The sequence below is a fragment of the Sitophilus oryzae genome, unplaced genomic scaffold, assembly GCF_002938485.1.
Source record: "Sitophilus oryzae breed Bouriz unplaced genomic scaffold, Soryzae_2.0 scaffold_1430_pilon_pilon, whole genome shotgun sequence".
In the NCBI taxonomy this organism is placed as follows: domain Eukaryota; kingdom Metazoa; phylum Arthropoda; class Insecta; order Coleoptera; family Curculionidae; genus Sitophilus; species Sitophilus oryzae.
In genome coordinates this window covers 695,340-766,747 of record NW_022146094.1, presented here as the reverse complement: position 1 = coordinate 766,747, position 71,408 = coordinate 695,340, and the positions used below count along the sequence as shown (strand labels likewise).

The 71,408-nt window shown below is 31.1% G+C and overlaps 5 protein-coding genes across 5 annotated transcripts in view; 3 read left to right on the top strand and 2 right to left on the bottom strand.

The window, feature by feature from the left end:
- LOC115876322 (cuticle protein 7-like) overlaps positions 1-5,010 on the top strand; it is a 24,764-nt gene extending 19,754 nt beyond the window's left edge. The window contains exons 2-4 of the mRNA XM_030892058.1: positions 1,299-1,389; positions 3,666-3,854; positions 4,605-5,010. Of these exons, the coding sequence (XP_030747918.1) occupies positions 1,299-1,389; positions 3,666-3,854; positions 4,605-4,760 (436 nt within the window). The 3' untranslated portion in view covers positions 4,761-5,010. The remainder of the gene's footprint in view (positions 1-1,298; positions 1,390-3,665; positions 3,855-4,604) is intronic.
- A 10,194-nt stretch (positions 5,011-15,204) lies between these two features.
- LOC115876321 (cuticle protein-like) lies at positions 15,205-38,982 on the top strand. The gene is made up of 5 exons (XM_030892057.1): positions 15,205-15,246; positions 18,053-18,169; positions 21,890-22,131; positions 34,579-34,618; positions 38,441-38,982. The coding sequence occupies exons 1-5, from the start codon at positions 15,235-15,237 to the stop codon at positions 38,915-38,917; spliced, it is 888 nt and encodes a 295-aa protein (XP_030747917.1). The 5' UTR covers positions 15,205-15,234; the 3' UTR covers positions 38,918-38,982.
- A 2,035-nt stretch (positions 38,983-41,017) lies between these two features.
- Positions 41,018-42,617, bottom strand: LOC115876320 (adult-specific cuticular protein ACP-20-like). The gene is made up of 2 exons (XM_030892055.1): positions 42,474-42,617; positions 41,018-41,365 (listed from the first exon to the last, which is right to left on the bottom strand). The coding sequence occupies exons 1-2, from the start codon at positions 42,498-42,500 to the stop codon at positions 41,018-41,020; spliced, it is 375 nt and encodes a 124-aa protein (XP_030747915.1). The 5' UTR covers positions 42,501-42,617.
- Positions 42,618-43,147: 530 nt separating this feature from the next.
- Positions 43,148-45,064, bottom strand: LOC115876319 (cuticle protein 7-like). The gene is made up of 2 exons (XM_030892054.1): positions 45,053-45,064; positions 43,148-43,644 (listed from the first exon to the last, which is right to left on the bottom strand). Exons 1-2 carry the CDS (start codon positions 45,062-45,064, stop codon positions 43,225-43,227), a joined length of 432 nt encoding a protein of 143 aa, XP_030747914.1. The 3' UTR covers positions 43,148-43,224.
- A 7,250-nt stretch (positions 45,065-52,314) lies between these two features.
- The window catches only part of LOC115876255 (5-hydroxytryptamine receptor 2C-like), a 103,843-nt gene continuing 84,749 nt past the window's right edge, over positions 52,315-71,408 (top strand). Inside the window, exon 1 of the mRNA XM_030891962.1 lies at positions 52,315-52,683. The gene's annotated coding sequence lies outside the window, so the exon portion shown is untranslated. The remainder of the gene's footprint in view (positions 52,684-71,408) is intronic.

Genomic DNA, 71,408 nt, shown 5'->3' with positions numbered 1-71,408 from the left:
TTGGTATTACTTCGTTCGGTTACGTATTGCTATGACTTTTTTTCGAAAATTTAGTCCAAACATAAAGAGAATATTTTGTTGATGTTTTGGCCATCAAAATCTTAAAATAAAGAAATTGCCTAAAATGTTCTAATATGGATATAATATAATCCTTTATCTTTAATTTCCTTCTTAATTTATTGTAAAATGCCTAGCCTGTTTTACATAAAACGTTAAATTCCGAACACTTATTTTGCTAATTTCTCAGACTAGTGAAATGAACTCTTAAAGAACAAGATATTTATTGCAAAAAGGCTATTTTTGTTTAAAAACAATAAAACCTTTAGCAACTATTCTTGTTCAGTTTCTAATTCTAAAAATATTTCTAGGCTTAATTTTAATCTTCTATTATCTATAAGAGATATTGAAAGTACTTAGATTTGTTATTATGCATTGATATCAATTAATTTCAATTTATAATTATACCTTAGGTGAGATATTTCAATTATTGTAATAGGATATATTATCTATATCTATGGCTCGGATTATTCGATTTCTATTTTCATTTTCATGATGTATTAATAATTTTGTGACATTGATTTCACGATTGTTTTATTCTGAAGATGAAAATGAGAGTTTTTTTTAAGAAGCTACACTTTCACCTTTTTAAATAGGCATATTCAATGCCTATTTTATAAACAATAACTAAAACATTTTTGCTCTATAAGTATTTTGCTCCTATGGGAGTTTTCTGAAGTTTAATTTAATTTATACAACTTAATATACAAGGTGTTCTTTAATGACAAGCTGATATTTCAAGGGGTGACTCTTGGAACTATTCTAAGAAAAAACTTCTTGTGAACTTTATGTTCTAAACAGTTTAACTTTTGAGATACAAAGATAATTTGATATATAAAAAATAATATTAACTTAATTAAAGCGTTTTTTGATGTATTTTTTTTATTTATTTCAACCAGTGGAATCTATAGAGGTTTTAAGAAGAGTTAAAAGGCTTAAAAATATTCTTGCGGTAGTTCAGAATTCTATTTCACATCTGTGTGTGTATACAATTTTTGCAAACATAAAAAGAATTTTTTTTTGAATAATTGTAATATAAATAATAAACTGTCCAGGTTGCACAATTATAATATCGTTTCTTCTTTTTCAGTCTCTTACAATACTAGCTCTGGTTGTCACAGTCAGAGCTGGGATTTTTCCAGAACCAGCTTTACCAGCCTACGGATACGCCCATGGTCCAGCTTTAGCTCCGGCGTTGCCTGCTCTACCAGCATTTCCTACTCCTACTTATATTAAACCAGCTTACGCACTCCAATCGCTCGCTTAGCTCCACTAGCTCATCCACCAGCTTACTTTAAAGCAGCTCCTGTAGCTCCATCTGTAGATTATGCGGTAATATTCTTATTTTAATACGGTTTTTTTATTATTAAAAAAACTTTACTGGTATACAGAATTTTTTTATCATGAACAAAAATGTCTGATAAACTTAAAATTTCAAAAGATAAAACTTAATTATTAAAGAAAGCAGACCATATTGTGTCTCGTTCTAAGAAATATTTGAATTTTGCCATCAGCTTTTTTTTATTTAATTGTAATTAATTCTCAATTCAGAATCTGTCTTTTATGTCCGATTTTATTTTCATCCTTTAATTCGGATTGCCAACAACAGTCTATAGTGAAATCGGCGACATATGTTATCTGTAATTTGGCTGGTACAATACAAAGAAAGTGAAATTGAAGATGTACTGATGGTAGATACATCCAATACATCCTCGACAATGAAAATTATCAAATTTAAATAGGTACATAAATGTTTAGAGAGTTCATAGTTAACAGACAATATGACACGACTAATTATTAAAGGCTCATTAGCATTTTAAAACTTATGACACTAAATTGTGAATGAAATTGAAAATATACTACCTATACTATACTACTAATAATATAACGAATAATAATCTACACGTAAAAAAGCAAAATAAAGTTTGGTTTTTATTTAAAAAAAATAGTCAAAATATTATCAAAAATTTTGATCTACATTATATGAAAATATTATCAATTTTTTCATGCAATGATTAGGATAATATTTGATTGTAGAAATGATCTGCGATAAAACTTAACATAAATAACATTGCAATGATACCGTATGACCGAAAAAAAATGGCGTCAAAGACGGCTGGGGAATGACATTCGATGATAATTTTGGTTATTTAGACGTTATTTCCTAAAAATTGATATAAAACTTGTAAAATTAGTAAAATATCACTGACAAATTATTGATCTCCGTTGAATAAACACAAAAAAATATTGTGTTAAAAATATCTATTTTATTTTGTAGATTTTCGTATAGTGGCAAAATATTCAGTTTTTTTTTCAAGAAATAGGATTATTATTAGAAAACGATAATATTTAATTTTTAACTACTTACACAAATTTTCATTTAATAAATAAAAAATATTACTTGAATATTATCCTTGTTTATAAAATTCATATACAAGGATCTTATTTTAGTAAATCTACTTATATCAACCTGTTTATTTTTATGATTTACCTTCGCCAGGCAGTCAAGAATCATCATTATTTTTAGCTTGGCCCATGGAAATGGTACAAATTTCCAATTATGGTGTAACTTTCCTCACACAATATATATTTTTTTTATGAAATATATTTGAATAATTATCTCAAAATTAGAAAAGGTAATCAATATAAATTAAACAACCGCTTTAAATGTAATAATTCTCTGTTGCCATTTTTAAAAAAAAATATGCGATTTAAAATAGTTCTAAAATATTACGTTCACCATAAAATCAAGAATAATAAATTGTGTGGTTTTTCTCAAAATAATTAGTCACTTTTTATAACAATAACAAAAATATAATAAGTACATATATAATTTGAACTCTGCATATATAACTATTTTTAATTAGTTTATTATTACCCTTTTATTACTTTTTTTCTAATTAATTTATTTTTATTTTTTTCTGTTTTTTGTTCTAATAATGTTATTCACCATAATGCCAAGAAAACATTATATTTAGAGGGGAGAATTTTTATGAATATTTTTTAGGTGTTTTAACGTTGTAGGGCAACAAAGTTCTTGCTAAATTATATATGTTTAAAAAATCTCTTACATTATTATTAATTATCATTTGTTAGATTTAAATTTAGACAAAAAAAAATGTTATTTAACACACACCAATATAATAAGTTAACAAGCCAATCGAAGATTTTATCAAACATTCAGGCGTATGCATGATTTTTGTTTATTACGAAATATTCAAATCCGTTGCTCGTGAAAATTAATTATGATCAACCAACTATCGACAAACTTACATAGACATGACACACCTTTTTTACTATTTCTTAATAATTTTATTCAATCTGCATACCATGACCGTAATTTGACAGTTTTTTTTAAATCTCTGACTTTTATCTAGATGAAAATATATATGGTGAAATTTATACCTTGTTAAATAAAGTTATATTTTTTATCAAAAAAAAATATTTGACGTATTATATGGTTCTTGGACCACACATGCTCTGTTATACCAGTTTTTCACATCTTTGCTTATGTTTTATATGCTAAGTCGTACATTTAGAAGACATTTTGTCTAATCTGTTTTACAATATCCTATAATATTTTTTATTCTTTTTTGTTTGATTTTCAGGCTTATCCAAAGTACGAATTCAAATATGGAGTGGCCGATGGACATACTGGTGACCAAAAAACCCAGAGTGAAGTCAGGGATGGCGATGTGGTTAAAGGACAGTACTCACTGGTGGAAGCCGATGGTACTGTTCGAACTGTGACGTATACAGCTGATGACCATACTGGATTCAACGCTGTGGTAACCAGAGTAAGTTTCTTTTTGACAGTTCTTGTTTATTTATACCTATTTCTATCGATTTTTTAATAGGTGACAAATATATTTTTTCTGCAAAATTAATAATTTTACTAGTATTTATTTGATTTTTTCAAGCACAAGTCTTTAAATTGATGTATTCGCGACTTCTTTGTGGTGGCTCAGTGATCAGTGATCCTAAAAAGTTTCATGACAGGTTTTCTTTTTGAGATTTTTACTCTTCTCCATCTGCACTTCTATAAACATATTTTGTAAAACATGCGGTAAGAAAGATAAGAATAAAAATGTCAAGACCTGATGACCTGAGAGTATTATTCAAAACTTGATCATCCTCTTACCAGCTATTAATTAAGTGCTATACCGGGTGAGTCTTAAATAAGTGCAAATATTTTTAGAGCTGGTAGATCTCGCTAAAAGAAACATCTCTTCTCTTTACCGTTTATGAAATAAGTCCAAAATAACCGAGTTAAGGAGTTTACTTCGAAAATTTGCAAAAAAATGATTTTTTGCTTAAATTTTGAGAACCACTGGATCTTCTTTCTTGTAAAATTAATCTACCTATGTTGCCAGATTATCGAGAAATTATGTTTTTTAACTAAAAACTAAAAAATTTTCATAATTTTTTTCAAAAACGGAAAAACATCATAATCATGTTTCTGGGGTCGAAATATACTACCCCTAAAATATTTGCACTTATTTAAGACTTACCCTCTATAGTTATTATTCTGATTTTCTTTCAACTAGAGTGGACATGCTGCCCATCCAAGTGCCCCAGTAGCTGTAGCTCCTAAAATCATTGCAGCCCCTAAAGTATATGCAGCTCCTGCTCCTTATACTCCATACGCCCCATATGTACCCCCATATGGCCATGGGCTGGACTTGGGATACTATAAAGGTTAAAATAACGACTGATTTTTCCTTTAGCTCGATTTGTATTACTTAGGACCTCAGCAAACATTTTTAAATATATAATTTATTTTAATTTTAACGTAGTGTAGAATGGTTTTAGATTTTTTATATTTGTTATTTGAATATATTACTAGCTTGTTCATCAAAAATATATAAAAAACATATTATAATGTAGTTATTTATTTTTTATATGTGTGTTAATAAAATAATTGTTAGAATAATCTATATAATGTTAAGTTTTGTTTAGAATACATTTTTGTGTATATAGAATAAATTATACGTTCATCACAATTTTATTTTTTCTCAGTTAAAAGTAGCATTTCATAACCTGGTATAGCCAGACATGTACAGCTGGTTCCAAAAAGATGAATACGACTCTTTATACATTTTTTTCGAACATTTGGGCAGTGTATATTTATGTGTCGAGTATTTTGACATGTTAAGGTTATTATGACATTGTATAAAACAACTTTGCTTTTGACAAAGTGGCAGATAAATTTTTCAGAACGTCAGCATGACATGAGTAGAGAAATGGAGGACTGGTATCATAGAATATACTGCCCGAAATAATAAAAATATGTTTTAAATCGTATTCAATTTTATTGGAACCAGCTGTACATATAAAAGATGTCAAACATTTATCATGTAACCTAACCATTACCCACTATTTTGTTACAAGCAGTTTTTATAAAATAAATATGTTTTTATTATTCTTATAGAGATACTAGCGTGTACCAGCGACTTCGTTCGCGTCGAATTAATCATTTGTCATGATGATGATAAAGCAAAGCAAGAATTTCCATTAACATACAACTGATAAAATTTTCTCACATTTATGTCAGCATGAGAGAAAACAATATGGCGATATTATTATATAACTTGGTAATATTTGAGGGGTAGTTTCATCTCGTTGGAATTTGACTTTCGAAAAATCCGTTTGCCAAAAATAAGCTTTTTACGTCAAGCAGTTTAGGCACAATCGTGGTTAAGAAATTACCCAACTTTGGAACACCCTGTATGATTTTTTAAAGCCATTCAAAATATGTAAAAAACAAATAAATTATGCTTGTCCAAGCGTTTTCCCGAAAATTAACCGTTTTTAAATAACAAATATTGTAATATTTGAGGGGCGTTTTCACCCTCTTGGAATTTGAGATTCTAGAAACCCCTCCTTATCGAACCTCTACACCCCACAGTCAATCCGTTTGTCAAAAATCAGCTTTAAACGTCGAATCGTGATTACTCAATGGTCATATTTTATGAAACACCCTGTATAAATTTATAAAAATCTTAAAATATGTAAAACAACAAAATAAAATATACGTGTTTAAGAGTTTTTCCGAAAAACTGACCGGTTTTAAAAAAAAAATATTTTAATATTTGAGGGATCGTTTCACCCCCTTAGAATTCGAGTTTCGAAAAATCCCTTTTTATCGAACCTCTACGCCCTAAAGTTAATCCGATTTCGAAAAATCAGCTTTTTACGTCAAGCGCTTTAAGCAGGATCGTGATTAATCAATGACCCGATTTTTCGGAACACCCTGTATACATTTTTAAAAAATCTTAAAATATGTAAAAAAACAAAATAAAATATACGTGTTTAAGCGTTTTTTCGGAAACTTGACCGTTTTTAAAAAAAAAAATATTGTAATATTTGAGGGGTGGTTTCACCCTCTTGGAACTGGAATTTCGAAAAATTCCTTCTTATCGAACCTCTACACCCTAGAATCAAGCTGTATGCCAAAATTGAGCTTCTTGCGTTGAGTGGTTTGAGCAGGATCGTGATTAATCAGTATGTCAGTCACTTAAGGATTTTATATATTAGTATAGATAACACCCTGTAGCTACAAAACAAAGCAAAATCGGAGCTATGTTGAGATGAAAAAATGTTTTTGAAACACCCTGTATAGAATATTTTCAAACTGCCAATTTACAAGTAATAATAAGAGTACATATGTAATTTTTTCAAAGTATCTTATCTTCGGGCAATCTTTATATTCTGCGCGATAAAAGAATTCGATATTGTAAAGATAACGAATAACATAATAATAATAATAATAATGCGGGCTGTGGACAAGTTGTATAACAAGGTGATAGCTATCGTTGTTCAAACAACGACAACGTAATAATTATTTAATAAACAACACGTACTCTCTACAAAAGAGAAATGCCATTGCAACTGAAGCACGCAAAAAACTTGAGCGTTATAAAGTTTATGGTCACTTTTCCTTTTGATGAATACATTTTTGAAGATTGTGTATATAATTTTTAATTAATTAAGTATTCTATTTAATTTATTGGTATGAAAAAGTGTATTAAACTTAAATGATATAGCGTCATACGAAAAAATGTCAAGAAATTAAAGAACTCGCATCATGGAAACATAATATGGATCTCGTTAGAATTTCTTATTTTTCTTGTGCATATAATTATATTTTTGAGCTTATAAGTAACGAAAAGCGCAAATAACAAAAAATTCAATTACTTTTTATGTCTAGTGTTTATTTTATAAATTTTTGAAGTATCGATGTTAATGGAACCGTTAAAATGACTTTTTAAACGTGTCATGACAGTAGCTTTATTCGAGTTTCCAAAAAGTACGGTTCTAGAACGGTTCAAAATACTGGCATAATATTGTTACGGATTCCGTGGGTCCACTATTTAAACTCACGATAAAATACTTAACGAATTTATTTGTTTCACTCTGTACACACAACTTATACTATTTACAACACAACTTATGCAACTACTATTACTCTAACGGTATTTCGCGGTATTATCAAACTTCAGACTATCTTCAGACTTTCTTCAGACTTGTCCAACTGTCAAAGCGCGGGCCTTATATACCCCCTGGCGATGGTTTCTGGAATTTTCTAAAGAATTCTATAATTTTCTTTTACTTTCTGGCGAATGCGCCAGGTTCCTCAATGCACGTTGCGATTATTTAGCAGTATGCAGTTATGCAACCAGTAATACACCTTGACAATATGATTTTTTGCAACTTTTGACATGAATGATTGTCGTAAATAGGCTGTGCGATTGTTTTAAACCGTTCTAGAACCGTACTTTTTGGAACTCGAATTAAGCTTCTATCTTTTTCTGACCCATTGCCTGGAAACTTATATGGTGAAATTTTGATAAAATAATTTAGTACACACTAAAAACACGGTATGTCGCTAGTGGTAGGAAAAATAATTTTTAGAGGTTACTAGTTTATTTGGTTGCCTGTGATATGCATATACAGGGTGTTTCCTAATTAATCTAAAAATATAAAATCGATAGAAAACGAATTAAGGCGGGCTCTTAATAAGTATATTTATTTTTTTCTCGACAACCGTTTGATGAACAAGAAAAACTCAAAAGATCAATTTTGTTAAAAAAGATGGCCAGTCAAGAAAAAATATATTTTCTTTAAAAAAGCATTGGTGTACCATTTAGGTTAAGCAAAAAATGGATTTTTTAATTTTTAACACCCTGTAGATCAGAAAGGAAGTACTTTAGATCTAATGGTTATATAAAAATTGTTTTAAGAACACATGAGGAATCACACCATAATTTTTTTAGACTAATTGAAAACACCCTGTATGACTGCTGATAAATCAAAAAATACCTTTTCAGAGAAAAAAGCCTGATTTTCGCGGAAAAAATTTTGATTTTTATTGAATTTGGGCCTGCGTTTGCAAATACTGGTTTGTTTTTTAATTTTCTATCTATCTAAATTTTAAATATCATAGTCAGAAATAGTTTTATTATTTATTAACTGTAAAATGGTGTTTTCTTGTTGTCTTGCATCTTGCAAAGAAACTAACAAAACTGCAAAAATGTACGTGTTTCCAAAAGACGATAAGGTATGTATCTTAGATAAAAGAAAAAATATATGGTGTGTATTCGTTGTTTGATTTTTTTTCGTTCGCTTTAAAATCTATAAATCTCGATTTTTATTGAATTTGGGCCTGCGTTTGCAAATACTGGTTTGTTTTTTAATTTTCTATCTATCTAAATTTTAAATATCATAGTCAGAAATAGTTTTATTATTTATTAACTGTAAAAATGGTGTTTTCTTGTTGTCTTGCATCTTGCAAAGAAACTAACAAAACTGCAAAAATGTACGTGTTTCCAAAAGACGATAAGGTATGTATCTTAGATAAAAGAAAAATATATGGGTTAAACGTAGTCTCTACTAAAAACACGGAGGGGCGCTTTGACCCAAAATTTTACTATTAAGTTTCATATCTATCTTAATAGTAGATTATTTTCTTTTATCTATGTTCTAACCTAATTATCGTAGTTTGACAGGAATAGGCCCTAAAGCTCAAAATATCTTAAATTCTTTAGATACTAAAAAGAATAATACTAATTTGATATTTTTGGTTCTAATTTGGTATTTTTTTGGAAATAATTTGGTATTTTTGGTACTTTTTTCCCAAAATTGGTATGTATTGTACACCATTTTTGGCAGCGGTTTGCCCCTCGAAATATATCAACATTCATTTAAAATATTACTTAAAAATGATGTAAATATTTTTTTTCGGGCAAATACTTCACACTCTTTGAGAAACTACAATCATAAACCTACTTATTTCGGCTACTGTCGCAACAAGAATTTATGCCCAGCAGCGAACACACTCATTACCGCTTAATTATACGAAATAATAATAGTTTTGTTTGTTAAATGAGACCTAATTATAAACAAAGAAATGGATAAAAATTATTATAATACAGCAGGCTATAAAGTCGAAGACTTGCGCAAGAAAATGTTACCGAAATTTCAGTCATTTCAAACTGTTGAGCTCTTGAAGTTTTGAAAGAAAATTCTTATTACTGCGGAAATTGTAATAGCCGTTCTGTTGTTAACAAAGAGAAAACTGTTTTATTTGTTTATATATGTTTTTTTCGTTGGGTATATGGAACATTGGAAGGTTACAGCCTTTAAAGTGTACAATCAGATCATTTGATAGTAATAATTTTTTTTTCTAATTTTCACATATTTCAAGTGACATTTTCCATAATCCTTTGACATTTTGAAAGATGTTTTATGTCGCAACTAGTTATAAATGAGCTTTAACATAATCAATGAATCATATTCTAGTAGTGTTTTTATGTTTCTTAGTCTGGTGTACCAGGGCTCTACTCAAAACTCTAATATATCGTTTTAATCATCTGCTGATGATACTGACATGATTTTTGATTGATTGAAGTGATTTTTAAAAGCACTGTTTATTAAAATGTTGTATCCTATGTTATAGGGTTTGTTTCTCTCTACAATTTCCTGTACCGTTTGTGTCCGGGGAGGGTTCATATGCATGCATTATGCAATACCATCCAACTGTCCATAGTGTTTACCATAAAGCAATTTCACCAAACAACCATCTGCAAAACCATCATCTCCGCATCTTGATTGCCAATGGAGTGTAATGTTATTGAAATATTATGCGTAACTACAATAAGAACTTATTAATATATTTATATCTACTGTTTATGAGCTTAGAATGCTTTAAGAATAGTGTCATCAAAAATACTTTCTCTGCATTTCCTTGTTATTGTTTAATGGTTTAAATTATAATATATTTGTTGTTTATTGTATCACTGAAAAAAAATTGGCTATAAAAGATATGTTTATTTATTATTTTTTGACTTTATTAACACTGAAACTTATGGTAATTGTGGTACCTACAATAAATATACACTGGGTAGGCAGAATCATTAGTACTAAGAGTATTTATTAGAAGCCATATATGTTTAAGGTTACAAATCTCATTGTGGCCCAATTAACAACAAGATTACAAGGAGTGTATTCTTGTAATGTCTCACGTTTTGATAGTTATTCTCGAATTTGCCCTTTTGTGTTTATAAAAAAATGTACATTAGTTGTAACTAATAGTCATGTTAGTGGAGTACCACATGGTACCACATGCAAACAGTTGCAGAAAAATAATTTACTCTTACAAAAAGTAAATTATTTTTTTTAAATCCTGTTTTTTTACCACTGGAAGAAAATCTATAAATTATATAATATATTCTTAATTCTTGACTTTGTGTGCTATACTAAACTGTTGCTATACTAAAAAATTATTTCCAATTCCTAGTATGAAAATTACCAGCATGCTTAAGGAAATACACACACCGGAAAAATCTAGGCATATCATTTTATTAAAGTTAAAAATAAATGTTTTGAATAAACAACCACATATTTTAGGCCGATTCTTTCTACTTCGATTGAAACGAAGTAGTCACACTAGTTATTTCTAAATTTGGGATATTTGCAGAAGTTGTTTGTTACAGTGGCTATGTTTTTATGATAACAGGCCAGAATTCATTCAAATAACTCTGTTTAGTATTAAACGACATTATGGCAGTGTAGACATCTTAGTAGAGACGAAATGCTAAGGGCCATGGGTATGCTCGAAGCTGGAATGCGCCAAATCGACGTAGCTAGAGCATTAAATACAAAGCAAAGTGTGAAAATTAAATACGATTAAGTGCACGCTACCGTGAAAGTGGTGATGTTGCTGAAAGGCACACAGGACGACATCGCATTACTACCCCTCAGCAAGATCAATTTTTACAATTAAATGCTCGACGCCGACCGACTCTTACAGCACCAGAGCTTAGTCTAATTCTCCAGGAAACACATAATGTAACCGTTAGTCGTGACACTGTTCGCAATAGATTGAGAGAGGGCAACTTAAGAAGCAGACGCCCCTTGAGAGCTCAACCCTTAACGAGAGGAAATCGAGAGGTACGATATTTGTGGGCTCAAGATCATGTTCAGTGGTCGAATGAACAATGGGCCAATGTTCTCTTCACGGATGAGTCACGTTCTGGAATTCATCCGGATTCGAGAAGGCTTAGGGTATGGAGAGAAGCGGGAAATCTTATTCGGTTGGATCATGTTCAGGAAGTGCACCCTTATCAAGGTGGAACAGTTATGGTCTGGGGAGGAGTCCAGTTAGGCCGAAAAACCGATCTCGTTTTTCTTGAAAGGTTTCTAACAGGAATCACATATCGTGATTTAATTCTTGAGCCTGTCGTGTTACCATATGCCATTGATTTTAGGAGAAACTTCATTCTCATGCATGACAATGCACGGCCTCATACAGCCAGAGTGGTAAGTGAGTTTATCAATGCTCATCAATTAAACATCTTACCCTGGCCGGCACAATCTCCTGACCTCAACCCCATCGAGCACGTATGGGACGCGGTTCAAAGAAGAATTTTGAGAATGGGTATGCCTCGTGAAACTCGTAGGGATCTGGTTCGGGCCGTGAATGCAGCGTGGCAGGCTGTACCTCAAGAAGAGATCGACAACCTGATCAGGAGCATGGAGAGACGATGTAGGGCTGTAATGAACAGTAGAGGAGGCCATACCCTTTATTTTGTAAAAATGGTTTTATCTTTTTTTCTTTTAATTCACAGTTTAGAATAAAAAAAATGTCTGTATTTTTTTGAGTTCAATAAAAATCAAGGTAAATTTGAAAAATTCGGTAAATTTCGCATTTTTATTTACAGTACGTCCTGTAAACTATTTGTTTATTTTAATTTTATTATATTAGAAATGCAAATAATAAAATTACTGACGATGGCTGGATAAAATTGTAATATTCCTAGACTTTTCCGGTGTGTGTATAGATACAAAACTATGTATATTTGTTAGTTTTAAAAATTCCATCATATAACCTTGCACAAAATGATCTATTTTATAATAATTAATTATCTTTTTACCTCGTATTCTACCACTTCTACAATATTCTACTTAAGTATCTAATTTATCTGTAACGCATTTTGTATTTTTAGCCTGATTTCCACATCGTACTTTCAGGAAATCGCTCAAGATCGTCTCGGTGGGTACTGTCGAGTGTTTACTAAGTAACGAGATGACAAATGAACCATAAAGTACCACCGTTGCGAAATGGAAAGCATTTCTTAGCTGTATTTCTATTCTTTAAGGTACATCGGATGAATACCCGATGTTGGATTAAGATATATTTTATAAAAATAGGTAAGAATGTTAAATGAAAGCTCTTTACTTTTTCATAAACATTTATTTATATTCAGTTCTTCTATTTTGATAAACTATAAACCTAGCATCTATCCCTAAAATAGAGTATCTATTTATCAGGGAATATCCTTCTATATCCTTAAATGACAAGGATATTACATTATCACCAGCTTCTCTGTATTATTCATCCCCTCAGAAGGGATATTACCATCAATTAGCCAGCATCAAACAATCCTATCGATTTTATAATTACCACTACTATAAAGTTTATCGGTATTTTAGCAGATTTTCTAACAAACCATTTTCTAGGTTTGGTATACAGAGTGTCCCAATATTCCGCGGACTTGAACTACTACATATTTTTGGTATTAAGAGAGCATCAAGTTTTAAAAAATAAATATTTTTAGGACACTGAATGAGATTTGAGGTTTTGCTAGGGGTTGCCTAATTTGTCACAAAAAATATCTTTAAATTTGACAAAAGTTTGACAAGTTTCAAAAATCTTAAGTGGAATTTATATGCATCTGTGTCCGTGCGTCGTTCATCGTTTAGTCACTCTAATCGTATTAAAATATGATCTATCATTTTAGAAACAAACCAATAAAACTGGTTAAATACATCAAAAGACGACGCTATGACGGATTTATATACAGGGCGAGTCTTAAATAAGTGCAAATATTTTCAGGGCTAGTAGATCTCGATGAAAGAATCACATTTTCTCTTTACCGTTTTTTAGTTATTCAAGTTTGAAATTTTTTTTCAAACGTCACAAAAGTATTAATTTTTGTGAAGCGATTGAAAATATAAAAAAGTCATTTTAACGCTTAAAGTATAGTCTGATGGTCCAACAATAATATCCTTTTGTAATTTTGCGAGAGTATTACTGAAACACCCTGTATACTTGTTAAAATTCGTTCTATTGCCAAAAGCTACTCGAATTTCTCTTCGAATCTATCTCTTTTCTCACCCATATCCTCTAATTACTTTAAATCACTTTAGGGTAGATTTTGGACGGAAATATGTGCGACAAGGAAATTAGAGATTAAATTTTAGATATTATCGGTTTTATATAAATTTAATATTTTATTATTACACCTTTAGAACAAAAGTATGATTACTATTATTTGAAAATGTCCAAAGGGAGTTTCTATATTTAGCTTAGTAAGGAAATATATACGAGGTATATTTTTTTATAACATAATTTTTTCTATGCTTGTCAGTCTTAGATAAATAATATAAATAGACATACCATATAGTATAGAACATGTTCAAGATACACAAACCAGATGCCAGATGGCCTTATGAAGGTTGTAATTTATTTTAATATTTAGTAAAAAGATTTTTAAAAGGTGTAGGTTAAAATTCGAAAAAAAAAATTTTTTAGGAAGAGATTTTTGTTTGGAAACGTTCTATCCTTTATAATCTTTCTACTTTTAACAAATTTTAAGTAAATCCCTAGTAGGATCTAGATAAAATTGTCATCGATTTTCAATCCTCAGCCGTCTTTGACGCTGTTTTTTTTCGATTATATGATTATAATGATTATAATATTTCATTAAATTATTAAAATCTTTTTTATCTATTGTTATACAGAGTGAATCTTAAATGAAAGAATCTTAAAAATTTAAAAAAATCATAACTCCAAAATTACAGTAGCGAGCGAAAAGCAGTTTTCAATTTAAGATTAGGAATAATATTTGCAACAAAATTTGTAATAACATCAAAATCAGTCAAAGTCGCAGTTTTTGAGATAAACAAAATTGGAAAAACTCCTTTACTTTGAAACTAAAAGAACTGCCTACCAACTTTTTATTAATAATTATTAATAAATTATTATTAATTGGGATCTTTTGGATTTTCTTCTATTTTCTTTCTTTTTTCTATTTTGTTTTTCTTTTTTAATTTTTTCTTTATTTGGATTTATAAATCAGGTCTCTTTAGGAATAAAGGACGCCTTTTTTAAATTTCATAAAAACAAGTGCAAAAAAGGAACATATTTTACTCTTTACCCATTTTTCAACTAAGTCATTTTAAAAATGATTTTTTACTTAAATTTTGATAACCATTAGATGTTTTCTGTGTTTTCTTTCTTGTAAATTTAATCTACTACGTATCTTGCCATATTATCAATTATTATTTGTTTAATTATAATTTTTAAAAAATCATTTTTTTTAAAAAAATACCAGATAAATTATTTATCATTTGTATATCATTATATCTTTGTCAAAAAAAGAGTTCTTGTTAAAACTACTGTCTCGAAGCGTACCATCTTAATACACAGGCACATACGTCGTACCCACTACCCGGATTGACGCTTTGTATACAAATGCGGTACTTATTACGATTTTTTCCGGTAACACCGCGGTACAGTTTGGATGGTTTTGGGTATAAAAACGTCAAATGGTGCCCCTTTCCGTTCAGTACCATTCAGTACGACTCAGTGGTCATCAGGGAAATTTTGCCGACATGTTTGCCCAGGTGTGTACAGTGTGTCTGTTTTTACTTTTATTACTAATTAAAATCAATCTTTTTATACAATCAGTAGGATTTTTGAAGTACTTTGGTTGATGTTAGTAAGATTATTATATATTTGAAATTAAAATACCGGGTGTTTCTCAAAAGAGGCCCTATAACTTTTTTAGGGATACTAGATACAAAAAAAAGTTATAGGGGTGAGCTAATTTTGAAAAACACTCGGTATAATGTTTAATAATAACGCTTGAACATTTCTTAAGCTAAATATGATATATCTTACAAATTTAACAGTGTGAACCTCGTTTATATAGCAGGTAAAAATAAGTAAAAAAGTTCGTATAAATATATGTCCAAAAACGCTTAGTTTCGGAGATACAGGGTGTAGAAAATTTTCCAAATCGAGATGCCTCAATATGTAGGTACCCTTAGCGATTTTTACCAAGAGATATTTTTTACGTAAAAAACGTTGTAAATGTATATTTTTTTACTCAATAGTTTTATTCAGGTACGGATGAAAAGTTATTATTCTGCAAACCAGCTAAAAAATATGTAGGTGTCGCCCTGTACTAGTAGGAGTCATATTGACATCTAAATCAAATTTCTCATGTCAAAAAACTCCCATACACAAATTTTCAACAAAATATTGACGTTACTGCAGAAATTATTTGGAAAAAATCGAAATAAAAATAAAATTTCTACACCCTGTATCTACGAAACTAAGCATTTTAGGACATACATTTATAAGAACTTTTTTACTTGTTTTTATTTTTCGGACCACCCTGTATATCTCAATAAAGCTTGTATTTTACCTCCTTATATACAAAACGTTATAAGACAGAGTTTACCAAAAATGCTTTTTATAACTACTAGTGGGTAAATGAATTTGTAGATATATTACGAATTTTTTTGGAACTTTAGTTTCGAAGATATAAATTTAATCGGACCTTTTTAAAAAAATTAATTTTATTTTTCAGAAACTATTTGAGACAGAGTTTACCAAAAATGCTTTTTATAACTACTAGTGGGTAAATGAATTTGTAGATATATTACGAATTTTTTTGGAACTTTAGTTTCGAAGATATAAATTTAATCGGACCTTTTTAAAAAAATTAATTTTATTTTTCAGAAACTATTAGAGACAGAGTTTATCAAAAATGCTTTTTATAACTACTAGTGGGTAAATGAATTTCTAGATATATTACGAATTTTCTTGGAACTTTAGTTTCGAAGATATAAATTTAATCGGACCTTTTTAAAAAAATTAATTTTATTTTTCAGAAACTATTAGAGACAGAGTTTACCAAAAATGCTTTTTATAACTACTAGTGGGTAAATGAATTTGTAGATATATTACGAATTTTCTTGGAACTTTAGTTTCGAAGATATAAATTTAATCGGACCTTTTAAAAAAAAATAATTTTATTTTTCAGAAACTATTAGAGACAGAGTTTACCAAAAATGCTTTTTATAACTACTAGTGGGTAAATGAATTTGTAGATATATTACGACATTTCTTGGAACTTTAGTTTCGGAGATATTAATTTAATCGGACCTTTTTAACAAAATTAATTTTATTTTTCAGAAACTATTATAGATAGAGTTTACCAAAAATGCTTTTTATAACCACTAGTGGGTAAATGAATTTGTAGATATATTACGAATTTTTTTGGAACTTTAGTTTCGAAGATATAAATTTAATCGGACCTTTTTAAAAAAATTAATTTTATTTTTCAGAAACTATTAGAGATAGAGTTTACCAAAAATGCTTTTTATAACCACTAGTGGGTAAATGAATTTCTAGATATATTACGAATTTTTTTGGAACTTTAGTTTCGGAGATATAAATTTAATCGGACCTTTTTAAAAAAATTAATTTTATTTTTCAGAAACTATTAGAGACAGAGTTTACCAAAAATGCTTTTTATAACTACTAGTGGGTAAATGCATTTGTAGATATATTACGAGTTTTTTTGGAACTTGTTTCAAGATATACATTTAATCGGAGACAGGAATTATACACCTCCTTCTATAACTCTCTTGGTAAACGCCTGTTATAATCTTATAATAACTGTATTGTTAGACACCTTAATGATGTACTACGATCAAGAATTTAGTAATTCAAAGTGTTGGACACAAGCTTAGAGCTTAAGATCCTTGTAAATGGAGATTTTCTCAATACAGGGACTCTGGCTTATCCTATTAAAATTAATTAATTACCGGGTGCGTCTCAAAAGTGGCTCATCCCTATAATTTATTATTTTTTTCTTATAAAAAAACGAGATTGGGTATGTCAGTATATAACATAAATTAGGATTGATGACGAATTGTTTTTGGTCACTTCCTGTTTCACCGGAAATGATTACAACTTTTGTTTTTTAAATGGTACCCTCGGACACTGTAAATAGAATAATATATCATATGTCAACTTTTAACATTTTTGATTAAAAAATCGTGTTTTAAATTTCAATCTAGAGTGCCATGGCTTTGTTAATGTTTGTTGGATCCTTGGAAAAATAGATTTGATCGTCAATGTTTTTCGTGTCTTGTCATTGCCGGTGAAAAGATGCCCAAATCATATTTTTAATCATATCTCAATTTTTTCAAATGGAACAAGGGTGGCTCATTAGCATATTTGGAAAAAGCATTTTTTACAAATAATTTGGTACTACACAGTGGGTATTTCGAGTCAAATTTTAGCTATAGACACAAATACTAGAATGAAATTTAAAATACCTAACTTCTTCCTAATTTTTTGTAATTTTGACTGTAATAATGTACGTTACAGCTGAATATTATTATTGTTTTACAGATTGTAGCTCTTACTATTCTATTTGCCTGCGTATCGGCAGGATATATAGGATATGGAGGACACGAGGAACAGTTGGTATATACAGCACCTGTCGTCAAGCCTGAAGTAGATTATTACGTAAGTTATTCTTCAGTCAAGAGCAAAAATTGTTAGTTTATTGCTAGCTTCATTAAATAACATAAACATAAACCTACAGACTTAAATACAGGACTGAGATTGATTTGTTTTGATCCAAAACACAGAAGCAAAATGTAAACAAACCCTCTGTTTATTTACAGTTTTATTAAACCACAGATCTAATATAACATTCTTCTGTTTTTACAAAAAGTAGTAAAAAATATTTTAATATACACGTGCATTGATGAAAACTAAAATAACTGATATTATCTCTTTTAAATTACTTAATATATCGTTTAAAATGTCTGGTTTACTACAGAATTACTCACATGTGAAAAGAAACTCACATTTAACGACCTTCAGGTAAATAGTTGGTTGATGTACTTTTTTATCCGGTCATGAAATATTATTACACATAATTTCAATAATTTCTTTTTCATATTATGTTTTTATTTCTTCGCTTTTCGAACTTTGATACCCTTGGAGAAATGAAGCCTTAAAATTTATACTGCAATTTTACAAAATTGAAAATATTTCAAAAACGGTAAGGTTTAAGTGTAATAAACCTTAACCAAATTTACCTTTATTTTAATCGTAGAAACTAAAAATGTAATAATATACAGGGTGTTCCATTTAAAAAAATACAACTTTGATATTTTTTATTTATTTGGGACACTCTGTATCTTGTAAAAATATTTTTAAATTGTAACTGTAATAGTCCTTCAGCGAACCCAAAACTTACAATTTATAAAAATCTAATCGTTTAGCTACAATATTCCGTGTCGTATGTGGTGAACAACCCTGTATATTTGGGACAACTAACACAGCTCGGGATCTCTACTACCAGAAATCAACAGAAGAATTAAGTTAGCATGCAGTACTTATGGAAGAAACTCAATCATCTTCAAATCTAGAATGCCACTCTAAAGAAGAAAACATTCGACGAAAGTGTACTACCAGTCATGACCTATGCATGCGAAACCTGGACACTGAAAACGGACATTATAAGGAAACTGCAAATCGCATAACGCTCAATGGAACGAAATATGCTGAGAAGAACCAAGAGAGAAAATAAAAGAATAGAGTGGATACGACAAAAGACCCAGATAATAGGTGTCATCCACAGAGTCAAATCTCTCAAATGGCAGTGGGCAGGACACCTTGCAAGAAGAACGGACAACAGATGGACCACAAAAATTACAGCATGGTATTCACGAGGGACTAAGAGACCTAGAAGAAGACCGAAATTAAAAAGAACTTTAGCAGGGATAACAATGGGCTCAACTAAAAAGAGAGTATCTAAAAATTTGAGGGAGGCTACACCATCTTTGGAAATGGTTGAATAAGCTGAAAATGATGATGATGATTAGTATAATATAACTCAATCTCAAAAGAGTAAATGTAACTAATCGTTTATTCAGTTTAGTTAACATATTCCTAATCGACTGTCAATTTGAAGTGTTTAATTTATTCAAATCTTCTTTGATCTATGCCACGTCCCGATACGCTTTTCAATTTCGATTCCACGTCTCCATTTTCAATTCCTCGTCGCTATTTCGTCGATTGCTTGGAGATTTATACACAATCGGACAGAGAATATAAACACTTATCTGATTCAGATCGTTCTATTTGTTTAGTTGAAATACCTACAGCAGAAACCATTCATTTATTCGACTTTACTGATTGAATTTGTTTCTCAAACTACATTAATATATTTTTTCCACAGAACTAGGTATATTGTGCTAGGTAAATTTGTGTATATTAAATGATACTTTAACATCGAGGATAGGTTAAAAACTTTATTTTTTCTCGCACGTTTTTTAATTGCTTCCATTTTTGAAAATTTTTGTATTCCTTTTCATAACTTATTCGGGAATTTAATGGAAGTAGTTTGGATATGGCGTTTGTCGCCTCAGCCTGAATATCTGTTAGTAATTTACTTATTTCGTTTTGAGCCATTTCTGGCTCCAATTCAATCAGCAATCGACACGAAAGAGAATTAAAAAATATTGACTCAAAACTGACAACTAAAGAGACAGCTTTATTTATTTGTCAAATTACATAGAAACCAACGCCAACCCAGCACAATATTTTTTCTACTCGTAATAAATTCCTTGAAATAATAATTTCTGAATATTTTTTAAAACGTAACTCGCTGTGGAAAAAAAATATTGTTATATACACGACGATTAAATTGCATTATCGTTTTGTATAAAAAATACCTATACTACTAAAAAAAAATCGAAAAAGTAGATAAACAACTTTTTTAACACTTTTTGGAGCAAATAGAATAAATTAATTACTGTAATCTGCTCTTAAACCGTTTTTTAATTTCGATTGCTTTCATTATCCTTGATTAATCCTTCCTGGTGTCTTTGTTCATCGAAAAATATCCCAAATTCGGCGATTCTGCCCCAATAAATATGCAAATCGACACTTTGATGGCGCTAGGCCTATATCATAATCGCCGACATTTTTCGATGGGGATTATATGGCATTCGAGCCGCGTAAAATGCTGTATAAACCAAGGGGATCGATGATGGAGATTATCGAGACAAGTTTTAAACGAATATATATTTATTTTCGTTTTCATTTTATTGGCAGTGGAATGAAAAAGAAACTCAAAAAATTTAGGATTTACGATCTTATTATCCGATAGTAAAGCAAAGGCTTATATAACATTACAATAAGGTTTACAAAAGAACTTATAAATTAAGAGAGGCACTTGAAGTGGCGGTACGAGAAAAGTTTAATTAAGTCGACCGGTCTTTCTGTGAGAATAGATAGTAGTTCAGTTTTAAAAAGATGCAACTCAAAACAATGGCGGATTTTTTGAACATTTTCTAAAATAACTTAAAGTATATGTAGTGATATTACTTTTTAAGTTTTAGTTTGTGTAATGTAAATTTTAAAAAACCGTTTAGTAATATATTCTGACTTATTATAAGTTAAAAAATAAATCATAACAGAATAAGAATACCATGCAATCTAAGTGAAATTAGTACTATAACTAAATTTAACTTTTCTAACATGTCTTGAAAACCGTTCTCTAAAAAACGTAACGTTCACCGGTCAACGTATTCTCGAAAATGTATGGTCAAGAAAAGTTGAACCAATAATCCTACACGCTTTTCTTCATTTGAAAAATTCATATTTACAATTTTTGTTTCAGCTTCACATTTATGAGAGAACAAAGTCGATTAAACTTTTTTCCATGGCTAACTAAGTGAAATTGTTTAAAAATGATAAGAATTGGCTATAACTCAGTAATTTTTCGAAGAAAACATATTACAGCTTATATCGCTGAAAAGCTTAAAAAATGGCGCTTTTTATGAGGTCATGGCCAACTATGGTTTCTATTTTAAAAAACGTATGTTTGTGTCATATGTCAAAAATGACAGGCTTTAGAAAAAAACGCAGGGCACAGTCTCATTAAGGATGTGATTATCTTAGGGACAATTTTTAAAATAGCCGAAATTTGTTTTTTTCGAAATATCTAGTAAGGCATGAACTTTTTCAAAAATCTGAAAGGTGCATATTTATGACCCTACAAAACTGCAATTCTTTCCTCATTTAACCGACTCTCTATCTCCAGTAGTTTCCGAGATACCCATAGAGAACGTCGTAGGAAACTCACCCTGTATAAATAATTGCAACTAAGAAAAAACTAAAATTTTTGAAACCACTTGACCCTAAATACGATTTTTTTTTATATTGCAGGCCCATCCAAAATACGAATTCAAATATGGCGTGGAAGATTTTCACACGGGCGACTACAAAACCCAGGAAGAATCAAGAGACGGTGACGTAGTAAAGGGTTCATACACCGTTGCCGAACCCGATGGTACATTGAGGACCGTCCATTACACTGCTGACCATCACAACGGGTTCAACGCGATAGTGACCAAGACAGGCAAAGCAGTACATCCTAGTCACTATAACACGTACGACGAGCATTATTAGTGAAATTAAATTTATTTAGATTTTTTGATATTGTGTATATAAATCAGTAGATTAGGTGTCCTGTTTTAGTTGTAAGTTAGGTTTTTTAATTGCGTTTACATTGCTTAAACGCGCCGTATTTATTATATCTTCTGTCATTTCAATAAAAGAATGTCTTCTAAAAACTTATGTTTTATTCTTAAAGTAGCAAATTTTTAAAACTTCATAGCTTTGAGTCAAATTCATTGATCTAAAACATAAATCTAAAAATAAAAAATAGTATATTGTGTTATTAGAAGTAAAAAATGACATACAGCCGAGGCACAAAAAGTAATTCTTACTCCGAATAGAACATGCTATTTTTTTTAAACGCCACAAATAAGTTTTAAACAATTTCAATCGTTCCAAACAATATAAAAATATTTAAAAGTCACGCTACAGAACTTACTACAAAACTGACAGCTGTCAAACTTCTTCTTCTTCTTTCTCAGCCTGGTTCCATCCAGTGTTGGATATAGGCCTCTTCTAGGTTTTTCCATGCTTCGCGATCTCTAGCCAATCTTACCCATTATTTTCCCGCCACTGCCCTGACGTCATCGATCCATCTCTTTTTTGGTCGGCCCACACTTCTTGTTGTTCTCCTAGGTCTCCATAGGATTACTTTTTGGGGCCATCGGTCTGGATCCTGTCTTGCCACATGTCCTATCCATTGCCATGTCCTATCCATTGCCAAACTAAGTAAGGGTTTAAGCAAGGCAACTAAGCTGTCAAACTAAGTAAGGCTTCCGTTGCAAAACCAGGCGAACCAGACCGGTAAACTACGGTAAAGAGGGGTTCGTGAAAAACATCGGTTTGATACGGAACGGTTTGGTAAAATACTGGAAACGTCAAATGTTGACGTTTTCTAAATTTCAATTACCTCTATTATAAAATTTATCTTTTATGCATTTTTAATATACCTATTCTCTGCTTTTACGTTTGCTTCTTCTTTTCAATGGAGTTTAATATTGAAATTTATTTTTAAACTTTATTAATACATGTTAAACTCGTTAGACAGCTCAAGTTAAGATTTGCCGGTCCAATATTAAAACAGATCAATAATAAATAAACAAATCTAATCAATATTTATATTTTTATAGCTTACAAAACATTCACGATTACTTGTTGTCTTGTTTTTCATGTTTTCTTTAAATGTTCCTGACTTTAAGAAACAATGGCTGCACGATAAATTTAAATGGTCCTAAAAAGTAATTCTATTTACTTAATGAAATTTATTTACCTTTACTGCCTACCTCCATTACTTTTGGATGTAAATACAAAATATTATAACAAATTTTAGAAATTAAATGAGAATTTCACTCGAACTTCCAATATTTGCTTGATTTCTGTCACATAAAAGACATTGATTGACAAACAAAACCAGAAAAACCAGTTTTGTCGCGCTGGTTAGTTTGGTGACAGTTATAACCGATTTTTTTAGGAACCGTGTTCTGTAATAAGAAAACTTTCAGGAAACCGATAGAAATGGAACATAAAACCATAACCAAGGTAAGCAACGAACGGAATACACCCTTACTTGTAACAAAATTTGCCTTACCACGAGAAATGCTTGACCATTCAGGGAGTTAAAAAATTATTTACTGGAATATTTACTAGATGTTTTACCAACATAAAATATCTCACATTGTCATTGGTATTTTTTATATCTATCACATTTTTTGCTCTCCTCTCCTTAGAGTTAACATAATTTAACAATTCTTTTTAGTTAACGTTAATCTACTTGATTGTAATTAAATGGTCGTATTATGCATTAGCAATTACTATTACTATTAGAAATTCAAAGTCTCAGTAATGCAGTTTATTTGAATTCTTGATTGAAATTTAGAAGTAAAATATTGAAATGGGGGATAGCCTCGAAAGAAGATTGATGAATGTTGTGCCTTTCATAAAGTTAATGCTTAATAAAATTATGCTTTAAATCTAACGAACTAACTTTAGATTAGGCCAATATTAAATTAACTTCAGGATGTATAATTCTCTCTTATAAAGTTTAAATTTGACTGATTTAAACGCCTAGATCATATAGCGGGACATAGGAAATCCCATGTAAATTTTAATGGGGTCAATTATTGGCTTCCCTAATTATTTTAGAAAATAATTCTATTTAGGGTTATTGAAGAGCACTAAAACCCACATTCAAAAGAATAACTTTAGATATTTTTGATTAGCTCGTTTATGAGTTATCGCCGATTTCTTTTTAAATATTTCTCCTTCCTGATGGGCCTGTATTTACTTATGAGCACCAGTCAAGGTAAAAGATAATTGTCAAATGAAGTTGTTATTTCAAAAATTTACCTATTTAGTGCTTTATTATTATTGAAAACTCATTCCGACATCGGAAATCTTAAAGATGTATTTATAAATACAAATTAATATGAATTAAAGTAAAATAAACGAATTCAAATATGGCGTTTCCTATGTCCCGCTAGCTTTCCTATGTCCCGCTCGACGATGCAACACCCGGTATGATCTAGGGATAATATTTATCGGAAAATGTGATACTATAATTTTAATTTTTATGAAAAAATTCAACCATATCTGGATTTTTGGAAAAGTATAAACGAAATTAATAATTTTAGAACTAGCAAAACATTTTATGAAGAATGCATTTTCCTCTCAATTTCAATTAAAAAGTTTTTTCTCTTGTAAAGACAATCCGGAGACATACTGTAGAACATTTTTCTATATTTTTGTTAACAACTACGATATTGAACTTTCGCTTACTAATGAGCCACCCGGTATATTATCGTCATATAAATGATACTGCACCAAAATCAAGGTAGTTAGTCCCAAACAAATAGCATGATCATGCACAACACGAAGAACAAAAAGAATTCGTAATAATAATGTCAAGGGTTTTGTAGGTGAGCGAGTGAAAGAAAAAATCAAAACATATCCATTATAATCACGATACATAGTACTTAATCGTTTACACTTCCTACGTAAAAAGTACCCAGAACTGCTTGCCCAATTCACATGGGTAATTACGAAATTATTGGAGCATTTTAAGATCGACTATATTCCGCAAAACCATGGGTATTCGAGACCTTGGATCATATATTACGAAACATATTTAAGAATTCTAGGTTATTTTGTTTTGTTCCGCATAATAGGCCAAGAAAAAATGAGCATATATGCTCGTAACTAAAAGCGAGTTCTCACCTATCAATCTTACTGAAGCAGTCTAACTGATTCATTATTACTAGAATGAATACTAATCAGTGTGAGATCAAGTTTTCAATGAAACTGAAAGCCATAGTCTGTCCAACGACACAGAGATGATTTCGACAGAGGGACGACATCCAAAAAATCACTGCCTGTATAGTAAAATGACAGGCACAAGTGTACTATATTGTAGTTTGTATAGAACTTCGAATTGATGGTTACTGAGTTGGTCGCTTTTAATGCTGCTTAAATGTTTGATAAGGTGGCCATTTCCTGGTTCTGATAGTTCCTATCTAAGATAAGTTGTATGCATCTCGCGATAGCGTAGATTTTTGCCGTAAGTATGCTGCTAATAGGTGCCCGATAGTTAAAAAAAATATATATTAGCCGGTTTAAAACGTATTTCTACGTTGTCCGACACTGTTTCTTTCACTCATTGCTTTGTGTACGCCCTCTTGCCATTCCAGTTCGTCTTCCCTGTTTTCTTCTGCCCTTTGGTTGCCAATTGATTATTTTCTTGGTCCATCTTGTATTCTTCATTCGCTCTACATATCCGTACCAGATCGTGCCATCTATACCCAATTGTTGTTTTATGGTATTATTTCTTATTCGTTATTGTCTGGAAATTCCCATTAACCTTCGAATTGCACCCATTTCTAGGGCCTCTATCCTTTTCTTGCATCTTTCAGTTATTCTCCATGTTTGTGCTCCATGTAGAAGAGCACTCTTTATCATGGTCTCATGTATATTGAATTTTCTTCGCTTTGTTATTGATTTGCTCCATAAGATTCCATTTAGACATCCGATTATTTCTTCGCATTGATTATCCTTTTCTCTATTTCTCTGCCATCAGTTCCAGTATTATCAAATGTCAGTGTTATCAAAAAATATACCTATAATAGAAAACAAAAAGAGTAGACTTTCAACAAATGGTCTTTGTGTTGTTAATCGTTATACTTTTCTTAAAATTAAATAATGTTATTGGACAAATTTTTATGTTTATTCTTAATAAATAGCAACAAAATTACTGAATATTTCTTGTTATTCGATAAATGATCCCTTGTGTTGTCTACAAATAATTATTATTTTTAGTACATCTTTTTAATATTATTTATTAATGATGATTGGTAGTAATTTAGTTTAGAAATGTCTCATTCCGTAGAATATTGTATTATCTAATACAACGATACAACGTTGTATTAATTATGTTAAGATGAGTAATGTAATTATTATAGATAATACAGCCTTTGTCTATATATTTCTGTTATCAATATACTAATAATTATCTAGTAATTGCTTTTTTTTTCTTTAACTTCGACGTAGCTAGACCAAATTTGGCAGTAATCAAATAGGACAAAATTACTGTTAAGAAAAAACGACGATGTTTTGAAATAGTAAGTGAGATGAAAATAGTAGGTTGTTTATATAACGAACCAAAGCAATTTTCATTTTCACTGTCGCCTATGTGCTTTATGGGGCACACTAATTTTCCAACCTGATTGTTGTCCAAAATGAGTTTTGTGGAATTCATATTCATATAACAAAATGCCGTAATGTCGCAACGGTATCACGATACAAGTATAAAAGTTAAAGCTAGAGATGGGCTAATATAAAATAATTGATTGTTACAGTTTTAATAATAATTATTATTTTAATTATAAAATAATTGTTTACAGAATTATATAGAGAAAACTTTCCTGGAGTGGGTCCTTTCGAACTCGATGGCATGTGTCCATCAGCAGTTTACCATTAGCTGAAGAAGTACGATTCTTGGATTGCGGGGTATAAATTCATTATTAAATGACATTATTATGTCCAAAAGAATATATTAAAACCGAATTAAAACGAGAAAACTTTCTTGGAGTGGGTCCTTTCGAACTCGATGGCATGTGTCCATCAGGAGTTTACCATTAGCTGAAGAAGTACGATTCTTGGATTGCGGGGTATAAATTCATTATTAAATAACATTATTATCACCAAAAGAATATATTAAAACCGAATTATAATGAGAAAACTTTCCTGGAGAGGGTCCTTTCGAACTCGATGGCGTGTGTCCATCAGCGGTTTACCATTAGCTGAAGAAGTACGATTCTTGGATTGCGGGGTATAAATTCATTATTAAATAGCATTATTATTACCAAAAGAATATATTAAAACCGAATTATAATGAGAAAACTTTCCTGGAATGGGTCCTTTCGAACTCGATGGCATGTGTCCATCAGGAGTTTGCCATTAGCTGAAGAAGTACGATTCTTATATTGCGGTGTATAAATTCATTATTAAATAACATTATTATCACCAAAAGAATATATTAAAACCGAATTATAACGAGAAAACTTTCATGGAGTGGGTCCTTTCGAACTCGATGGCATGTGTCCATCAGCAGTTTACCATTAGCTGAAGAAGTACGATTCTTGGATTGCGGGGTATAAATTCATTATTAAATAGCATTATTATGACCAAAAGAATATATTAAAACCGAATTATAACGAGAAAACTTTCCTAGAGTGGGTCCTTTCGAACTCGATGGCGTGTGTCCATCAGCAGTTAACCATTAGCTGAAGAACTACGATTCTTGGATTGCGGGGTATAAATTCATTATTAAATAGCATTATTATCACAAAAAGAATATATTAAAACCGAATTATAATGAGTAAACTTTCTTGGAGTGGGTCCTTTCGAACTCGATGGCATGTGTCCATCAGGAGTTTACCATTAGCTGAAGAAGTACGATTCTTGGATTGCTGGGTATAAATTCATTATTAAATAACATTATTATCACCAAAAGAATATATTAAAACCGAATTATAACGAGAAAACTCTCTTGGAGTGGGTCCTTTCGAACTCGATGGCACGTGTCCATCAGGAGTTTACCATTAGCTGAAGAAGTACGATTCTTGGATTGCGGGGTATAAATTCATTATTAAATAGCATTATTATGACCAAAAGAATATATTAAAACCGAATTATAATGAGAAAACTTTCCTGGAGAGGGTCCTTTCGAACTCGAGGGCATGTGTCCATCAGGAGTTTACCATTAGCTGAAGAAGTACGATTCTTGGATTGCGGGGGTATAAATTCATTATTAAATAGCATTTATATAACCAAAAGAATATATTAAAACCGAATTATAATGAGAAAACTTTCCTGGAGTGGGTCCTTTCGAACTCGATGGCATGTGTCCATCAGGAGTTTACCATTAGCTGAAGAAGTACGATTCTTGGATTGCGGGGTATAAATTCATTATTAAATAGCATTATTATGACCAAAAGAATATATTAAAACCGAATTATAATGAGAAAACTTTCCTGGAGTGGGTCCTTTCGAACTCGATGGCGTGTGTCCATCAGCAGTTAACCATTAGCTGAAGAACTACGATTCTTGGATTGCGGGGTATAAATTCATTATTAAATAGCATTATTATGACCAAAAGAATATATTAAAACCGAATTATAACGAGAAAACTTTCTTGGAGTGGGTCCTTTCGAACTCGATGGCATGTGTCCATCAGCAGTTTACCATTAGCTGAAGAAGTACGATTCTTGAATTGCGCGGTATAAGTTCATTATTAAATAACATTTTTATCACCAAAAGAATATATTAAAACCGAATTATAACGAGAAAACTTTCATGGAGTGGATCCTTTCGAACTCGATGGCATGTGTCCATCAGCAGTTTACCATTAGCTGAAGAAGTACGATTCTTGGATTGCGCGGTATAAATTCATTATTAAATAACATTATTATCACCAAAAGAATATATTAAAAGCGAATTATAATGAAAGCTTTTCTGGAGTGGGTCCTTTCGAACTCGATGGCATGTGTCCATCAGCAGTTTGCCATTAGCTGAAGAAGTATGATTCTTATATTGCGGTGTATAAATTCATTATTAAATAACATTATTATCACCAAAAGAATATATTAAAACCGAATTATAACGAGAAAACTTTCATGGAGTGGGTCCTTTCGAACTAGGTGGCATGTGTCCATCAGCAGTTTACCATTAGCTGAAGAAGTACGATTCTTGGATTGCGGGGTATAAATTCATTATTAAATAGCATTATTATGACCAAAAGAATATATTAAAACCGAATTATAATGAGAAAACTTTTCTGGAGAGGGTCCTTTCGAACTCGATGGCATGTGTCCATCAGGAGTTTACCATTAGCTGAAGAAGTACGATTCTTGGATTGCGGGGTATAAATTCATTATTAAATAGCATTTATATAACCAAAGAATATATTAAAACCGAATTATAATGAGAAAACTTTCCTGGAGAGGGTCCTTTCGAACTCGATGGCGTGTGTCCATCAGCAGTTTACCATTAGCTGAAGAAGTACGATTCTTGGATTGCGGGGTATAAATTCATTATTAAATAGCATTATTATCACCAAAAGAATATATTAAAACCGAATTATAATGAGAAAACTTTCTTGGAGTGGGTCCTTTCGAACTCGATGGCATGTGTCCATCAGGAGTTTACCATTAGCTGAAGAAGTACGATTCTTGGATTGCGGGGTATAAATTCATTATTAAATAGAATTATTATGACCAAAAGAATATATTAAAACCGAATTATAATGAGAAAACTTTCCTGGAGTGGGTCCTTTCGAACTCGATGGCGTGTGTCCATCAGCAGTTAACCATTAGCTGAAGAACTACGATTCTTGGATTGCGGGGTATAAATTCATTATTAAATAGCATTATTATCACCAAAAAAAATATATTAAAGCCGAATTATAATGAGAAAACTTTCTTGGAGTGGGTCCTTTCGAACTCGATGGCATGTGTCCATCAGGAGTTTACCATTAGCTGAAGAAGTACGATTCTTGGATTGCGGGGTATAAATTCATTATTAAATAGCATTATTATGACCAAAAGAATATATTAAAACCGAATTATAATGAGAAAACTTTCCTGGAGTGGGTCCTTTCGAACTCGATGGCGTGTGTCCATCAGCAGTTAACCATTAGCTGAAGAACTACGATTCTTGGATTGCGGGGTATAAATTCATTATTAAATAGCATTATTATGACCAAAAGAATATATTAAAACCGAATTATAACGAGAAAACTTTCTTGGAGTGGGTCCTTTCGAACTCGATGGCATGTGTCCATCAGCAGTTTACCATTAGCTGAAGAAGTACGATTCTTGAATTGCGCGGTATAAGTTCATTATTAAATAACATTTTTATCACCAAAAGAATATATTAAAACCGAATTATAACGAGAAAACTTTCATGGAGTGGATCCTTTCGAACTCGATGGCATGTGTCCATCAGCAGTTTACCATTAGCTGAAGAAGTACGATTCTTGGATTGCGTGGTATAAATTCATTATTAAATAACATTATTATCACCAAAAGAATATATTAAAAGCGAATTATAATGAGAAAGCTTTTCTGGAGTGGGTCCTTTCGAACTCGATGGCATGTGTCCATCAGCAGTTTGCCATTAGCTGAAGAAGTATGATTCTTATATTGCGGTGTATAAATTCATTATTAAATAACATTATTATCACCAAAAGAATATATTAAAACCGAATTATAACGAGAAAACTTTCATGGAGTGGGTCCTTTCGAACTAGGTGGCATGTGTCCATCAGCAGTTTACCATTAGCTGAAGAAGTACGATTCTTGGATTGCGGGGTATAAATTCATTATTAAATAGCATTATTATGACCAAAAGAATATATTAAAACCGAATTATAATGAGAAAACTTTTCTGGAGAGGGTCCTTTCGAACTCGATGGCATGTGTCCATCAGGAGTTTACCATTAGCTGAAGAAGTACGATTCTTGGATTGCGGGGTATAAATTCATTATTAAATAGCATTTATATAACCAAAAGAATATATTAAAACCGAATTATAATGAAAACTTTCCTGGAGAGGGTCCTTTCGAACTCGATGGCGTGTGTCCATCAGCAGTTTACCATTAGCTGAAGAAGTACGATTCTTGGATTGCGGGGTATAAATTCATTATTAAATAGCATTATTATCACCAAAAGAATATATTAAAACCGAATTATAATGAGAAAACTTTCTTGGAGTGGGTCCTTTCGAACTCGATGGCATGTGTCCATCAGGAGTTTACCATTAGCTGAAGAAGTACGATTCTTGGATTGCGGGGTATAAATTCATTATTAAATAGAATTATTATGACCAAAAGAATATATTAAAACCGAATTATAATGAGAAAACTTTCATGGAGTGGGTCCTTTCGAACTCGATGGCGTGTGTCCATCAGCAGTTAACCATTAGCTGAAGAACTACGATTCTTGGATTGCGGGGGTATAAATTCATTATTAAATAGCATTATTATCACCAAAAAAATATATTAAAGCCGAATTATAATGAGAAAACTTTCTTGGAGTGGGTCCTTTCGAACTCGATGGCATGTGTCCATCAGGAGTTTACCATTAGCTGAAGAAGTACGATTCTTGGATTGCGGGGTATAAATTCATTATTAAATAGCATTATTATGACCAAAAGAATATATTAAAACCGAATTATAATGAGAAAACTTTCCTGGAGTGGGTCCTTTCGAACTCGATGGCGTGTGTCCATCAGCAGTTAACCATTAGCTGAAGAACTACGATTCTTGGATTGCGGGGTATAAATTCATTATTAAATAGCATTATTATCACCAAAAGAATATATTAAAACCGAATTATAATGAGAAAATTTTCCTGGAGTGGGTCCTTTCGAACTCGATGGCGTGTGTCCATCAGCAGTTAACCATTAGCTGAAAAACTACGATTCTTGGATTGGGGGGTATAAATTCATTATTAAATAGCATTATTATGACCAAAAGAATATATTAAAACCGAATTATAACGAGAAAACTTTCTTGGAGTGGGTCCTTTCGAACTCGATGGCATGTGTCCATCAGCAGTTTACCATTAGCTGAAGAAGTACGATTCTTGAATTGCGCGGTATAAGTTCATTATTAAATAACATTATTATCACCAAAAGAATATATTAAAACCGGATTATTACGAGAAAACTTTCATGTAGTGGGTCCTTTCGAACTCGATGGCGTGTGTCCATCAGCAGTTAACCATTAGCTGAAAAACTACGATTCTTGGATTGGGGGGTATAAATTCATTATTAAATAGCATTATTATGACCAAAAGAATATATTAAAACCGAATTATAACGAGAAAACTTTCTTGGAGTGGGTCCTTTCGAACTCGATGGCATGTGTCCATCAGCAGTTTACCATTAGCTGAAGAAGTACGATTCTTGGATTGCGCGGTATAAATTCATTATTAAATAACATTATTATCACCAAAAAAATATATTAAAAGCGAATTATAATGAGAAAGCTTTTCTGGAGTGGGTCCTTTCGAACTCGATGGCATGTGTCCATCAGCAGTTTGCCATTAGCTGAAGAAGTACGATTCTTATATTGCGGTGTATAAATTCATTATTAAATAACATTATTATCACCAAAAGAATATATTAAAACCGAATTATAACGAGAAAACTTTCATGGAGTGGGTCCTTTCGAACTCGATGGCATGTGTCCATCAGCAGTGTACCATTAGCTGAAGAAGTACGATTCTTGGATTGCGGGGTATAAATTCATTATTAAATAGCATTATTATGACCAAAAGAATATATTAAAACCGAATTATAATGAGAAAACTTTCTTGGAGTGGGTCCTTTCGAACTCGATGGCATGTGTCCATCAGGAGTTTATATGACCTTGCTTTGTTAACTTGAATAGCATTTATATGACCTTGCTTTGTTAACTTGAATAGCATTTATATGACCTTGCTTTGTTAACATATTCCACAGGGTGTTTCAAACTTTCACCAAAATATCAACATTAGGTTTTACCTCGTATAATTGATGGATGAAAACTTCCATTTTTATTTTAGAAAGAGATACTAAAAACTCAAATAATTTAGCTAGAAATTGCTTAAAATATTATCAAGATCGGTCCACTAGAACAAAATATATTAAACTAACACATCAAAATTTTAACATTAAATTCCTTCAAAGCGTGTAACAAAATAACAATAAAAATATGCCTAGCTCTTTATAAGCTTTCGGCACATCTCTAATAATGACCGAGCAATCTTGGACGTACCTACAGTACCGAACACCTTGTATTATAAAAAGTCAGCGAACCTTGAATGCCGTATTAGTTTTACACCTTCCACTGGTCCGACCCGAAGTGGACCACTTCAAAAAACAATTTATTTTTCCTAATAAGCGTCGATAATGTAGATTAGATGAAAGGATTGTATGAGTAACCCATTGTTGTACTAGCCAAAGGTCATATTTCTGTCAAATTTACTCTTGTTTTTTAAAATACTGTGTTAAAGAATATTTTTAGAACTATTTTTTATTTATTTTCTGATTAGAAATTATAGCATCATCATTCTCAGCTTATAGTAATAATAGCTCCTGTTTATAGCGTTTAACACCTAGTAGGAGTAGCAAGGTACAGCCTAGTACAAGGTAGCAAGCGTTTTAAGCAGGATCGTAATTAATTAATGACCAGATTTTTCGAAACACCCTGTATACATTTTTAAAAAATCTTAAAATATGTAAGAAAAAATAAAATATACGTGTTTAAGCGTTTTTACGGAAACTTGGCCGTTTTTTAAATAAAAAATATTGTAATATTTGAGGGGTGGTTTCACCCCCTTGGAACTGGAATTTCGAAAAATCCCTTCTTATCGAACCACTACACCCTAGAATCAACCTGTATGCCAAAATTGAGCTTCTTACGTTGAGTGGTTTGAGCAGGATCGTGATTAATCAGCGAGTCACTTAAGGAATAATTGTTATTTAAATGAATATACTTATCAATAAATTTACTATATTTATCAGAGCATGAGCCTTCTAAATATTTTTCTATCTCTATTTTAAGACATCTAATCCCAATAAAGAAAAATAATGATTATATTGGTACCACCCAAAAAAATCCATACCATATCGATCATATCGATTACCATCATTGTTCTTACATAAACAGCACCATTAAAAACTGACAATAGCTCTTGTTATTATGCCGATTTTTTTATGGCGTTGCCTCAAGATTACTAGGTCACGATTAGCTATCTAGATTTTGGCGGCAAACGAAACACTTTCATATTATCGTACATTTTGGGATAAGACGTGGTTGCGTGGTTGAGAAAAAAATTAGAGATGGTGGGGTACTTTATTCACACGCAGTACGAGCTTTAATTACTATATAAATATGTACTGGTGTGGTTATGGGAGTATAGTTCAAACAGGTATCATTCTATCAACATCATGTTCTCCAAAGTAAGTACATACTTAGTAGTTTTGTATCGTGCTCTGTGATAGTTACTGTTCTGTGATAGTTATGGTGTAGCTTTCCTCACATATTTAGATACTCTCTTTGTAGTTGGGCCTATTGTTCATTATGCCAGGCCTAAGTTATCACTGCTAATATCCTAATATCATGGTTCCATCTCAAAAATTTTCAATTTTGTTAATTTAATCCAAAGTAATGGTCTGTGGAAAAGCTACAAATCAAAAACTACGCGAAATTATCATTCGTCAATAAAGTACGGGAAAAATTTCTGATGATTTAAGTATTCCAAAAACCACGGTCTTTAATATAATAAAAAAATACGGCGAATCTGCGAGTGTAGGCGTTAGAGGTAAAAGTTCGGAAAGGCCAAAAGTTGTATCTCAGAGAGATTTACGAAATTTAGTAAAAATTTGCAAGTCTGCGAGAAGAAGTACTCTTGGCGAAGTAACAGTTAAATGGAATACTATAACTGGATTAAATATATCAAGAGAATGTTGCCGAAAATATATCCATAAATGCGGTCTGGGGGTTTACAAGGTAAACTTTATTTTGTGTGGATGATCAATTACCTGAAGATTATTGATACAAATTCTTATTTAGGCCAAAGAAAAACCGCTACTGACAGAAATTCAAAAGAAAAATCGATACAATTGGGCAAAATCTAAATTATCGTGGACACAAAATGATTGGAATAACCTTATTTAGCGATGAGTCTAAATTTGATGTTTGCGTTGGAGATCATCGAAAAAGAATAATACGAAATATAAAGCAGAAGCCTTTCATAAAGATTGCTTAAAGAGGGTTGTTAAATTTCCTAAGGGGATTATGGTTTGGGGTTGCATGTCAGCAAGAGGTTTGGGCAAATTAAATTTTATAGATGGCACTGTTAACGCCCAAAAATATCAACATATACTTGAGACTTCACTTTTGCCTAGTGCTCAAGAATTGTTTCCAAAGGAAAACTATATTTTTCAACAAGATGGAGCATCATGCCATTCAGCAAAATCAACTAAAAATTGGTTCGGTAATAATAATATAAAAGTTCTATACTATCCTGCAAGTAGTCCGGACCTTAATGTTATAGAAACTGTGTGGCATAAAATGAAGCAATATTTAAGAAACCACCCTCAACGAACAATTTTTGATTTGCGGACAAAACTGCAGGAAATTTGGGATAGTTTTTCTCCTCAAATGTGCCAATCTTTGGTAAATACAATGCCACTAAGAGTACTTTAAAAGTAAAATACAATGCCACTTTCTGTACCGGGTGCGTCTCAAAAGTGGCTCACCCCCTATAACTTTTTTATTTTTTCAGATTAATCAACGATATTTGGTATGTTAGTATATGACATAAATTGGGATTGATTGACGTATTCAATTGTTTTCGGCCACTTCCTGTTTCACCGGAAATAACTACAACTTTTGATTTTTAAATGACACTCTTGGTATTTTTTGCTTTATTTGATAGAAAATGACACTCTGAATAGAATGGCATATCATATGCCAATATTTGACATATTCGAAATTATAACATGCGGTTCATAACGACAATTTGACTGGAAATACCAAGTGTGTGGTACCAAATTATTCATAAAAAAATGCTTTTTCCAAATATGCCAATGAGCCACCCTTGTTCCATTTGAAAAAATTGAGATACTATTAAAAATATGATTTGGGCATCTTTTAATACGCCAGGAAAAAACACCAAAAACATTAGACGATCAAATCTATTTTTCCAAGGCTCCTTGATTAAAAATGAGTGTTTTTAACACAGCCATGTGGCACTCTAAATTGAAATTGAAAATACAATTTTTTTTAAACAAAAATGTCAAAAGGTGACATATGATATGTCATTCTATTCAGAATGTCATTTGCTATGAAATAAAATAAAAAATACCGAGGGTGATACATTTCCGGTGAAACAGGTAGTGACCAAAAACAACTAAATACGCCAATCAATCCTAATTTATGTCATATACTAACATACCTATATAACGAGATTTTTATGTATATACTAATATACATAAAAATCTCGTTGTTATTTTATCTGAAAAAATACAAAATTATATGAGTGAGACAAATGTCTTGACTCATATTTACTTTTTCCACGTCTACGTACAATAACCACAAACAGAAACATCGTTTTATATTAAGGTCGCAACAAAATATGGTAGGTATACGCCAAAAGAGAAAATTTGAAAATAAAAGGACGAAAAGAACGAACGGTAAAATAGTATAGGTATATTCCTAGTAGTAGGAAATTAGTTGAGTTTGGGCGGCGCACTACATGTTTGGCGCTCCGGAAATGTATGCTAGAATATTTCTTTGTATTTGCCGCAAAACGAACAACGTAATGGCACCGCTGTTCTACACTTTTCCGCCCTCTGTTCCACTCTTTATGCGAAAATTGCGCCCCGACATATAGAAACTCCTATTCCCAACTTGCATTACGTTGGATCATATCAAAATATATTTCCTGTTGCTTTTCTTCCTATATTTTACAGTATTTTATGAAACATTTTACCAGTTGCAACCTAAAAAAAAAGTCAATAAAACTCCTATTGATGTCCCTATACAGGGTGTTTCTCTAAAGTGGCTCACCTCTATTAACTTTTTATATTTTGCAGATAAAAACAAGTAAAAAAGTTTGTATAAATGTATGTCCTAAAATGTTTAGTTTCGGAGATACAGGGTATAGAAGTTTTATTTTTATTTCGATTTTTTCCAAATAATTTCTGAAGTAAGGTTAATATTTTTAATAAAAATTGGTAGTCTAGGAGTTTTTTGACACGAGAAATTTGATTTTAATGTCAATATGATTCCTACTTGTAGAGGGCGCCACATACATATTTTTTTTTACTTGTTTGAAGAGTAATAACTTTTCGTCCGTACCTGTATAAAACTATTGAGTAAAAAAATATACATTTACGACGTTTTTTACGTAAAAAATGTTTCTTGGTAAAAATCGCTACGAATAATAGTTCTCGAGATATTTGGAATCCAAATTAGACATAAATTAAACATTTTGACTAAATAGTTTTTAGACTGAAATCATACATTTGAAATGTTTTTGTGCTAAAAATTCAACAGAGACTGTTTTATCATCATGTTTTCGAAGAAAAATTTATGATTAATTTAAAAAAATTATTTCAGTCAAATCAACGTGTTTATTTATTCTCAATAGGTTGTATCAACGTGGTATTTTTTGTCGGTTGCTTGTAGCGATTTTTACCAAAAGATATTTTTTACATAAAAAGTCACGGAGATGTATATTTTTTCACTCAGTAGTTTAATACATCAAAATAGTTTAAACTCATATAGGTGGCGCCTCAAAATCAAATTTCTCATGTCAAAAAACTCCAAGACACCAATTTACAATGACATTTTGACGTTACTTCAGAAATTATTCGGAAAAAATCGAAATAACAATGAAACTCATAAAATAAAAAAAAGTTTTTGGTAAACTCTGTCTCAAATAGTTTTTTAATAAAAATTATTTTTTTAAAAAGTCCGATTAAATTTATATCTCCGAAACTAAAGTTTCAAAAAAAGTCATACTATATCTACAAATTCATTTACCCGGTAGAAGATATAAAAAAAAACATTTTTGGTAACCTCTGTCTCAAATAGTTTCTTAAGAAAAAATGAAAAATATTCCCGAAACGAAGCACTTTAGAACATACATGTATATTAACTTTTTTACATATTTTTATCTGCATCATATGCTGCCGAAGTTTCCGGAATACAGTTTGGACCACCCTGTATACTATTTCATTAAATATTGACTAAATTATATTGTTTCATTTCAGATTCTTTCCGTGGCTGCTTTGGTAGCTGTAGCCCAAGCTGGCCTCCTAGAATACCCTCACGGCCATGCTTCATCGTACTCCTCCATTGCTGCCGCCCCTGTATATTCCCACGCCGCCCCAGTCTACTCTCATGCCGCCCCTGTATACTCCCACGCCGCCCCAGCCTACGCCCACGGACACGAAAGCGTAGACTACTTTGCCCACCCCAAATACGAGTACAACTACGGAGTTCAAGACCCCCACACTGGTGACCACAAGACCCAGCACGAAGTACGTGATGGTGATGTTGTAAAGGGTTCCTACAGCGTTGCTGAACCTGATGGTACCTTGAGAACCGTCCACTACACCGCTGACGACCACAACGGTTTCAACGCTGTCGTTGAGAAATCCGGACACCCTGTACATCCCGCTCCAGCTAAGGTTGCTTATGCTGTCCCAGCTGCTTATGCTGCCCCAGCTCATTACTACCATCATTAGGGTTTTGTAGTGAATTAGAAGACAGAATGCCATTTTTGTATATTATAATGTACTATCTGTGAAAATGTGTGTAGATTGTTTTGGAAGCCTTTAGTTTTTTTGAAGGTTTTTAGAACATTATGTTGTGTTGTTTCTTCTTTTATTTATTCTTGTTTTTCCTTTTTATACGAATTTATAAATAAATTTTGTATATTTGCAAAAATGACTTTTTTTCTAAAACCATAATTTTGGTTATAACCAGTATTCATTGACTTACAACAACATGAAATTTAGTGCTACTACAAAATAACTAGACAACCCTATTTATTGTCCACAATAAAAATATTTTTCCCCTAACTATGCAAATTTGTATTCAAAAAATGTGCTACTGAAAAACTTCAGGAGCTTTTTACATAAAAAAAGATCAGATATTTCAATTCTTAATTGCTTGTTCTTTCATTATTTCATATTTTTCTTCACTTAAATAAACAGTCTGTATCTCGTTCCAAAACAATGTTTCTCTTTTTTAATTCCAAGAAAAACAAATTGTATTATTCAGTTCATGAAAATTTATTACTAATTACAAAGGAGACAATATAAAAATTTGAATGCTAATGATTTTGTAGAGATTTCTGGGTCACCAGTTAATATTAATAAATTTACATAAGTTTTTTTTATCTGTAGTCAAAAGTTCGTATTTATTAAAAACAAAAAAAGTAGATCCAGAAAAAAAATATTGGCTCTTATGCCGGGTCCAGCACAGGAAAAAAAATCGTCATAAAAAACAATTTTCGTACCACGAATTAGGTACCACTTCTTTACACTCAGGACTTTTTTAGAATTTTTTGAATTGGTGGAACAATATGAAAAAAATTAAAAACTCATTTTTTTAAATCTTTTTTTTCTAAAATCTTCTCGGACTCATTTTTTTATAATAATTTTTATGTTTATTTCAGGCAAGGATGTATTTTTAATAAAAAAATATTTTCCGACGCACTTTTTTAAACTAAACAAAAATATAAGTTAGTTAAAACAGAAGATTTTAGAAAAAAATTGAGTTTTTAATTTCTTTCATATTTTTCCACCACTTCAAAAAATTCTAAAAAATTCCTGATTGTAAAGGAGTATTAAAAGACATTTTCTGACGATTTTTAGTGTGTGCCATGTTTCACAAAGATTAAACAATGAAGATTTTAATTTTCTTTCCTCCGCTAAAAATCGGCTTTTCGTTTAAAAACCATGATCATATTATTTTTAGATGTCTTAGATTTCTAAGAATTAGAAAAAAAATCATCGTTAATTAATTTTGAATTTTACTATAAAAATAAAATTGAAAAAACAGATTTTTTTGAAAATCTGGAAAACCGTTTGAGTTAAAGAGCCCTTTGCAGTATAAAATTAAAAAAGTTAATCTTTCTTCACAAATAGACTAAAATCTTATAGTTACAAAAGCTTATTCTACGCTTTTAATATATTTAACCGTAACCATTTCTCATTCTATTTTCGTATTTTAATATCTAGATCATTTTGCAGCAAAAAAAAGGAAATTAATTTAACCCAACTCCCATAGGAAAAAGACGTCTTACAAGAACTCTATCTCGAAGACGGAATCGACTTATATAATTTTTCTATAACAAAATCTAAGCTGCTCAGGGCTTTGAGCTACTTTGAGAGAGATTCTTCCTTTATTAAATAAGAGTTCTTTTTTAAAAGAAAATTGTAAGTGTGTTGGGCTTTCACTTAACTATCGACTTACTAGATGAATTTCTCAATTTTCTCGTTTTAAAGCATAGAAATGCAGTGTAAATAATAATATTAATAAAATGAAGACCTTAGGTCGAAGATTGAAAGTTTATTATTGGCTCTATATTAAGGTCTGTAATGTATTATGATCTGTAAAGAATTCTTCAACCTGTTAAATTTTGATTCTGTGGCTAATCACAATACAGGGTGACATTTTAAAAACTTAATAATCGTAAATATCTTTAGTTTCTGCATTAATGATTTATAATAATACATATAATAACAAGAGATCTTTTTATCAGAGACAAGAAATCAAACAATAATACCATCCCTACAAACAAAATATTCAATTTATTTTGATACATACTAATTAAAAAATTATACAGATTGTCCAGATTTCCCTACCACAGCATTAAAACCGTTTTGATCAGCGGTGTACTTCACTGTTCTAACTGTACCATCCGGTTCGGCTATGGTATAAGATCCTTTAACCACATCACCGTCTCTAATTTCGTAATGATCTTTGTTATCACCTGTTTCAGGATCGGCTACACCATAACTGTATTGGTACTGATCCAAGCGTAGTTTGTTAGAACTACCTTGAGCACCAAAAGGAATTATGGAGGTGTATTTTAGGGAATTGAGGTAGGACACTGGTACTTCTACGTTTATTGATTCTTCCAAGCTTTGAGTTTCGATGATTGCCAGCAACATCAAAATGGATATCTATTTGAAAATAAAAAGTGTAAGTCTTATAGACAGGGTGTCCCAGAAATAAGTGCAAGTATTTTAAAGGGTGGTAGTTCTCGATAAAAAAAACATATTTTCTCATTATCGTTTTTCAAGTAAGTACAAAATAACAGAGATATTTTATTTTGAAAATTTCCAAAATAAATGATTTTTTGAAAACATTTTGAGAACCACTGAATCTTTTCTGCATTTTCTCTCTTGTAAATTTAATCTAATACCTATGTTGCCATATTATCAAGAAATTATGTTTTTTAACTAAAAACTAAAAACAATCCAATTTTTTCTTCAAAAAATGTCGAATTTACAATTTTTTTCGCGAAAAAACCTCATAGGCTTCTTTCTGGGGTTGAACTATACTAGTAGAGGTAGAAGGGGGTTTCACCATCAGTGGAGCAGTGGAGCAAGGAGCCGGAAGTGACGTCATCAGCTAGGAACAGTTAAAATAGGCTAATAAACAAGAATAAACAGGTTTAAACAAGAAACAACAGCTTTTGAACTGCTTTTAACGGCTTTTTAGTTTAAAACAACAGACCTGTTCATTTTTTGTTCAAACCCGTTTATTTCTGTTTCTAGATGTATTCCAGGAAAATATTTTAAATTCTATAGGTGGCTTAAAAACGTGTGAGTGGATCGGGATAATTTTTTTTAAATGGAACGCCCTGTATATTATGGAATTTTTGTCTTCTTATCAGATCACTTTACATAATCCTAAGATATGAGTAAATATATTTCGATAGTTTTAGAGATATTAATAAATAAATAAAAAATATATATTTTTTAGCCTTTCTTAAAAAATTATTGAAAATAAAAGAACTGTCCTGATATCCAAACTATATTAGATATTTATTTTTTAGATGGTCTGTACTTACTTTGCTATAAATATGGTAATCGTATATCATACAGGATGTTCAAAATTTTACGCCAAACTTTCTAAAATGTAAAATAATTTTTCTTCGCTTTATTAAATGGAACACCCTGTATATTAGTGGGTGCAAAAATGCGCGTACTGTTCAGAAGTAAAGTGTTCTGGTGTATTGTGGCGAATTAGTGTTTTATTTTGATGTGACAAGAGAGTTATTTTTACCTGATTTAATACTATATTTCTGAACATTATTCTTCGACTTATAAAACCACAATAACTAAACTATTTTATAAATAATTTGTCTTATATAGGTCAGTTGACAATGGACTTACACGTTCACCACATTAAAATCTATAAAAAATACGATCTAATAATTTAAATAGGAATAATACAAGTTCACGTTTTGAAAGAAATTGTGGTTTTGAACATTACTTAGAGGTTTTTTTATATCATATAATTACGTTTTTTTTTGCTTTGCGTGTTACTAATATAGAAGTATATATTTTGATTCTGTAATTCTGTATACTATACAGGGTGGTCCGAACTGTATTCAGGAAGGTCGCTCGTAGCGATTTTTACCAAGAGACATTTTTTACGTAGAAAATCACGAATGTATATTTTCTCACTCAGTAGTTTTATACAGGTACAGGCGAAAAGTTATTACTCTTGAAAACAGTTAAATCACTGAAAAAAAACTAAAAAATTGTTGAAGTATGTGTATGAATTAATTCATATACACCTTGACGATTTTTCTTAACAAAAAAATGCATGTTTGCAAATATACAAAATTTATTCATAAATTCGTATAAAAATATAAAAACAAGAATAAATAAAAGAAAAAATAACACAACACACTGTTCTAGACGCCTTCATACAAAAATTAAAGGCCTCTAAAACAAGCTACACATTTTTTCATAGTCAGTACATTATATACAAAAATGGCATTCCGTGTCTTCTAACTGACTGTCAAATCCTAATGATGGTAGTAATGAGCTGGGGCAGCATACGCAGCTGGAGCAGCATAAGCAGCTGGGGCAGCATAAGCAACCTTAGCTGGTGCAGGATGTACAGGGTGTCCGGATTTCTCAACGACAGCATTGAAACCGTTGTGGTCGTCAGCGGTGTAGTGGACGGTTCTCAAGGTACCGTCGGGTTCGGCAACGGTGTATGAACCCTTTACAACATCACCTTCCCGTACTTCGTGCTGGGTCTTGTGGTCGCCAGTGTGGGGGTCTTGTACTCCGTAGTTGAATTCGTATTTTGGGGGGGCATAGTAGTCAGCACTTTGCTGGGGGGCGTATTTGGCCAGAACAGGGGCGGAATAGGAGTGGGCTGAAGGGAGTTCGAAGACTCCAGCCTGGGAGACAGCTACAAGAGCGGAGATGAAGAAGATCTGGAAATAGAGACAAATTCACATTAGAATATCTTAGAAAAAATATTTATCCAAAGTTTTATCTACTCATTTTTAGTCCGAATAGAACATGTTTTTTTTTCAAACGTCAAAAATAATTTTTAAGCAATTTCAAACGTTTCAAATAATATAAAAAGATTTAAAAGTAATACCTTGCAGTACAATATGTCGCGTTTATAGTAATTTTTACCCTCAAAATTTCATTCGAACCGGTTAAAAATACTTGGAAGAAAATTATAATAAATCGAAAAAATTTTAAACTTTTAACACCCTGTAGCTACGAAAGGAAGCAGAATCGGACCTATGTTGATATGAAAAATAGATCTTATTTTTACGTGAGGAATCTCCCCAAGAGAGATGGCACATGTTTTTTTGAAACACCCTGTATACAGTGTCAGTGTATACAGGGTGTCCCAGAAAGAAGTGCAAGTATTCTAAGGGGTGGTAGATCTCGATAAAAGAAACATATTTTCTCTTTATCGTTCTTCAAATAAGTCGAAAATAACGGAGTTATTTTACTTTGAAAATTTCACACCTCTACTTTTCAACCAATAACATGCTTTAATGTTGACTAGTTACCATGGCAACTGAAAAAATTTCCGGAAATTTTTTCGAGGCGCCACGAAACTTTAGTGGAAATTTTTTGACAGTTGAAAAGGTAAACATAAGATCTACAATCATAATGTGAATGAACTACAATGTCTATATATTGAAATATTACCCATTTGAGTTTTAGCATTTGATGTAACTAAGGTTGGTAATATTTTTTATTTAAGGAAATATGTTAGATATACCTACATATGAATTTCTTCGAAATTGCCATGTTCTAAAAAATATAGTTCTGCCGCCTTTATTTAACTAAAGCTGTCATGTTGGATTAAAATGTCATGTTGGATTAATATTTTTTTTTCAAATTTAGGTGTGAAATTTTCTTACCGAATACCACGCAAGCTTAAATTATTCCTGGAAATTTTCTTTCGGGCACGAATATTTTAGGAAAATTATCCCTCGTCTTCGACTCGGGATAATTTTCAAAATATTCGTGCCCTCAAAAGAATTTCCGAAAATAATTTAAGCTCTCGTGATATTATAAGTGAAAATTTCCAAAAAAATTATTTTTTGCTCAAATTTTGAGAACCACTGGATCTTTTCTGGATTTTCTTGCTTGTAAATTTAATCTACTACCTATGTTGCCATATTATCAAGAAATTATGTGTTTTAATTAAAAACTAAAAAAAAAATTCAAAAAGTTCCGAATTTTAAAAAAAAAAAATTTCGCGAAAAAAACCTCATAGGCGTGTTTCTGGGGTTGAACCGGTTAAAATACTTGCACTTATTTCTGAGATACCTTGTATTAAAAAAAAATAAAAACAAATATTAATTATAGTACCTTTGCGAACATTTTGGTTAAGTTTTCTTGGTTTTCAAATAGGTACTGTTTGACCCGTGGTACTGACTGACGAAAAAAAAATGACCGGGTCTAATTTATAGTAGGAATCTAACCTAGACATTCACCAGACAGACGGTCAGATTGTTACGTAAATAGGCGTATCTATATAGTGAATGAAGAAATTGAAAGTGGTAATAAGTATGGCAAAGAGTGCTCTACATTTTTTTCTTTCTGTGTTTTCATAATTATAAAGTGGGTTACAGATTTTTTTTTAATCGGAATTCTAGATTATCGCGATAATATCTTTGTTTTGACCGGTTTGTGAAATAATATAACACATGCTTTGGAATCAATGGTCAAAAGAATGCTATTATATTAAGGAAAACATCTGGAAAAAAATAAATATATTTTTTATATACTTAGGCAGATGATGTAAATATAGTTTACATAAACCTTACATACACAAACCAAAGGTAAACATACAAATGCTGGTTTGTCACTATTAAAAAAAATGCAAACAAAGTTCGTATATAATTATTATACAGGGTGATAATATTTTCATTGCGGATAGATCTCGATAAAAGAAACATATTTTCTCTTTATCGTTTTTCAAATAAGTCGAAAATAACGGAGTTATTTTACTTTGAAAATTTCCAAAAAATTATTTTTTGCTTAAATTTTGAGAACCACTCGATCTTTTCTGGGTTCTTTTTTTTGTAAATTTAATCTACTAGTTATGTTGTCATATTGTCAAGATATTATGTTTTCTAACTAAAAACTAAAAGATTTTCTAAAAAAAAATTGAAAAAAATGAAGCTTCAAAAATTTTCTCCGCGAAAAAAACTGATAGACGTGTTTCTGGAGTCAAAATATACTACCACTAAAATATTTGCACTTATTTATGACTCACCCTGTATAATTATTATATAAGGAATTGTATTCGGGACACTTTGGCAAACTTCGGCATCATTAATAATAAAATAATTAAAAAAGTTCTTATATATTTATATCTTAAAATGCTTCGTTTCGGAGATACAGAGTGTAGAAGTTTCAAATTTATTCCGGTTTTTTTTTTCAAATAAACTATAGTCGATTTTTGATAAAATTAGTGTCTACGTGTTTTTTGACATGACAAATTTGATTTTGAAGTCAATATGACTCCTACTTGGGCACCACCTACCTATTTTTTTTAACTGTTTTGAAGAGTAATAACTTTTCGTCCGTACCTGTATAAAACTACCGCGACACCACACCAAAAAGACACTAATTTTCACTTATAATATCACAAGAGCTTAAATTATTTTCGGAAATTTTTTTGAGGGCACGAATATTTTGAAAATTATCCCGAGTCGAAGACGAGGGATAATTTTCCTAAAATATTCGTGCCCGAAAGAAAATTTCCAGGAATAATTTAAGCTTGCGTGGTATTCGGTAAGAAAATTTCACACCTAAATTTGAAAAAAAAATATTAATCCAACATGACATTTTAAAATAATTTCAATTTGTTAATAATATTAACAAATATTATTATATTTTTTTAATTAGTTACATCAAATGCTAAAACTCAAATGGGTAATATTTCAATATATAGACATTGTAGTTCATTCACATTATGATTGTAGATCTTATGTTTACCTTTTCAACTGTCAAAAATTTCCACTAAAGTTTCAGTGGCGCCTCGAAAAATTTCCGGAAATTTTTTCAGTTGCCATGGTAACTAGTCAACATTAAAGCATGTTATTGGTTGAAAAGTAGGGTGTGAAATTTTCACTTATAATATCACAAGAGCTTAAATTATTTTCGGAAATTTTTTTGAGGGCACGAATATTTTGAAAATTATCCCGAGTCGAAGACGAGGGATAATTTTCCTAAAATATTCGTGCCCGAAAGAAAATTTCCAGGAATATTCTAAGCTTGCGTGGTATTCGGTAAGAAAATTTCACACCTAAATTAGAAAAAAAAAATATTAATCCAACATGACATTTTAAAATAATTTCAATTTGTTAATAATATTAACAAATATTATTATATTTTTAATTAGTTACATCAAATGCTAAAACTCAAATGGGTAATATTTCAATATATAGACATTGTAGTTCATTCACATTATGATTGTAGATCTTATGTTTACCTTTTCAACTGTCAAAAAATTTCCGGAAATTTTTTCAGTTGCCATGGTAACTAGTCAACATTAAAGCATGTTATTGGTTGAAAAGTTGAGGTGTGAAATTTTCACTTATAATATCACAAGAGCTTAAATTATTTTCGGAAATTTTTTTGAAGGCACGAATATTTTGAAAATTATCCCGAGTCGAAGACGAGGGATAATTTTCCTAAAATATTCGTGCCCGAAAGAAAATTTCCAGGAATAATTTAAGCTTGCGTGGTATTCGGTAAGAAAATTTCACACCTAAATTTGAAAAAAAATATTAATCCAACATGACATTTTAAAATAATTTCAATTTGTTAATAATGTTAACAAATATTATTATATTTTAATTAGTTACATCAAATGCTAAAACTCAAATGGGTAATATTTCAATATATAGACATTGTAGTTCATTCACATTATGATTGTAGATCTTATGTTTACCTTTTCAACTGTCAAAAAATTTCCACTAAAGTTTCGTGGCGCCTCGAAAAAATTTCCGGAAATTTTTTCAGTTGCCATGGTAACTAGTCAACATTAAAGCATGTTATTGGTTGAAAAGTAGAGGTGTGAAATTTTCATACAAATATCGACGTTAGTTCAAAAATTATTTGAAAAAAATAGAAATAAAAATCCAATACAATTCTGACGACCCTGTATATGCAAGTGACATCTCAGAAAATTTAGTGGCTATAAAAACTCTAATAATAACTAAAACTTAATATCAAGGAAAACCATAAAAAGACAATAATTATTTCAATAAAAGTATATAAAAAAATTAACTTTTATTACCTATATATTTTTTCTTCCTGAAATTTAAAGAGGATGTATGATAGCTGCTCATATTTTATATAGACTTTGATAAATAAATTTAGTTTACATTTTTTTACAATTTTATTAAACAGGTACTTTTATATAGGCCATTTTACTATTATAATATACTGATTTTACTGGTTTCTGATTTGTTTGAATCGTCTTAGTACCTAGGGAAAAAATTATACAGAAATCTTTAAATAAATTAGTTAGTTTGGAACTCCGTCATCTTCAGCAATTGACAGCTCACGTCACGCAGCTGACAACAACTGTTAAATTAATCGAGACAAAAAACACTGACAATAGTATATTAAACAACGAGTTTCGAAAACGACGTTTTGCACACGAGGACGACAGTTTGTTGGACGACAAGCCGAACGAGTGAACAAAGAAGTTTTTGAACGAGTTTTTTACGCTATTTTTTCTACGACTACAAATTAGCAGCAGACTCACTCAGTTTTTGCCAGCTTTGTGAAATAATTTGCGATGTAATGATGACACTTTTCTAACGGCTGCGTTGCGTTTGGCGTTTCAGCTAAACATTGGGGGTTAAACATGTTAAAATTGGCACATATCGTGTGCAAAATGACACATGTCATGCTCTAAATCCTTGGCACAGAATAGTTTGCAAAACGTCAATTTCAGATCGAGTTTTCCGTGTGTCAAACTGCATTTTCTAGGCTAGTCGTAGAAAAATAAAATTCTCATTTCACTTTAGCTGGGTTTGCGAGTAATATAATATTATTAATCTATTTCTATTTTATTTTATGATAAAACATTTAAATATTATTAAATATCGGGAATAGTAATGCCAATTAGTTCAGAACTGTTTTAATTATTATTCACAGTAGATATATTAAATATTTTTTATAACAACTAGGTATAATAAAACAATTAGAAAAAATTGACGATTCATTTGCAAGCGTACACAACAAAAACCAATAATAATTAATTATCGTATGTCAGTGGAAACAATAATGTGCCACTGTACTTATTGAAGAATTAATTAACGAAAGATAACAAAAAATATGTATGTAGATACATATTCTGAAAGGCTGATATATTGAGGAAATAAATATGCTCGATGTCATTAGTTTGGTTTGACATCAAATCGTATAGAAAATTTCGAATAAATTATAATTTTAGATGTTTTTTTAATCGTTTCAGAATATTATGCCTATTTAAAAATAAACACATTTCTTTAAATCCGAAACATTCAGTTTTAAGACACTCTGTATACATAAATAAAATTATTGATTTTTAAAATATTGATAATATAAAAATGATTTGCAAACTGGGGAAAAGGAAATCAGACAACAGAGATGATAGATGTTAGGTAATCGCTCCTAGACTACCGTTCGAGACGCGTTGATGTTATTTTGGTTTGTAAGTTCTGGTTATTGTGGCAAAAGAATGTTATTAAAGGTAAAGAAAATAATGTTTTCTCGTTATTTAACTAGTGTTAACTAAAGGCATATAGTTTATTTTCCTGTTGTAATATTCTGTGCTAAAGTTTTTCTCTATTTATTTGGTCTGACAAAGGTATTATATAACATGTGAATTCGATTTATACTCGGAATAATTTCAGTTTAAAAGCATATTTTATTCGTGTCGATGTTTTTGGTTCAGTATGACTTAAGGTTTGTTCCAAACAGCATTTCGGGATCATTTCGAAATCGTACTCGAATCGGTTTTTTTGCACTTTGTTAGCATGCGCGGACTTCGAATAGAGTTTCGGGACGGTGCAAAAAGTATCAACGTTGGAATGCTGTGTGGATTGTTTTCGGGACTGTCAAAAGTGTCAAGCGTGCGTGTATCGATCGGTTTTTTGTTTTTGTTTAGAATTTCATAACATAACCCTATTATTTTTATTTGCAATTTGCAATAATAATATTTATTATTCTTGAATTGGAGAATCAGATTCCAGTAATTGTTGGTAAGTGTTGTTTCAACTGTATAATCACTAACTCCCTTACCTTTCCTCTTTTTTATGATCATGTTATGCGTAGTTTCATGTTATTTCATTGCAGTGGTAGAATTTTTAAACATTATTTTATAAATAAAAAATTACCTAGTTACAATTTCCGAACGATTTACTCCACACAAACTCACAAGCAAAAGTATAACGCACACGTATTCGAATTCGTAAAAAATAACCAAGACAGAAGCATCAGCCGGACGCCGGACCAGAATCAGTTGTTAAAAATCGATAAACCCTGTTCAATATGGTTAGTTTAATGCGCAAGTCAACCCAAGCAGTTCTCAATTTGGACCATGTACTGATATTACCGTTCTGAAATCGTAACTAAACACTAAACGATCCCAAGGTAGGTTGGTACGCAAACAGGATCGTCCGATAACCGTCAAATCTTGGTTGGAACACATTTGAATTACTGCGCACGAGCGTGATCGTTCGGTGACGGTTCTGCGGCGGGTTGGAACAAACCTGGCTACCCTTCGCGACGCATTGATTTTATTTTGGTTCGTAAGTTCTGGTTACTGTGGCAAAGAATTCAATTTTGAATGTATTAACCTATAAACCTGATTAAGTGGACTGTATTTTTTATGTTATTATTATTACTTTTCATAAGTTCAGAACAACAATTGGATTTTTTGGAATAGTGATCAAGATTTTCTCTGCCGTGCTCTTTTCTCTTGTGAATTCTAGCCAGAGTAGGTACGGCACATTTTATTTCATTTAATAAAATAAGTAAGGCTATTTACCAATTTAAATTTTGATTTACATAACCTATTCTCCTCAAATTTAATTAACCTCCCAGTAGGTTCCTTTATTTCATTTAAACTATTTTGTTCTACAGATGGCTAAGATCTTATCTCTTCAACTTTGTCGAACTACCCTGGTTATGTTATACTACAAATGACATTTAAATTAGCATTTTTTTAAGCTTTTGGTATGGATATTTTTCAGTGGCTTCCTCGATCTCCAGACCTTTCTACAATAGAACATGTCAGGGATATGATGGGAAGATGGCTACATAATTTATTGGAGCCCCACAAACGCAACGAAGTTCAGGTGGCCTGGAATACCATACTCCAAGAAGAGATTAACCACCTTATCCACTGGATACCGCGACGACTTATAGCGAGTGTATTGAAAACAGAGGTACATTAACACTTTAAGGTAAGTTTAACATTAATATCGTTTTTTTATCTGTGAAAAAAAAATAAAAAAACTATAGAGTTGAGACAATTTTGGGAAATACCCGGTATAAGAAATCTGTAACAAAGAATATTTTCATAAAAAGCCAATGCGTGTTAAAAAAATCAGGAAATGACAAAGATAAGCCCAGTTACTAAACGGTAAGAGATATAGGGTATCTCTTCCTGTTTCCGAGTTCCCAATATGATGAGTGTCGAATTTACAACACCCAGTATACATAAAAACTTCAAATAGGCCCGTTAAATTTATTACACCACGTAATAAAATTGATAACCTAATCCATATCCAAGCTTCAAGCCAATAAAAAAAATCCATCTCTTTGTTTAAACGGCATATTAATCAAGTTCGGCGTTTCAAATTTTGCGAAATTTATTTTTCCCTTTATTATATTAATTAAACTGCTTTTTTACACACGCTTTCACCCTTCAATCCCTTATTCGTTCCCTTCCTTTTTTTCTGGATTTGAATAGGCCCTGCCGTCCAGGTTTTTCGAATATTAAATCATTAATATGCTTGCCAGAAATGAAATCAAATATTTACATATACATTTTCCATACATACTCATAAAAATTGACGTCTTTTCCATATATAGCAACTGTTAAAATTGCCTTATATCTATCAAAAATAGTAGATAAAATAATACTTTAACAGCGAGGATAGGTTAAAAACTTTATTTCTTCTCGCACGTTTTTTAATTGTCATTTTTGAATTTTTTTTATTCCTTTTCATAAGTTATTCGGGATTTAAACGGAAGTAGTTTGGATATGAATCTGAGCCTGAATATCTGTTGGTAATTTACTTATTTCGTTTTGAGCCATTTCTGGCTCCAATTCAATCAGCAATCGACACGAAAGAGAATTAAAAAATATTCACTCAAAACTGACAACTAAAGAGACAGCTTTATTTATTTGTCAAATTACATAGAAACCAAAGCCAATCCAGTACAAGATTTCATCGTTCGTGAATTAATCTTTTCGGTCGATACGATTTTATCGTCATGTATAAAAAATAACTCTTTTAATACTAGTAATATTGTTACCGTTTCCAAGTCATTGAGAATCGCGTTAATGTTAACATTATGCAAAATAGATACCGAGGAAAAAATATGACCGGAAAAAAATTACAAAAGTTGACGACGCATCTCGCAAAATGGAGAACCCTGACCGTGAGCGTCGCGTTTTACTGTCAGTAACGTTCGGGATATGCTCCAGAACGGATGCCGGAACAATATCTGGATCACAGGGAACGAACTCGGGAACGCTAGAGAGACGCGCTCAAAGTTTTTGGCGCTCGCGCTTTTTCAAGTTTTGTTTTCTTTTGAAAATCGAAGAAAAAGTAACTTTTTTCAGTTTTTTTGAATGATTGAGTTTATAAAAAGTGTTGTTTTTGTGTTTGTTGTTATTTGGGATGATTACTTGACTGAAACAAACTATTAGAAGTAATAAAAACTATTGTTTTGATTTAAGTTTTTAGATTCAGCTTGTTGGGGTAAGAAAATATAAATTGTTTCTTATTAGTTACAATTCTTTATTTAGATCTTTAACTAAGAATATTTTATGATACAGGGTGTAAACAAAAATATACATAAATTTTAATAAATTCGTTAATATATTGCTAGACATGTAATTAAAAATATTATAGTTATGTAGACTCTATTTTTCCAAAAAAATACCATATTAAAATAAAATTATTTAAAAAAAGGGCATGATGTATGATATACAGGGTGACGCCCCTCATACGAACCGGCGGCCTCTAGTAGGACCACAGTTTGTATTGAAATAAAATTTTGGGATAATTTAAAGTATTTTTTAAAAATATATTGTTGTACAGTAAATAAATCTTAATTATTTTAAGTGCAACGCCCAGTATATTGTTCCGACTTCACTTTTATGATTTAATGTCAGTAGATCTTTATTATCTAAAAATACCATTTTAAAATCTACCATTTTTTTTCTATATAGAGCCCTTAACTAAAAAAAAATAAAATTTATTGTTCATAATTTTATTTTTTTTTTATTTAACTGCACATAAACTTCGAAGAATAGCGCAGTAGGGACCTATATAAATTTTTATTATTAATAACAGTCTTTATTATTAATAAATTATTTCAAAAACTTTAATGTGGCCATTTCAGTTAAATAAGTTTATTAAAAAAAATCAGCTAATGTACTATTATTGTACTGTATGGTAGAAAAAAAATAGACGCCATTTATTGACATAAAACTTCAAAAATTAATACCACTTAATAATAATTACAATAATTTAGTTTGTGTTAATACTAATTATAGGAAAATTAAAAAAAGGATAGAACGTTTTTCCAGATACACGCTTAGGGTTTGACCTCACCAAAATTATCATCGATTGTCATTTTCCAGCCGTGTTTGACGCATTTTTTTTCGATCATATGGTACAAACATTCAATTGCAAAGTAATGTAAACACGAGAATGTTGACTGACAGCTACTAAATATATATTTCCATATTTTTCTGTAAAAATATATTTCATGTTTGTTTTATTTAACAAAAGGTTAACACAGAACGTTTTTCATACAGGTACAAATGATCTAAGATGACACAGAATATGTCAAATATACAAGGTTCTTTCGTTTAAAATGTCTATAGTTTTAATATATTTAGAGTACATTTATAATAGAATCGCCATTCTTAATAATCATTCAAGTTATGTTAACATAAAATAAGATATATGTATTTATATACAAATATATTATAATTGAAGACACTAAACTTATTTTTTGAGAACAGAATATGATGTTCCTTATTACTGAATGGTTTATACAAAGAAAGATACTTAAAAGTATTATTAAGTTTAATAATTTTGAGATAGAATGAACGTCCAAGTGTCGTATTTGCTACAATTTGAAACAAGCTGTTTCTATATTATTGGAAACAATATAGGCACATAAGGCACATGCTGGATTCAATTAAGATATATTTTGAACATACGGTATGTCCCCGGGTATTTACAAGAGGAAAAACATTATTTATTTTTGCTTGATCTAAAATGGTTAATCCCATTTATACTTTTCCAAATTTCCACACCGTTTTAGACAAAAGTTAAAAAAAAAACATGAAAATATGGTTGAGGTTCTAAAAGTCAAAAAGCGTTTCTATGGTAATAGCATTTCGATTTCATTCTTTGATAGATGGTTATTATCAACAGCTTGCATTTTTGTGGCGTATATTTTTCTGAAAATAAACATTTTAACAAAAATATATTTTTAATAGATTTTTAGATTAAAATTGTATGTGTTTTAGAATTTTTTATTTATTCTTTAAATTTATTAATAACTATTTTTACTTTACAGTAAACGAAACAATTTATAGACATTCGAAAAGTTTTTTTAATTTTTTTTAAATGCCTATACATATGTGGCGGATTCATCTCTCCAAAAAATTCTATATGTGTATTTCGCCACTGAAAGAAAATCTACAAAATAAAATAGTTATTTTTTGTAAATACTGCGGCGTTAATCCAACGGAAACTACTTGACAGCAGTTACGTTTACAGATAAACAACTTATTTTTAACAGACATAATATTATATTTTAACAGAGATAATGTATATATATTTTGTCATAGAAATTAATATATTTTTATGACAAAAAAATTAAAAAAATAAAGTTGGTAATATAAAAAAATAGGACAATGATTCCAGTTTAAAAATGTCGGCAACATCATCTGCATTATTTCAATTTTCGTGGTTCTAATTGTGCATACACCGCACAGATTTTCTCAAGTATACACACTTCAACCTTTTCTGCACCATTTAAACTACGTCTAACTTAATGAGAAGTGTTTTCTAGTGTTACATGTCAACAACATACTTAATTTTTCCGTGCATATTTTCTTGAGTAATACAGGGTAACGTCTTAAGTAAGTGCAAATATTTTCAGGGCTTGTACCATTTTTCAGATAAGTCCAAAATAACCCTAGAGTTATTTTACTTTGAAAAAAAAACGGTTATTTGCTTACATTTTGAGAACTTCTGGATCTTTTCCTGGTTTAATTTCTTGTAAATTTAATCTACCACCTATTTTGCCATATTATCAAGAAATTATGTTTTTAACTAAAAAATAAAAAAATCCAATTTTTTTTTCAAAAAATTCCAAATTTTCAAAATATTTCTGGGGTTTAAAAATATTTGAACTTATTTAAGACTCACTCTGTATAGAATAAAGGTTACTAAAAGTTTTATTTAAAGGGAACGAATTTAATTGATTATTTAATAAAACAGTTTTAGATTATTTGGTATATTTACAATAAATTCAATATTTTAATATAGATAATACAATACGAATACGAACGAAAAAAAAAACGGCGTCAAAGATGGCTTTTTTGATGGAAAAATTTTGGCGACGTCGATCTGTAAACGTCATTTGCTAAAAATTGACATTAAACTTTAATTAACACTAATTGTAGAAAGATTAAAAAAGAATTTGACGAAAGGATAGTTGAGATTAGCAAATCGACAACTATGAAACTATGAACCCTTCCCGGACACAAACGGTACATTGTGAAACAGGAAATTGTAGAGAGAAACAAGCCCTATAACATAGGATACAACATTTTAATGAACAGTGCTTTATATAAAATCAATAAAATGAAAAATATACGAAATAATATACATGTACTGATTTTTTTCGAAAATCGACAACTATGAAACTATGAACCCTTCCCGGACATAAACGGTACATTGTGAAACAGGAAATTGTAGAGAGAAACAAGCCCTATAACATAGGATAGAACATTTTAATAAACAGTGCTTTCCTTAAAATCAATAAAATGATAAATATACGAAATAGTATACATGTACTGATTTCTTTCGAAAATCGACAACTATGAAACTATGAACCCTTCCCGGACACAAACGGTACATTGTGAAACAGGAAATTGTAGAGAGAAACAAGCCCTATAACATAGGATACAACAGTTTAATGAAGAGTGCTTTCCATAAAATCAATAAAATGAAAAATATACCAAATAATATACATGTACTGATTTCTTTGGAACATCGACAACTATGAAACTATGATCCCTTCCCGAACACAAATGGTACATGACACGAGCCAATGTAAATGAAGTCTAAAGCTTGACCTCATCAAAATTATCATCGATTGTCATTCCTCAACCATCTTTGACGCCATTTTTTTTCGTTCGTATGGTATATATAAAATATTATAAAAATCTGCGATTCTCTAAGAACTAATTCTATTATTTCTGCTTTTAGACACAAAGTTTGTGTTGGTTTTTACCATCGTTTGAATTCGAATTAGATAGTAATTTTCGAAAACATTATCTGGTGCTATGCAGACGTGGAAAAAAGCAAATAAAAGGCCATATTTACATTTTTAATGTTCATACTTTTACCCTGGTTTTATCCTATTTCGAACATTATGCTTTAGGCTTATTTTCCAAGGCACATTACAGAAGATAGGAAAAACAGATATGGTTGAATATATATTTGTGGTTTTATCTAGATTTTATGTGAATAAAAACAAAGAGTAAAAAAAATATATTTAGCTCTACCTGCTTCAACGTATGTATTTGTGCTTTGTTAATTAAATTTTTCAGTTAATATCACTAGTTCCGCATCAAAAAAACAAACAATTATCGAAAAAAGTCTGGAAAAAAAACGTAAACAAGTAAACATCTGTTTTGCAGTATCGTCCAAATTACGTTCCTTTTTTCATCGATTTTAATCGAAACCAAACCCTGCTAATTCGGTTATCGAGTATTGTCGAGATTCGTCCCGACAACAGCATGATTCTACGACGATATTTTGACGTTTCGATCTAATGGGAGCCGACGAACGCAAATCCATACCGGACAATTGGATAAATTTCGGTTTTAATTATACCTAGCCCTGATGGTAAAATCTGGAGTGGCCCAAGCAATCGTCGCTGTCGAATCTATTAGGGTTTTATATGGTAATCGCAAAACCAATTAAGATGCACGTGATCAACTTTGTGTGACAAGCGATGGCGACAGCGCTGCCATATTGTGATGGACAGATGCCATCCAGTTCAAAAGGACCCAGTCCAGGAAAGTTTTCTCGTTATAATTCGGTTTTAATATATTCTTTTGATGATAAAAATGTTATTTTCTAACGAATTTATACCCCCAATCCAATAATCATACTTCTTCAGCTAATGGTAAACTGCTGATGGACACATGCCATCCAGTTCAAAAGGACCCAGTCCAGGAAAGTTTTCTTGTTATAATTCGGTTTTAATATATTCTTTTGATGATAAAAATGTTATTTTCTAACGAATTTATACCCCCCAATCCAATAATCATACTTCTTTATCTAATGGTAAACTGCTGATGGACATATACCATCCAGTTGAAAAGGACAAAGTCTAGGAACGGTTTCTCGTTATAATTCGGTTTTAATATATTCTTTTGATGATAAAAATGTTATTTTCTAACGAATTTATGGCACCAGTCCAATAATTATACTTCTTCAGCTAATGGTAAACTGCTGATGGACACATGCCATCCAGTTCAAAAGGACCCAGTCTAGGAAAGTTTTCTCGTTATAATTCGGTTTTAATATATTCTTTTGATGATATAAATGTTATTTTCTAACGAATTTGTACCCCCCAATCCACTAATCATACTTCTTCAGCTAATGGTAAACTGCTGATGGACAGATGCCATCTAGTTCAAAAGGACCAAGTCTAGGAAAGTTTTCTCGTTATAATTCGGTTTTAATATATTCTCTTGATAATAAAAATGTTATTTTCTAACGAATTTATACCCCCCAATCCAATAATCATACTTCTTCAGCTGATGGTAAATTGCTGATGGACACATGCCATCCAGTTCAAAAGGACCCAGTCTAGGAACGGTTTCTCGTTATAATTCGGTTTTAATATATTCTTTTGATGATAAAAATGTTATTTTCTAACGAATTTATATCACCAGTCCAATAGTTATACTTCTTCAGCTAATGGTAAACTGCTGATGGACACATGCCATCCAGTTCAAAAGGACACAGTCTAGGAAAGTTTTCTCGTTATAATTCGATTTTAATATATTCTTTTGATAATAAAATGTTATTTTCTAACGAATTTATACCCCCAAATCCAATAATCATACTTCTTCAGCTAATGGTAAACTGCTGATGGACACATGCCATCCAGTTCAAAAAGGACCCAGTCCAGGAAAGTTTTCTCGTTATAATTCGCTTTTAATATATTCTTTTGATCATAAAAATGTTATTTTCTAACGAATTTATACCCCCCAATCCAATAATCATACTTCTTCAGCTGATGGTAAATTGCTGATAGACACATGCCATCCAGTTCAAAAAGGACCCAGTCCAGGAAAGTTTTCTCGTTATAATTCGGTTTTAATATATTCTTTTGATAATAAAAATGTTATTTTCTAACGAATTTATACCCCCAATCCAATAATCATACTTCTTCAGCTGATGGTAAATTGCTGATGGACACATGCCATCCAGTTCAAAAGGACCGCGTCCAGGAAAGTTTTCTCGTTATAATTCGGTTTTAATATATTCATTTAATGATAAACATATTATTTTCTAACGAGTTTATACCCCCAATCCAATAATCATACTTCTTCAGCTAATGGTAAACTGCTGATGGACACATGCCATCCAGTTCAAAAGGACCCAGTCCAGGAAAGTTTTCTCGTTATAATTCGGTTTTAATATATTCTTTTGATGATAAAAATGTTATTTTCTAACGAATTTATACCCCCCAATCCAATAATCATACTTCTTCAGCTAATGGTAAACTGCTGATGGACACATGCCATCCAGTTCAAAAGGACCCAGTCCAGGAAAGTTTTCTCGTTATAATTCGCTTTTAATATATTCTTTTGATCATAAAAATGTTATTTTCTAACGAATTTATACCCCCAATCAATAATCATACTTCTTCAGCTGATGGTAAATTGCTGATGGACACATGCCATCCAGTTCAAAAGGACCCAGTCCAGAAAAGTTTTCTCGTTATAATTCGGTTTTAATATATTCTCTTGATAATAAAAATGTTATTTTCTAACGAATTTATACCCCCAATCCAATAATCATACTTCTTCAGCTGATGGTAAATTGCTGATGGACACATGCCATCCAGTTCAAAAGGACCCAGTCCAGGAAAGTTTTCTCGTTATAATTCGGTTTTAATATATTCTTTTGATCATAAAAATGTTATTTTCTAACGAATTTATACCCCCCAATCCAATAATCATACTTCTTCATCTAATGGTAAACTGCTGATGGACATATACCATCCAGTTGAAAAGGACCAAGTCTAGGAACGGTTTCTCGTTATAATTCGGTTTTAATATATTCTTTTGATGATAAAAATGTTATTTTCTAACGAATTTATATCACCAGTCCAATAGTTATACTTCTTCAGCTAATGGTAAACTGCTGATGGACACATGCCATCCAGTTCAAAAGGACACAGTCTAGGAAAGTTTTCTCGTTATAATTCGATTTTAATATATTCTTTTGATAATAAAAATGTTATTTTCTAACGAATTTATACCCCCCAATCCAATAATCATACTTCTTCAGCTAATGGTAAACTGCTGATGGACACATGCCATCCAGTTCAAAAGGACCCAGTCCAGGAAAGTTTTCTCGTTATAATTCGCTTTTAATATATTCTTTTGATCATAAAAATGTTATTTTCTAACGAATTTATACCCCCCAATCCAATAATCATACTTCTTCAGCTGATGGTAAATTGCTGATAGACACATGCCATCCAGTTCAAAAGGACCCAGTCCAGGAAAGTTTTCTCGTTATAATTCGGTTTTAATATATTCTTTTGATAATAAAAATGTTATTTTCTAACGAATTTATACCCCCAATCCAAAAATCATACTTCTTCAGCTGATGGTAAATTGCTGATGGACACATGCCATCCAGTTCAAAAGGACCGCGTCCAGGAAAGTTTTCTCGTTATAATTCGGTTTTAATATATTCATTTAATGATAAACATATTATTTTCTAACGAATTTATACCCCCAATCCAAGAATCATACTTCTTCAGCTAATGGTAAACTGCTGATGGACACATGCCATCCAGTTCAAAAGGACCCAGTCCAGGAAAGTTTTCTCGTTATAATTCGGTTTTAATATATTCTTTTGATGATAATAATGTTATTTTATAACGAATTTATACCCCCAATCCAAGAATCATACTTCTTCAGCTAATGGTAAACTGCTGATGGACACATGCCATCCAGTTCAAAAGGACCCAGTCCAGGAAAGTTTTCTCGTTATAATTCGGTTTTAATATATTCTTTTGATGATAAAAATGTTATTTTATAACGAATTTATACCCCCAATCCAAGAATCATACTTCTTCAGCTAATGGTAAACTGCTGATGGACACATGCCATCCAGTTCAAAAGGACCCAGTCCAGGAAAGTTTTCTCGTTATAATTCGCTTTTAATATATTCTTTTGATCATAAAAATGTTATTTTCTAACGAATTTATACCCCCCAATCCAATAATCATACTTCTTCAGCTGATGGTAAATTGCTGATGGACACATGCCATCCAGTTCAAAAGGACCCAGTCCAGAAAAGTTTTCTCGTTATAATTCGGTTTTAATATATTCTTTTGATAATAAAAATGTTATTTTCTAACGAATTTATACCCCCAATCCAATAATCATACTTCTTCAGCTAATGGTAAACTGCTGATGGACACATGCCATCCAGTTCAAAAGGACCCAGTCCAGGAAAGTTTTCTCGTTATAATTCGGTTTTAATATATTCTTTTGATGCTAAAAATGTTATTTTCTAACGAATTTATACCCCCCAATCCAATAATCATACTTCTTCATCTAATGGTAAACTGTTGATGGACATATACCATCCAGTTGAAAAGGACCAAGTCTAGGAACGGATTCTCGTTATAATTCGGTTTTAATATATTCTTTTGATGATAAAAATGTTATTTTCTAACGAATTTATATCACCAGTCCAATAATTATACTTCTTCAGCTAATGGTAAACTGCTGATGGACACATGCCATCCAGTTCAAAAGGACCCAGTCTAGGAAAGTTTTCTCGTTATAATTCGGTTTTAATATATTCTTTTGATCATAAAAATGTTATTTTCTAACGAATTTATACCCCCCAATCCAATAATCATACTTCTTCAGCTAATGGTAAACTGCTGATGGACACATGCCATCCAGTTCAAAAGGACCCAGTCCAGGAAAGTTTTCTCGTTATAATTCGGTTTTAATATATTCTTTTGATAATAAAAATGTTATTTTCTAACGAATTTATACCCCCAATCCAATAATCATACTTCTTCAGCTGATGGGAAATTGCTGATGGACACATGCCATCCAGTTCAAAAGGACCCAGTCCAGGAAAGTTTTCTCGTTATAATTCGGTTTTAATATATTCATTTAATGATAAAAATGTTATTTTTTAACGAATTTATATCCCCCAATCCAATAACCATACTTCTTCAGCTAATGGTAAACTGCTGATGGACACATGCCATCCAGTTCAAAAGGACCCAGTCCAGGAAAGTTTTCTCGTTATAATTCGGTTTTAATATATTCTTTTGATGATAAAAATGTTATTTTCTAACGAATTTATACCCCCCAATCCAATAATCATACTTCTTCATCTAATGGTAAACTGCTGATGGACATATACCATCCAGTTGAAAAGGACCAAGTCTAGGAACGGATTCTCGTTATAATTCGGTTTTAATATATTCTTTTGATGATAAAAATGTTATTTTCTAACGAATTTATATCACCAGTCCAATAATTATACTTCTTCAGCTAATGGTAAACTGCTGATGGACACATGCCATCCAGTTCAAAAGGACCCAGTCTAGGAAAGTTTTCTCGTTATAATTCGGTTTTAATATATTCTTTTGATCATAAAAATGTTATTTTCTAACGAATTTATACCTCCCAATCCAATAATCATACTTCTTCAGCTAATGGTAAACTGCTGATGGGCACATGCCATCCAGTTCAAAAGGACCCAGTCCAGGAAAGTTTTCTCGTTATAATTCGGTTTTAATATATTCTTTTGATCATAAAAATGTTATTTTCTAACAAATTTATACCCCCCAATCCAATAATCATACTTCTTCAGCTAATGGTAAACTGTTGATGGACACATGCCATCCAGTTCAAAAGGACCCAGTCCAGGAAAGTTTTCTCGTTATAATTCGGTTTTAATATATTCTTTTGATGATAAAAATGTTATTTTTTAACGAATTTATACCCCCCAATCCAATAACCATACTTCTTCAGCTAATGGTAAACTGCTGATGGACATATGCCATCCAGTTCGAAAGGACCCAGTCCAGGAAAGTGTTCTCGTTATAATTCTGTTTTAATATATTCTTTTGATGATAAAAATGTTATTTTTTAACGAATTTATACCCCCAATCCAATAATCATACTTCTTCAGCTAATGGTAAACTGCTGATGGACACATGCCATCCAATTCAAAAGGACCCAGTCCAGGAAAGTTTTCTCATTATATTTCGTACAATATGAAAATTATACATATCATATTCTGAATAGTTATGACTTATAACCAAACCCATGAGCAAGGAATGGGGATGTAAATGTTATAAAAATACTTTACTATAATTATCTATCCCTAAAACCATTCTGTCGAATTCTTTTTTCCCCCAAATCCAACCTTGTCCTTGCCCGATCGAAGTTATTAGCCAAAAATGAACGCTAAATTAAACTTGGGCGATTAAGTCGACGTGAGGGAGCTGCGTCGATGAGGCAGTGAGGAGGTGTGAGGAGGGTGAAGGTTCGGATGGCGGCATTTCGATGTTAGCAATCAAATCTGTCTCCGTAATAAATTGAGAAGCGTTAAATTTGAATGGGCTGAGGCATAGAGAACGGGAAAGAGCGAGACGGAGCTTTTAATTCGGTTTGTAGCGGTGACCAGGGATGAGCAGATGCGAAAGACTTTCGCTTAATTGCTTTAATTACGTTGTAACGTATCAATTTTCCTGTTTTGAGACGCAAAAGAGATTTTCATGCGCAAATAGGGATATAAACGTCGCTCAAGATCTCCTTTTCTTTTTCTTTTTCTTTTTCTCTTTCTTTTTCTTTTTCTTTTTCTTTTTCTTTTTCTTTTTCTTTTTCTTTTTCTTTTTCTTTTTCTTTTTCTTTTTCTTTTTCTTTTTCTTTTTCTTTTTCTTTTTCTTTTTCTTTTTCTTTTTTTTTTTTTTTTCTTTTTTTTTTTTTTTCTTTTTTCTTTTTCTTTTTCTTTTCAACTACTTCACAAGATATTAATAAAATATATTTACGTTTACTGGGTGTTGCAATTTCAGCGTCACACAGTGAAAGAAAAAGAAAAAGAAAAAGAAAAAGAAAAAGAAAAAGAAAAAGAAAAAGAAAAAAAAAAAAAAAAAAAAAAAAAAAAAAAAAAAAAAAAAAAAAAAAAAAAAAGAAAAAGAAAAAGAAAAAGAAAAAGAAAAAGAAAAAGAAAAAGAAAAAGAAAAAGAAAAAGAAAAAGAAAAAGAAAAAGAAAAAGAAAAAGAAAAAGAAAAAGAAAAAGAAAAAGAAAAAGAATCTTTTTCTTTTTCTTTTCAACTACTTCACAAGATATTAATAAAATATATTTACGTTTACTGGGTGTTGCAATTTCAGCGTCACACAGTGAATATCTAGCTTCAAAATACATATTTTTAATTCCAAATAACGAAAAAAGTAAAAAAATGTATTTCCCACTGATAGATACAAATTTTTCATAACGATTACAAGGCCCATTGAGCAAAAGACCCATCCGACTGTAACGTTCTAACGATGGATGGTTCCCTTGCACCGGATCCGCTGTTCTCTGAATAAATTTTAAAAAATACGTGCTCATCTGTATTCGGGGACCTCGCAAAACGTCAATAAATAGATAATAGATAAACAAGAGGGGTTATCAATAAGGGTAAAAGCATCCTTTTATCTGATTACTGAAGTTAAATTATATCGGTTCTTTTCTGGAACCGAATTTAGTTTTATTTGGGTAATTTTATGCAAGATGTACGTTAGAAGATGTTATTTTCTTGGTTTAAAGTCGTATCACGGAATGACTTTTCGGTATTTTTGATAGTATTTTGTTTGAATTAACATAAAGTAATATAATTTTGAGAATTTAGTTTTATTCAACCAATGGGAAAGCTATAAAAATGCATGAAGGTATAAAATTTAACTACCAGTATGGTTTCTTTTCTCTAACTAAAACTAAAATTTTTCTAACTGACAATAAATGGTCAGAAGAACAAAATGGTATTAAATTGATGTATTTAGATATTTTTTTCCATAGCAACTTCTTCTCGCACGTTTTTTAATTGCTTTCATTTTTGAAAAATTTTGTATTCCTTTTCATACGTTATTCGGGACTTAAATGGAAGTAGTTTGGATATGGCGTTTGTCGCCTCAGCCTGAATATCTGTTGGTAATTTAGTTATTTCGTTTTGAAGCATTTCTGGTTTCAATTCAATCAGCAATCGACACGAAAGAGAATTGAAAAATATTGACTCAAAACTGACAACTAAAGAGACAGCTTTGTTTATTTGTCAAATTACATAGAAACCAACGCCAACCCAGCACAATATTTTTTCTACAAGTAATAAATTCCTATGGAATAAAATATTGTTTTATACACGACGATAAAATTGCATTATCGTATAAAATACCATTTTATCGTCTTGTATAAAAAATAACTATTAATAGTGTTTTTGTGTTAACACTTAAACGAAGACCTTAACATTCTAAAGATAAATTGAGCGTAAATTCTAATAAATAATTTATGTGTGGAGTAACAGTTTCTGTTTTCCCAGTTCACTGATAACAAATTCGACTTCCATTCTACGTGTTTATGCAAGAAAGAAAAGATGATAGGCCCAATAAATAAAATTTTCCAGAAATTGGCAGGGATGACAATGACAATGGCCTGACAATGATAATGAAAATTATTGTATTTTATGGAAAACTTTCTGGTTCGCTAAAATGTTCTTAAGGAAATTATGATTTCGGGAAAATTTCCTAGTTTCGGTGATTTGCTTTCGGTCAATTTTCCTTCGGCCATTTATTCTCGGACAATTTTTTGGATATCCAATATAGCTATGTAACTCATTGTGACCATGGTTTTTGGCAAAAAATCAGTTGATCAATACAAATAATCATATAAAATGAAAGAGGTATAATATTGAAATTGCAAAAATTTACTATGTTAAAAAATGACCCAATGGGCATGTCATGACGTTGATATATCTCAAAATAGTTAAAAATCGAGATACGCCTTTTCGTCATAAAGCCGACGATATGACCAAAACGTTTTCTAAATTTTTAAAATTAGAGACAATGTCAATCCAAAAAGACATTACTTTTATCTTATGCTAAAAGTATAAAAAAATTATCAGTTAATACCTACTAAAACTCGAAAAAAAACTACAAAAAATAATTCTTTATGGATATTTATGGATAGTTAGCTCTAAAGATGTTGTGTCGTTCTGGAAAGCATAAAACTAACGTAATGCCTTTTTAACGTTTATCAGGTCGCCAGTGTAAAGTGGCCCTATAAGCTACTTAAAAGCTTTATGTCAAGCCTTTTGGTCGTCGATAAAAATCCATTATTTTTTTTCTAACACGGATTTAAAAGTAAACAAAGAAATAGTTTTTAGTGTCGTTCTATGCATAGGAATTTAGCTATAGATCTTTTCATGTAACCATTGTTCATTTGACATACATATGCTAGTGCGACAACGCCTTTGAATTCAACAAAAATATCTAGACAATTATTAGTATCATGAATATTTTGATTTTTAAAATAATAGTATATTACATACCGAGGAAGTGCTTTTACTGTCGAGAGACTAACTAAATCTCCAGACAATAATGAAAACTTTCCTCCGAGGTTTCTATACTATTTTATTTACAACCACATCATTAATTAAACAAATAGGGACAGTATTTTATTTTGAAAAAATAAATAAATATGCGAAAATTTGTCGTTCTCTGTTTTGGCATTTCCATATCTATAGTTACCGGTACCAGTGGTTGTTATGGCGCAACCTTCAACAGCAAAACAAACAACTAAGTGACAGTTTTGAATTTCTCGTTCGTTTTTTCGAATTTATATAACATAGAAAGCCAGAATGTTGTCGGAAAGTTCTGATAATCAAGACTACTTTAATATTGGTGCTCCACCAGAACTTACAGAAGCTGCAAAAAGAGCAGAAGCCAGTTCTTCCAGAGAAAAGTAGGGGGCGATATGAAATTGCATTGAAAGTGTACGAAAAATGGTGTGCCGAAAGAAATGCTAAGAATATTACTTCGGTGACAGTCTTGATGGCATATTTTAGCGACATGGCAAGGCAGAACGAAAAAGTCATTTACTCGTTGGGCTACGTACAGCATGATACGGACAATGCTAGAATTAAGGGAAAATACTGGACATATCAAAATATCACAAACTCATCACAAAAAAAAATCTATATTATACTATATTTTAATGTCTTTTTTAATTGTCTCTAAATCGATACGAAAATTCGGAATGGTATTAACCAAAGCATTTTTCTCAAAATCTCAATATTTAAAAAAAAATTTCCTCGTGTAAAGACATTCCGGGGACATACTGTAGAACGATTAAATCTTTTTAGAATTATAATTTTCCTGTTATGTTTTTATTTAATATACTTTAAATTTTATTTTAAGTAAATTATAGTTGAACCTTAATTATAATTATGATTGGATAATGCCGATAATAGATATAACAGACAGGTAATCGATTTAATCTGTCAATACGTCCAATCAAAGTGGGGAAATCTTAAAATCTCTCACACCGTTACCCCCAAAACCACCCTCCTTCGACGAGGACTTGAGAAAATGGCCGTAAGGGTATAAATGTCTCAATTTCCGAACTTGTTCCAGCTTCTCCCCGAATAACTTTGACTTTGATCACGTCACCTGCGTCCCTTCGCAGTCCTACGAAAAGTTTCTGATAAATTTCGCCTCGATTAATTAGGTTTCGAAGTGTACAGGGTGTCCCATTTTCGTGTGTTTTACAGGGTCACTCACTTATGGGTAGAGATACACAGATGCGGTTTTCCTATTGCTACTTTTTTATGAAACTAAAGATGCTACATATAGATTTGTTCTAGCCCCCTTAGTTCCTGATATACAGGGCGAAATTGAAAATGTTGCATTTTTCGACCCCCTTCATATCTCGGTTACTTATCGAAAAGGTTGAAAACTAAGCCCAGTAGACATTTTCACGTAGAATCCAGTGGCGTAAGTAGTTTTTCGTTGAGAGCTGTCATTCTCGAAATATAACGTAAACTTATTTTTTTTTAAATGGGACACCCTGTATATTATCTTTTCATTATATTTGCCTTGTCATGAGCTTTCTAAACATATTAAAACTTATTTTCATAAATAAGGTAAAAAATACATAATTCGAGTCCTACTGACTTGGTTTTATATAAAACTAGTGTGTACCCGCGACTTCGTTCGCGTCGGATTAATCATTTGTAATGGTGATGATCAAGCAAAGCAAGAATTTCCATTAACATACAAACTAAGATAAAATTTTCTTATATTTATGTCAGCATGAGAAAAAACAATATAGCGATATTATTATATAACTTGGTATAATATTTGAGGGGTAGTTTCATCTCGTTGGAATTTGACTTTCGAAAAATCCGTTTGCTAAAAATAAGCTTTTTACGTCAAGCAGTTTAAGCAGAATCGTGATTAATCAATTACCCAACTTTTTGGAACACCCTGTATGATTTTTTAAAAAATTTCAAAATATGTAAAAAAACAAAATCAATTATGCGTGTCCAAGTGTTTTCCCGAAAGGCTCGCCGTATTTAAAAAACAAATATTGTAATATTTGTGGGTCGTTTTCACCCGCTTGGAATTTGAAATTCGAAAACCCCTCTTTATCGAACCTCTACACCCACAGTCAATCCGTTTGCCAAAAATCAGCTTTAAACGTCAAGCAGTTTAAATAGAATCGTGATTACTCAATGGTTATATTTTATGAAACACCCTGTATAAATTTTTAAAAACCTTAAAATATATAAAACAACAAAATAAAATATACATGTTTAAGAGTTTTTCCGAAAAACTCACCGGTTTTTAAATAAAAAAATATTCTAATATTTGAGGAGTGGTTTCACCCCTTAGAATTCGAGTTTCGAAAAATCCCTTCTTATCGAACCTCTACACCCTAAAGTCAATCCGTTTTCCAAAATCAGCTTTTTACGTCAAGCGCTTTAAGCAGGATCGTGATTAATCAATGACCAATTAATCAATTTTTCGAAACACCCTGTATACATTTTTAAAAATCTTAAAATATGTAAAAAAGAAAATAAAATATACGTGTTCAAGCGTTTTTTCGGAAACTTGACCGTTTTTTAAATAAAAATATTCTAATATTTGAGGGGCGGTTTCACCCCCTTAGAATTCGAGTTTCGGAAAATCCCTTCTTATCGAACCTCTACACCCTAAAGTCAATCCGTTTTCCAAAAATCAGCTTTTTACGTCAAGCGCTTTAAGCAGGATCGTGATTAATCAATGACCAGATTTTTCGAAACACCCTGTATACATTTTTAAAAAATCTTAAAATATGTAAAAAAGAAAATAAAATATACGTGTTTAAGCGTTTTTTCGGAAACTTGACCGTTTTTAAATAAAAAATATTCTAATATTTGAGGGGTGGTTTCACCCCCTTAGAATTCGAGTTTCGAAAAATCCCTTCTTATCAAACCTCTACACCCTAAAGTCAATCCGTTTTCCAAAATCAACTTTTTACGTCAATCGCTTTAAGCAGGATCGTGATTAATTAATGACCAGATTTTTCGAAACACCCTGTATACACTTTTAAAAATCTTAAAATATGTAAAAAAGAAAATAAAATATACGTGTTTAAGCGTTTTTCGGAAACTTGACCGTTTTTAAATAAAAAATATTGTAATATTCCACCCCCCTTTTTACCCCCTTAGGGGATGAATTTTTAAAAATCCTTTCTTATCTTACGTAAACATCATAAAAGGAACCCCTGTGCAAAATTTCAGCTTTCTAGGGTCAAGGGTTTGGTCTGGGCGTTGATGAGTCAGTATCAGTCAGGACAGTCAGATTTATATATATAGATGACACAACTTTTTGAAGTGAAAAAAGAGCTTTGGAAGACTTTTTAAGCTTTTGATGGTATATTAAAATCGACTTTTAACATCATATTATGAATTCTAACATATATCCATAAGCACAATGTTTAAACAGCTACGACATGGCCTTTTTGACGTCAGTCTAAAAACGCGAAAAAAAGCGAAAATGAAATAAATGATACAAAAAAGGGAGATGTTGAATATGTGTCTTATATTTTTAAATTGGATTTTTTTCACTGTGTTTTTTTTTCTGTTGGCAGGAATGGAGAATTAAAATTCTTAGAAATATTTACATCGTTTGTACTGCCAGCTGATTTTTAATTTAACGTACGATTTATATAAAAAAAACGTTAACAAAACTGTAAAGGGGGTGAAATCCTCCATGAAAAAAAATTAGTATAAACATTTTAAAAAATGTTTACTTTTTAAAAACTTTTGTAATTTATTTTTTGTTGCATATTATCTATTTTGTATGTCTTCTGTACCTTCGTGTTATACAGTAGAATTTTGTCTATTTTTGTACAGGGTAGTATGAACTGTATTACGGAAACTTCGGCAGCATATTCTGCAAATAAAAATAAATAAAAAAGTTCGTTTAAATGTATGTCCTAAAATGCTTATATAGTTTCGGAGATACAGGGTGTAGAAGTTTTATTTTTATATCGATTTTTACCAAATAATCTCTGAAATAACATTAATATTTGGATGAAAATTGGTGTTTGGGAGTTGTTTGACATGAGAAATTTGATTTTGATGTCAATATGACTCCTATTTGTAGAGGGCGCCACCTACATGTATTTTAACTGTTTTGAAGAGTAATAACTTTTCCTCCGTACTTGTATAAAACAACTGAGTGAAAAAAATTACATTTCCGTCACTTTTTACATAAAAAATGTCTCTTAGTAAAAATCGCTGCGAGCAAGCGTTCTCAAGATATTTAGATTGGAAATAGTCAATACATATCATTATTGACAAAAAATAAATACGTTGAATGGATAGTTATTTGACTGAAATAATAAATTTGGGTAATATTTATTTTTTTAAATTAATCATAATGATAATGACAGTAGGGCATTCAATCCCGAAAGAAATTTTCAATCCCGGGATTTCGGGATTATAATTTTTCGATCCCGGGATCCCGGGATTGGTCCCGAGATTCACGAAAAAATTAATTACGTTGGAATTATATTATATTTTCTTTCTTTACAAAATTTTATCGAACAAAAAAAACATTAACATAAATTAAACGTCATCCCCATTACAAAACAACATAACATATAAGTTTATTTAACAAAAAAAAACATAAAAGGAACTAAAATATACATTTTTTATTTAATTTACATAACCAATCGAATACAGCATAACACAGGATTACTAAGAGATACTAAAATAACAACTTATGCAGTAACAAAGATGAGGATCTAAACTTGGTTTTTTTGGTTTTTGAAAAAATTTCTTAAAGAAAACAAGCCGATCAAGAGTATTATCACTCGAACTAGATCTTCATCATCTTCAAACTTGATCAAACATTCAGGGTTGTTTATAAGCGCATATTGTACTATCATGAAAGACTTGTGTACGATTAAATTAAGGAAAAAATGTAATGGTAAATCCCGAAAATCCCGGGATTAAAGAAAATACAATCCCGGGATTTCGGGATTGAAAAAATATCCGGGATCCCGGGATCTCGGGATCCGGGATCCCGGGATTGAATGCCCTAAATGACAGGTATTGATAATTTTGAGTCCAAATATCTCGAGAACCAGTACTGGTAGCGATTTTTACCAAGAGACCTTTTTTACGTAAAAATCGTCGTAAATATATATTTTTTACTCTGTAGTTTTATACAGGTACGGACGAAAAGTTATTACTCTTCAAACCAGTTAAAAATAAATGTAGGTGGCGCTCTCTACAAGTAGGAGTCATATTGCCACCAAAATCAAATTCCTGATGTCAAAAAACTCTCAGACACCAATTTTCATCCAAATATTCACGTTACTTCATAAGTTATTTGAAAAAAATCGAAATA

Bases quoted from the DNA above. Each gene is read 5' to 3' on its own strand.
- LOC115876321 (XM_030892057.1), top strand. The intron at 22,132-34,578 runs GTGAAATTAAAT...ATGGGAGTATAG, and splicing joins ACGTACGACGAGCATTATTA to TTCAAACAGGTATCATTCTA. The intron at 34,619-38,440 runs GTAAGTACATAC...GTTTCATTTCAG, and splicing joins TCAACATCATGTTCTCCAAA to ATTCTTTCCGTGGCTGCTTT.
- LOC115876320 (XM_030892055.1), bottom strand. From the start codon at position 42,500: ATGTTCAGAAATATAGTATTAAATCAG. The intron at 41,366-42,473 runs GTAAAAATAACT...ATTTTCAAATAG, and splicing joins GAAATATAGTATTAAATCAG to ATATCCATTTTGATGTTGCT.